Here is a 72089-nt window from a genome sequence, read left to right as displayed (position 1 = left end):
AGAAAGACCTCAATTGTTCTTGTATTATCCTGCCCTTTTGAACTGAGCTGTTTGTGTAAATAAACTTGGAAATATTAACTGATGTCTATTACTCTTACTTTGCTCTACAGAAAAGAGGTATGCACTTTTGATTACAATACAACAGAAAGAGAGAGAGAGAATGGAGGAGGACGAGGAGGAGGGAGAGAGAAAAATTGAGAGAAAGAAAGAGATTGACCCGTGTGTATGTGTTTTTGTGTGAATTATATACCAAAAACAGAAACAAAATGCTAAATAGTTGAAGAGTTTGAATGCAAAAAACAATAAATGCCATTTTTGAAGTTTATTAAGTAAGGTCATTAACCCATTAAGGACGGTTTGATTTTTCTACAACACGCATTTCCCATAGACACCTGAGATATCATCAAAAGCGATCCTCATAAAATTGACAGGCCACAACTTTTATTAGGATCTCTTTGTTTTACTTTTTTTAAATATCTTGGTCATTTCAAAACCAATTTTCATCAAATAAACTTTTGATTCCCCTTAGAATTGTACGCTCTTTAACATTTCATAGAGTGGCTTCTGAATATCTCGCACTGACAGGAAAGATAGAGGGAACGAGGAAGGAAACAGGTGGTCTGGATGACCAGACTACATACATGGATAACAGAGAGAGGGGTGTAAGACATCAAGATGTCGAGCTAACTGAGAAAGCTATTGAAAGATAGATTTGTTGCATATATACCATTTAGATATGGCACAGAGAGAGAGAGAGAAAGGCTGGCCATAAAATCTTGTGCTCACTTGCCTGAGGCAATTAAAACTTCCTGTTTATGGGCAAGTATATGTTTCAGTTTCAGTTTATTTTATTTCTCTGCTTGTACAACTGAAGTCATTATGACAGCTCAACAGCATTTTCATCAAAATACATGCAGGCCTTAAAAAACAGACATACTTAAACAGTTCTTAAAGGAAACCAAAGCCCAAGCATCATATTACTGTAAAAGTGGAAAATTTTGCAGAAAAATAAAAGCATGCAAATATGTTTGCGTGCCATATGGTCCAGTAGTTGATGTCTTGATTACGTGGAATTAAAAACACGCGAAACTCTTTTTACCCGGCCAAGCGCGAAAAATTAGTTGCGCAATAACATCCACTTTTACAGCTAGTACTAGATCACATCAGTGAAAGTTCGAGGAAAATTGGACGATCCGTTCAAAAGTTAGAAATTCCAGTACCATTATTGCTGGATAAGAAGACTACCCCTGCTGGTACTTCATTATATGATATAAGATGTCATTATGGACAACAATATAGAAAAAATTATATAGAAACATATTTTCACTTTTCTAGCATAATGAAAGAACACTTGACTTGTCTTTTTCAGAAATCAGGAGAGATAATATTGTTGATTGATATAAATTGATGTCATGAATTCATGACATCAATTTGGACAAAGTGCATTTATTCCACAAAATTCAATTTTTCATGAAAAGCATACATATGCACATGTTACTGGCATATGTTGAGGGTAATATTTTCTCTCCTGATTTCTGAAAGAAACAAGTCAAGTGCTCTTTTATTATGCTAGAAAAGTGAAATTAATATGTTTCTATATAATTTTCTCTATAACTGTTGTCCATAATGACATCGGATCATATAAATGCAGTAGTCTTCTTATCCAGCAGTAAGAGCACTGAAACTGTAAAAATTTATAACTTTTGAATCAATTCTTGGATTTCCTCAAACTTTCACTAATCAGTGTTACTTGTAGTGCTACTTTCACTCAATCCACATTAATTAAGGCTTTAGTTTCATTTAAAGGGGCATTTCAGACGATTTTCATAATTTCACATCATGTATGTAGTATAGATAAATCAACAGCTTAGCTTTTTTTAACGCCCTTCTCATTCTCAGCTGACGAAGTAATAGTTTTGGTTTACACTGATTGTAGCATTGTACAAGCAAAAAACATAAAAAACAAAAACAATAAATAAAACAGGAAAGATCCCTGATTTAGTGTGGAAGTTATTGAAGAAATACTTGTTGTTAATTTGTTGCTGTACTCACTGTTAGTGTATGCTGTTCTGCACACTTTTGATTTCATGAATCATCATTAGTATAAGTGAAATATACTAATATTGTCGATTATACTGTCATGTTGTAGGCAGTAGAGCATTTCATTTCCCTTTATGAATCAATCACATTTTCTCCATTAGGAGTCCATACACACATGACCAGCACAGGTCTGCAGTATAAAGTATCCCAATGGAGTAAATCGTAGATGTATTCAGGCATTATTATGTCAGGGAGGGAGTTTGAAAGTTTAGAATCTCTTTGGTGGGAAATGAATTGCGCCATCTTCCGATTGCTATAATACGAGACAGTCATAGTGACTCACGACCCCCGCCTTATCACGGACGACCATGGACGGATATATTTTTTGTAGCTAGCGACTTGCATAAGGCTATTATTTGTTTTTATGCTGGTACTTTTACGTACGTTGCTGAGCTGACATTGAAAATTACACGTCATATTATGTCATGTCTTTTGATGCTCGTCGACCCGTGTGCAGGAACAGAACTGAATAATATAGGCTACTGTCCTCGTATTTGTGAATTTAAGAATTAACATCGCAAACCCTGTTTGGCCCCGAGCTTTTTGCGGAAATATCGGTAAGACTTGGTGATGAAATTAATATGCAGAAAATAATTGTTCATATTTTTGTGTAGCAGATGTGCGTAGTCCCAAACGTCGTTTTACATGCTGGATCAAACTAACTAGGTCTACCCGTACCCGCTAGTAATGAAATTGTCCTTCCTCCCTCCTCTACCCAGCACCACCTTTTCAAAAATAGAACCTAGTGTAAGTACCCAGTTGTCATCAAAACACATGATCATAGCGTAGGATGTTTAGTTTGGCATGCAAATGTGCCAAGTACTTTCTTCACGGGTGCTATTCATTGAGTATGAAGAGAATAGAAAACCTAGGTGGTTAAACTATCAAAAGAAGAAGAAGCAAAATAAGACAAATAATAAGTTTGGTCAGAAAGACTGAGCAAGAAGAGAAGGTGTGGTGCTGAACACATGGCAAGGAGCAGCTAATGCTTGCTTACAATAATATACAATGTCAATGAACTGCCAAAACAACCTTGTGCTGGCGATGAATATTTACTTCTACTGCTATCTAGTGCCCACGTTGTTTTGTTCCACATGATTTACTCTTAGAAGGCAAAGTCCACGTTTGTCTCTGATTTAGTCATACTGTACCAGAGGAGCTACGCTTTGGCCATCTAGTGTGGTAGATTAAGACATTAACTAAATGTCTTCTTGCAATCAATCTTGTAAGTTGTAGTTGTACTAACCCATTTTTCTACTGGTCCAACCTGTACGTCTGTCAGACTACGTAGAGTAGGTACCCATTTTTTCATTTTTCACTGGTCCAAAAGTTACTAGGGTAGTCGAACAGTGATTTTTACTGGTCAGGGGCTGTCGGACCAGTGCCAGTTGGCAGTTTGCAGCGTTGCTTTAATAACCCTTTCTTGGAGGGGGAAAAAAGGGTTTTCTTCTTGCCTAGTTATTGGAGTAGGATAACCCTCATGTGTAGTAGCTTTCTAGACATTGTAGAACAACATGTTAATTCTTCTGTTTTTGCTTATTTTTGTGGTGTACAAAATCATTTATGAGTATGGAAGATCTTAAATATTGTACAGTATGTTGATGTAAACCAAAGTGGTATTTAGTGAGTTTGTGATTTGATATTCTCTGCATGTGTGTATGATGAGTGCAGTGTATGTTTTATATTTCTTGTGTATGTCCATACCACAAGATATGTGGGCAGTATCTAAAAAAATGTGGAAAATATACAGTGTGAACTGTGTGTGAATGTTCTTCATTTTTTTTTTTTTTTTTTTGGGGGGGGGGAGGTTCCTGTAAATGTAGATTTTTCTTAAGGTGTTAAAATAGTGAACAATTGTGTATCATTTCTATTAAAACCAAGCTTTGACATGGCACGATTGGTAGGGATAATGTCTGAACAGGTATGATCCTGAAATTGTGCAGTGGTGCATGACTTGGGTAATAATATTTGACTGTTATCTATTTATTCATTTATTCATTTAGTTTTTTTCTTTGGTGGAGAAAGAGGGAGAGTAATACCCCATACCATGCTTCATTGAGAAACAATGTAATTACAGCAAACATTCTTATTGTGGAGTCTGTTGAGGATGGACTGATTTTGCTACAACACTCATTTCCCATAGACACTTACCCGAATATACTCGCAGGACTTGTCCTGAATGGGTTAAAGAGGCAAGTAACAAATTATTGATGCAATGTAAGTTTACCTGATGAACTGATATGACCTTTACACTTGTGGTGATTGGAATAATTTGGATTCATTAACAGTCAGATAAAACAAAGTCGGAAACAAAATATGGAAGGGTCAAATAGAATTTACATACTAAGTGATTAATAAGGGGAGATTTGTACTATACATTTAATCACTGGAAATTTTTTTAAAACTAATACCATATTTGGAGTTATTGGGGGCTTGTTTTGCAAAGAGTGGTAAAATTGGAACATATATTAATGTACTGGGGAATTCATTTGAAAAAATACAGAAGTCAACTCATACTTAAGTTAATTATATGATCTTACAATGTGATATAAAAATTGGCAGTTACAGTAATAGTGGATTTTTTTATGCAGACTGTTTGATGTCATTTCTGACAGAGAAAGCTTCTGTTACAAGTTTTCTGTTATAAATCAGACTGGGTGGATTATCTCTTTGGCTCTTCCCAGGGTCTTTCACAGTGGCTAAACAAATTGTGTGTCTTCTGATTCATCTGGCATTCCATAGCACACCTCAGTGCTTCACAGCAATAGACAGTGCTAAGCTCCACTCTGTGCACACACTGCAAGCGGTTCTATTGGTGCGGCATGACCGTACAATCGCACAGCCTTCTGTGGAAACTCAGTTTGCATGGTTATTCAAGTTTCTCTCTTTCCTGTTCATTGGCTCAATTTTTTTTCTTCTCCTGATCATCTACACATAGTGCGGTATGTGTTTCACACACACACACACACACACACACACACACACACACACACATGTAATTACCTGCAAGCTCACACATACGCGCAAGCTCACACACACTCACTATTTGTACCAACATTTATGCTGGTTCTTTCCATTCTCTAGACCCTGAGTACAAATGCCAAAACTGTAACAGAAACATTGATGCATGTGAGAATGTAGTGTCACAAGACAGTGACTAGCGTTCAGCTAGCAGGTTGTTACATGGTTCATGGAATTGATTGATAATTGAAAGCCATGGTGATGTTCTCAACATTTACTCCAAGTGCAGGGGCGAATCCAGGAATTCTGTAAAGGGGGGGGGGGGGGGGGCGTGACTAATATTTCTGGTGCCACTTCCGGGTTTCATTTCATTGTTTTTCTTTTTATTTCTTTTGTTTTTTACGAAAAATAAGGGGGGGGGCGTGCGCCGGTTGCGCCCCCCTCTGGATCCGCCACTGAAGTGTAATAATTGTTCATACCAAAATGTATCAATGTAAATATAGAACAAGTTATTAATGAACTCCATGTGATGTTAAATGCAATATGTTTGAATGGTTAAGCTTTCTCTGCTCTGAAGCAAAGGTCTAGATCAGGAATGGTTCCTTGTAAATGACAAATAGTGGGGTGGCTTAGTGACAAATATACTGATAATCGTGACACGCCGGACAAAAGTGTCATTTTTTCCTCAGACATTTGTATATATATGAGGATCAAAATTAGGGGGTGCTCCAAGAAATCCGCTAACAGAAAAAATGAGAAAATGCCCTTAATTTGTACATAACAATAATGTCTGAATTCAAAGACTATACACAGGGCATTTGCCAGGTTTCTGTACAATGCAATGCAATACAAACATGGTTGCTAGTCTTAAAATTCAGACCCATAATACGACATATTATGTGCATGTTTACAGTAATACACCATTTTTACTGGTTTTCCTATGGTAACAGGTGGTTAGTCTGTGTTGCAGACCTGAGGGAGGTGTGTTGGAATAGTCCAGTTTTCTTAAGCACCTTTTCATTAAATAACTTGATATGATTTCTGGTAAAGGATTTTTTTAGTACTGTCTACCTCCTGTAGAGAAATGGCAAAGAGTGACGTGTGACTCTGGCTCAGATACTTTAAATCTTGGGCAATGACTGAGCCAGGTGTAGGACTATGTCACAGCTCATTTTTTCTCCCAGAACTACTAGTTTACCAGTAGAAGAGCTGCATATTCCATTGAGAACTTAAGGTTTTGGGTATTGCCCTACATATTTCCTAACAAATTTAACCCGTTTCCTCCAAGATTGTGTGAATTCCATAGGTTTAGCGCAGGGATTACCTGGTTCCCGTAAGCAATTTTTATAGTCCGCACTTCCCCTCTCTATATGTTTCTTATTTCTTATGGGGGTTATTCAAAAGTTAAAAAGGTTAAAAGTTTGTTTTCATAGATGAAGTTGAATTTAGACAATTTGAATATTTTTAAAAATATATTGATATTTGTAATTTCACTCATAAAGACTTGAAGTGGTTTGAATAATTTTGGTCTGATAGCTATGTATAGACATGTTATTAAAAAGTAAAAGCAATGTTTGATTGGTTCACATTATCCAAAGAGGGTGGGATGTAGTTGGCTGGTGAACAAAGTCTATGGGGAAGTTTAAAAAGTTGATAGAAATAAAACCAAAATTGGCATAGAGCAGAATCTAAATCACAATACAATATGACAAAATTCCCGACCCCAAAGGCGGTTGATTCTATGATGCTTTATGTCAAAATACATTCCACCCAAAATACATGTGATTGATAGGAGGAAAAAGTATAGTACATTAAAAACAATATAGTTCAACTAACCCCATTAGTCCAGCAGCATAATGAAATGATTGTTAAGTTTTATCGCCTTGTCAATTGAAGATGATGTTACATAATGACAATTATCAAAGTCAGCTAGATCTACTAGTATATCAAGAAACCAAAAAGAAGGGGTGGGGTGGGGTGGGGAGAGAAGAATGAAGTAAGTTATTAGTATCTGTAGTTTTGGTTTTCAGTATATTCATTTTAATTTCCTTAATTTCCATTAGGTCATCATGGATTGGAGCATTTGTGTACTAGTAATCTGCCAGGAACAAACACAAGAAAAACTTAAAGGTCCTATATATACACTTTTGGGAGAGAGACTTGAAAAAAATGTTCAGGATATCACATTTTATGCATAATATGTGTAGGTCTGGGGGGTGTTTCATCAACGAGTTCGTCGGAGATTTCACCGACAAATTTGCTATCAGCCAATCAGACCAAGGATTTCATTACCTTTTAACAGTTGTCAGTGTAAATCCTTGCGTCTGATTGGCTGATAGCAAATTTGTCGGTGAAAATCTCCGACGAACTCGTTGATGAAACGCCCCCCTGGGGGCATTTCATGAAGCATTTTGTCCGACAAGTTGTCGGACAAATTTGCTCTCTGCCAATCAGATGTAAGGATTTCTGTAGTTTGTAACAGTTTGTCAGAAAAATATCTGACCAAACTGCTTCATGAAATGCCCCCCTGTTGTATCACAAGATATCCTACCATATACAGTTTTTGCAATCAAAGCAAACATATAAAGAGATATCAGTATTTTTCTCATTAAAGCATAAATGCGGACGGTTTAGTCTGGAAACATGTTATCATAGAAATATTGTTCACATTTTGTGTTACTAACAATACTTAACATTGATTATACAGATTCATTTTTTTTACAGAGGTTCTTTCGATACGTAACTCACACTTAAGAATAATTTTCAAGCACTAATTTTGGGTTTTTGCCTTTAATTATCCACAAAAAGGAGGACTCAATGCATAAAAGGTGTATGCTTTATTTTTGGAAAATGTTGAGGAGATCAGGAAAATTATATATATTGATGTAGATTTTGGACCTGAAGGAGCAGTTGAAGCATTTTTAAGAAACAATGCCTTGTGGCATCGTTCTTATCATCAAAAATTAATAATGACAAACTCAAATGAAAATTGGAGGGGGGAAGAAAAGATGAACATAATGACATGAGACAGCTTGGTAAAGATTAAACGCTAAAATAGACAATGCAGCCTCTTTTCTCAGTTCATACTTATCCAGAGTGTGTGCTTTCTTTCCAGTACCGGTATTATTATTTAGATAGGTTAGGGGAATCCCTTTGAATTGTGTGATACATCATTTTAAAGCTTACAGTCTGCTCTTTCAGAATCTGTCCTTAAAGGACAAGTCCACCTTCATGCACACGTGGATTCAGTGAATACAACAATATTAGTAGGACACATCACAGAAAGCTTGGAAAAAATCGTACAATCCGTTCAAAAGTTATGATTTTTTAAGATATCTGCACAGTCGCGGCTGGATGAAAAGACTACCACAGTGTATGATGTCACATGCGCACATTCTAAGGAAAATAAAATGAGAATTTCACAAAACCATACTTTTTGAATAAAGTTCACATAGTTTCTATGACTTGCAACTGACGTATGTCAAAGGTAATATTATTCCCCCTGCCTTCTGAAAGAGAAGTCGAGTATCCTTTTGTAAGCGAAAATAATTTATGTTGAATTTTCTTTATGCATTCTTTATTTCGTTGTACACATGTGACATTACAAGGTATAGTAGTCTTCTCATCCAGCCTCGACTGCATGAGCAGAAACTTCAAAAATTCATAACTTTAGAACGGATTGTCCAATTTTCCTCAAACTCTCACTATTGTTGCTGCATTCACTCAACCCACATGCTATAAAGGTGACAAATCTTTGTCTGGCGACTTTTTTGTTGATCAATTATACCAACCCTGATGGAAATCTCTTCAAATTCATAAGTTCTGAAGTCTCCTTTAAGTTTAACCAAAATCTATATATGTAGTTGCCATGGCAACATACCACTTAACGCTAATGAAAAGTATTTCAAACCTCTATACATCCCGTCGATCAGTTGTACCTATTCAAATGGAATCTCTTCCAAACTGGAAAATAGCCTCCTGTTACTAACTTCAATTAAAAACCCTAGTTTTGGGTTGCCATGGCAACGCACAAATCAACAATTATATTTGACCCCTGGTTTATACTCTTGGTACCTTCTATACAACGTTCATATCAAATTTTGTGAAAATTGAATCTTCCTACCTGGAGAAATAAACAAAAACATGATTTTTAGAAAAAGTTCATTGACCTTTGACCTTTGACCTTTGAAAAATTCACTCCAAATTCAATCAAAATATTCTACTTGTTCTCGACATTCTTCCTGCCAAGTTTTATCCAGATTGGATATTCCTGACCTGAGAAATAGCCAAAAAACCTATTTCACAAATAAAGGTCATTGACCTTTGACCTCTGACCTCCTTCCCAGCATCAATTTTCTTGGAGCACCCTATTTTTTGAGAAGGTACATCATGAAGTACCTTTGGTGAAAAAATCATGCTTTTGTCCGCCGTGTCACAATAATTTCACTAAGCCACCCCACTAAAAGTACCAGTAGCTGTTTTGTACAGAATGCGATTCACACGTCACTGTGTGATGCATCCACACTCAACGTAGGTCATGTGTTGATAGTGTGCATCCAAGCTGTCCAGCTGTCCATACTGTTCATGATGCAAAAAGTAGTCACACCTAGACAGATACAATGTATGAGAAGATATTAACCACCTGTGTGTGTGTGTGTGTGTGCGTGTGTGTGTGTGTGTGTGTGTGTTAGCCTTGTCACCAGACTGTTGTAAAAAAAAAAATCCAGTTATGGTATTGATTCTATAATTTGCTTGGTTAGACTAATATGAAGTGATGCCAACTTTGAATTAAAGAATGCAACCAATACAATAAAACTTGTCTTTGTGTTGTAAAAGAAAAATAAAATATACTAAGGGAATTTAAACTGTAGGTAAAAATGAATGACCAGTCTAATTTGTTCCAGTGATGTACCCAATACATTGTAACATCATATTAATGAGTTCATAGGGTGCTAGCACGGATGAGTTGTGCTTGTAATGTAGAGCAGATGAAGGCACCGGAAAATTAATGGAGTGTGCAAGTTTGCATACAGAAAACACACCTATAGTCATTTTCTCCATTAATGATACACTAGTCTCTGGAGTACAGTGTGTGGTGTGTCTTGTGCAAGGGACAGAATATAATTGACAAATATGTTGTTGTTGTTGTCGCTGTTCTGTATTGGTACTTTAAATGGTAGTCTTATTGTCAGCTCTGTAGTCTCACCATTTTAATGAAATGTCATCTTGGGGCAAAACATTCTGTTAATTTGGCTCAAAACCGCTGTGTACATATTTGCTGCGACATGTGGTTATATGACTGCACACATGCAAGTTTTACTGTACAGTTTGTTGATTGATTCGGTCATTTAAGAGGAAATTTTCTTGAATGTAATGTGGTTTATTGAATGCAGATATTAGAAGATCAAGAATGCATCAATGAAGTGTAAGGAAATCGGACAACCTGTTTAGAAAATTCTGAAAGTTTTGGTTAAATTTACGTGCTGTCATCGCAAGATAAGAAGGCTGCAGCAGTCTGTGATATCACAGTAGGGGAATGATCCCACAACATTTTTTTTTAAAAGAAATCAAACGTTTTCTTGACTTTGTTACTGATTTAGTCTGTTAAAGATAATATCATTCCCACTGCCTTCTGAAAGGGATGGGTCATGAGCTCCTCCATGTTGCAAGAAAAACCAAGATATTATATGTAAAATTGTTTTTGTTTTCCTTGTATTGTTCTGCTTCTGTGGCATCACAGATATGTGTGAAGCTGCCTTGTCCAATGATGACAGAACATAATAGTTAAAACCAAAAGTGTAAAAATTCATGGTAACCTCTGAACTTCCCCTTTCCCTTTATTATGTACAAGTGCTTGTATCATAGTAATACTTGGGACTGTGGTGAAAATACAGTGTGCAGAAAATAATTGAAAGTTCACTAATTTCGTCTTTAACTTTTGTGTGCCACTCAGTATCTACTTATCGGAGTTGTGATACATAGTGTGTTTAAGTTATTGATTGAAGGTTGAATTGAAACTGATGAGAATAACATGGTATATAAGGTTACATTCTACAATATTTAGGCTTATAGGATGTTTGTTGGCATATGATTACGATGCAGCAATAACCCACCAAATTTTATAGCCATTTTATGGGTCCCGCCCCCATGAATTGCATTTTATTAAATTAACTTAACATGCATAGTTGCACCTTTTATTTTTTCCTTTTTCAAGCACATAAATAATAGATTTAGATGCTATTCATTATCATTATCATCATCTCTGTAGCATACAAAGATAGCTCGGGTACTGTAGCGAGGTGGCTCTTCCCACCTCCCTGGAGACTGGGAAGTGCACAGCATTCTTTGAACTTCATTTAGTGAGGCATTGATGGCCAATTACTTAATGAATGAAATAGCGAAGGAGGAGGCTAGGGGAGTTACACGTAGCTGGAAATGAGGTGTGCTGCCATTAGCTTGTGTCATGCCCTGATGATTCAAAGTTTTGTTTACTGTGACTATTACACTCAGAACCAGCTGCTTCACTTAAGTTATATCACTATGGCTTTGTGATGCTGACGTCATGGACCAAAGTCCTGTCAGGTTTGTATCTCGTCTCCATCTAAATCACCAAGTGGTGGAGGGTCTCACTGAAATAGACATGATAGATATGGGGGGGGGGCTGTTTGAATATTCCCCTGATAATGAATCTTTTATCAGTAATTAACCATTCTCTGTGGCTGCCTGTGTTTAGCAGGCTCCATGTGAATTACAGGAGATTGCACTCTGTAAATGTAGTTTCCTCTTATATATCACAGTAGGTTTCTTCATTTGCAAATAAATGTAATCGGGCATTAGGGTGGTTACTTCCAAGGCGGAGAAAATATTAGGACTTAGTCAAGGACTTTTCTAAAGACTGTAATTGAAGTGGAGTCGTTTATGAGACACAGGGCCCAGATGCAGACAATACAGCAAGTGGTTGCATGTGACTTACCAGCACAATGATGCTGCCAGTCTTCTGTCACACAGTTTACTTTGTGTAGCATTTTTTCTGTGCCTTGCTGTAGGATTATTATTATGTGATAAAGAAGAGAAGTCAACTGCACAATGTATTCACCGGGACATCAGTGGAGCGCCATGTAAGTATCTTAAAAACTTCTTTTGGTTCCTCTTAACCCGATGAGGACAGTTTGATTATGCTACAACACGCATTTCCCATAGAAGCTCATCTGAGTATACTCGGGTTTTGTCCTCAATGGGTTTAAGTCTGAACATGTGGCATGTACAGTTCCCAGTAGAATGAGATAGTATACTGTACATCGGCAAAGATTGAGGTTGGCCACCAATTGAGGATTGCAACGTTCACTTAGTAAGCAGGGAGGACGTGATACGTCAAGTCATGTCATTGTAGTGAAGTTTTCATAGTGGGCCACGTGGACTCGGGTTAGAGCAATCTTTGATGCCCCATTGTTTCATCATAGACCTACTACACATGGACATTCATCGCTCGTTAATTATTCTTATAAAATGGGTTCAAGAATGTAGCCAATTGGAAGCGCTGAAATGAGTCACGTGTGCGTGCATTAATTTCTCGCTAACATGCACGGCCTGACGTCACAATGTTTACCTGTACACTAGCAGTGCACACTCAATCAGTTACTAGTTGCAAGTGCGTCGTGCGCTACTATACGCGCTGTCAATCCTGTAAACAACTTCTAGTTCGATCGGGCTGCCGGCTGGCCTTTCTTGTGCATAACATGTGTGGCTTACGTATACTCTTATACGTACAGTACTTATATGTGCGGGATTTCCGAGTGCGACGTGTGTAAATGTTTGGGACGAACATCTTCGGACATCTTGATTCTTGAGTGAGTGCTACATGTAGCTGACTGGTATTGACCCACAAAGGTACCGGTACGTGAAAAATGCTGTTAGTTTTCGACCCATTTTATAAAACAAATGATGCACAGGATTATTTCGTGGCGTTAGTGGAGATGCACTCTATCCTGTGCATCATTTGTATACAACACCTGTTTCTGTCAAAAGCGTCACAATAACATTCTAAAGATGCTCTCCTGCTTCGATAATCATCGTGCATCACCGACCGTCAGCCTAGAGTAAAAACAAGACGGCACTTTGAGATATAAAAACTATATTCGCAGAAGATAGCGATTCTCTTAAATCAAGAAAAATGCATATGTGCAGTTGTAGTATACATTGGGAAATCATCGCTCAGTTCATTTCATTTGCGAAATGCATGTACTTTATGAGAGAAAGCCAGTATTTTGGCAGGTTGGTTGTAATTTGTGATCTAATTTTTCCCATTTTCTGCACATTGTTTCAGAGCAAACATGGACAGTAATGGTAGACAACATGTACAACTGTATGTCTTACCATTAAGCAACGTTACATGCGCGTCCACAAGCGTCCACTCCAGTAATTACTAATTTTGTGACACGAAATTTGTCATGATTTCGGGTTTGCTGCTCCCCATTGTTGATTTTACAAAGGCAATTCAGTCTGAAAAGGCACCTCAGCGATATAAAACCGAAATGAGGGAAATTGTTTTGTCAGTGACGACAAACGATTACACAATCGTCATTGTCCAACCATCTGAATGTACTCATCAGGATTCACATAACCAGGTAGCGATGATGCAGGTTGGAGCAAAGAAAGACCTCCGTTCATAGTCCATGGTTTCATGCTTGAGGGCCACATAACCTTCTACCGAGAGTTTTGGGGAAAATATGCAGCCTGGAGAGTGAGTGGCCCGACTTGCATTAATAATTATAACTTTTCAGTCATGTGCAGCAAGTTCTTTAGGGCCTTCAGCTTCCAGAATTTTTGGAAATGAATGTAGAGGTTTTCTGTAGCCTAGCCTACTTGGGGCTTTCTTCTTAAACCAGATACCATGATGGAGATATTAAATAGGTTCTATCATGAACACTAGATGGCACGCTTGCTTTTGTGACCCTTGGAGTCATTATACTGTTAGCTAGAGAGTGCAGTGGAGGCAGTTGTGGCTGGCTGGCATGAGGCTATGTTTAGATAGTTAATTAATCTAATTATGCAAATTATATGAACGTAGGACTCTGATATACAGTGGAAGTCATAATATGATTTGGCACACTGTACACCGGGGTATGGCGTTGTGTAGCGCCATCTCGTGTCCATTATCACACAGTTGTACAATATTGTCATAGCGACTATTTTCTCATCATCAGCGCCGGCATAAATTGGCGCGGCGATAACGACCCCAATGCCGATATTCCTTCCATGTCAACTTTTAGACAGTGAAGATTACAATAGAGCATGTAAATGAAAGAAAAATTGCATGAGCACAAACAAAAAATTTTTTTTTTTTGCATAATGATACTAAAAATCATTTTTACACATCATTTGGTAATCCAGAGCATAGTGCTGAAAAAAAATAATTCAACAAAATAGGCAAATTATCATTTGATACCCCAGGGTACCAAATACTGCAATCATAATAGCCGGGTTCACACATGCACCAATTAGCGGGATACAAATCTCGAGATTTGCATCGCGATCGTCATCCCGAGATTTTTGCACGTGTGGACAGAAAAAACCCGAAAATTAGTGGGATAAGCATCGCGATACTAATCCCAAGAAATCTTGCGCTGGTTCGTCAATTAGCGGGATAATTGGCCCCGCGCTGGTACGTGTGAACGGTCGGGATTAGAATCTCGAGTTTTTATATCCCATCATGCAACACGCACATCACAACAGCGAGGCCTCTGCGAAGAGGTCCTTCACCTCTTTGGAGCACAACAACAACAGCGCGCAAACCACACCACTGACGCGTAAAAGACAATGGACAAAGGTAAGTGCATGCAGGCAGTGATAGAGAAGGGCGCTGTGTGACCCAGTTTGCAGGCTTTGCTGTTATCTCTATCGGCAATTAGCGGGATAATTTGGTACGTGTGGACGCTCGCCAAATTAGCGGGATACCGATCGCGATCGCTATCCCGCTAATTTGGTACGTGTGGACGCTGGCAAAAAAACTCGGGATGTGCATCGCGATCGTCATCCCGCTATTTTGTACGTGTGAACCCGGCTAATATGGCTGTTGGACTGTAGGGTGGAAGTCACAATATGGATGGAATTGCTGTTTGGTGGAGAATTGTGCTCTACTAGTGCTTTTCTAGTTCCAAACTGGTCTCTCTCAAATACTCTTTGACCAGTTCAGATGTATGAATACCCCCCCCTTTTTTTTTTCTTGCTGGCTCAAGGATATCCGATGTCAAGGAAAAGGAAAATCAGTTTGTTACAAAATGAGCATGCTTACTGCTGACAGTCACAATTATACATTGTACAGTGTACCAGTACAGACTGAGAAAAATTATAGGTTCACCTTTGCACCTTTAAAGATACTGACCAGTGTCGTGCTGGGAGCATCTTTACGGGTATAACTTTTGCACCTTTCAGACCAGAAAGGTGCAGTTTTGTGCCTTATGGTGCTCCCATTGTGACACTGGTCTGAAAGGTACCAAGTTGAACCTATTTTTCTTGGAGTTTAGCTAAAATAAGAAACAAAGAATATTTGGAGAGTCTTTTAAAAGCGACAAGGCTTTCACTGCAACCCCACAGGGAGCAAATATGATTTGGGGTATTATGGAATACTCCTTGCTGTCAATGGCCCAAGAAATTCCTGCAACTTTGTGTGTTAAACACTTGTAGTCTAGATTGATTGAAAATATTCTGAATCTGAAAGAGTCTTTTTGTGATGTACAACTGAGCCTCTTAAAGGAGTCAAACAGGCATCCATTCCACTGTATATGGTAGGTAGCAATTTTGAGATTAGTACTCTGAAACTAGTTCAGAACAATGAGAAGTAGAAAGGACAGTGATCGAGCCAAAAGTGTGGCCAAGTTGAATGGGCCTGAACGCATCCCCATGAAAGCCAAAAGCTTTTAGATATTCTGAATACCTTGTATTGGCAGCATGCGAGGTCATGCAAAAAGTCTTTGTTTGCAAGCCTGTCCATTCATCAGAAAATCACAGCTTGTACATGTAGTTAGGATGGATTTTACAGGAAATCTCTTGTTGACTGCTCTGATGGGCTTACTCGTATTTCTGTTCTGTTCTGTTCTGTTCTGGGCTTACTCGTACAGTTGTATTTTTGTTGTTGCCAGTTTGATTGTTGTTTTATTTGTCTGTTGCTATCATTAGAATTGAGGTATGCCTATAGCAAACTACTAGAATTGAAATGAAGTGGAGTAGAATGCAATGGGTGTGTACATTACATATTCTCCCAATGCTGTAAGGTACATTGTAGTTGAGCGTAATTGAGTATTTCAGTATTAAAGCAGGAAAATAAATTGAAATGCCTGCCATGAGAGATTGATGTCAGCCTTTTGCTGATATACATACAAAGTGTAGGCCTATATACATATGAGAGCGTAATATATAGATAGATAGATAGATATTTTACTCTCTCTCTCTCTGTATGTTTGTTATGTATTGTACATATTGATTTTGAGGTTTATACTCACCCATTTCAGGGATGCCAAGTTCAAAAAATTTTTATGAGTGAGATTTTCATGACTCGGCATCTCGGCGCGAGCGAGGTTGTGGGAGGGGTTTTTTCCCCCTGTGGCCTCCCACGGTAGGGAGTTTTTTCAATTTTTAGCTCTTAATGATGCGATCAGGTACATACTTAAGTGACTATTTGTTACGTATTTTGAAAGACAAAAGGAAAATATACCTTCAATTGCAACTATCATCTTAATCTTTTGAGCTATGCTCATTATTATAGGCCCAAGTTGCAGACTTCGCCCGATTCGTGAGAAAAATTGGTGCCATGCTGAGATCATGAGATGGCCCCTAAATGCTTGAGTCTCATGCAGAATGCGTGAGACTCGGTAGCTCTGCCATTTTCAGAGGTCTGAAACCGTTCTGATTAAAAGGCCCATACAATGTATGTGTGTTTCAATAAAGCATGCTCACTGCTTACATTAGGTTCAATAATCACACTGCCACCCTGCTGTAATGCACATTTAAATTAACATCTTGAAATTGTGCCAAGCTGGATGCGTGTTTTGTTTTGTTGTTGTTGTCTTTTTGAACAAGGAGATTGCATGCGTAATCACGTGGCATTATACAAATCTTTGTCCGTTATCACACACTGAGATATACTGTAACAGTAGTGGTTAAGTGCAGTCTGAACTCCTCCCAGCAGTGTAATGTTTTCAGTATTCTGAAGGCAGTTTTTATGCAAATTTCTATATTTTGTGGACAGCAGCAAATTTCTGTGGTATGTTGAATAACAATGAGCCTAATTGGCACAGAATTTGATTGATTGCTGCCTTTGCTCTATAGTGTGTCGTCGTGCATTCACAGTGATGACATTTCAGTTCTATCAAGAACTGTTGCCTCCCTCAGACATTCATCCTTCATGTTTCTGACACATTTTTAAGTCTTCAGAGTTAGGCATAATAATACCATGGAGCTGCATACGTGTAGCTGAATGCATGTAAGTAAGCCATTTTATTACTAGGCATTGGTGCCTTGTCACATGTACTGGTATCAAATGCATACATGTACATCTATGAATCCGTTTTGCGAAATTGTTGTACAGCTGCTTGTGTAAACACAAGGAAATTTCAAAATGCTGGTATTCTATGAACCTTCTGTGGGGTTTCACCCATCCAATCCCATGGTGTAGGCCCAATCACTTCGTAATTAGCATCTACAGGCTCCTAGATACATACATTGTATTTGTTTTCTTGTCACAATTTCTTATACCAAATCTTTCTAGAGTGATAGCTAAGGAAAAGGTCACTTATTGCCAATTTTGAGAGCATCCCCTTCATTTCTTGTATTGTGTGTGTACAAATAGTCCTGTCTTCTTTCCGTCAACATGCAGGATTGTATCTGTTTGATCACCAAGCTATTGATAGATACATTAATACGTAAATGGTGAAGGATGAGGCTTTAAAGCTGTTATGTTCCTAAATCTGTCAAGCAGTGAATCATGGAATGTTTATGTGATGAGAGAATGTTGGATAGGTTGAGAGGCTATGCCATACAGCCATGAGAGAAACCAAAAATAGTTCCATGGTCATCCTGAGAATCCTTGATAGTACTATTTACTTTTGATATAATCATATCATTTCTAGCACTACCTTTTTTTTTCATTACAGAAGAAAGGTTGGTTCTTGTGTAGCCGTATTTTTAATCTCTGTTTATTTTGTAACTGCTTTCTCAGTGTTTTGATATTCCTTCTTTGACCTTACCTTGAATATTTTTGAATGTTTATCAAGCCTTGTCACATTATTCTGATACCACTGTAAAGCATTTCCAATCAAAGGTATGATTTCTTTCTTACTGTGTGAAGAAATAAACAAAGGAAGATTCAGGAAGTCTGATATTTCAGTAGACTGAAAGTGACAAGTAATGACTAAAATAATAGAACAACACATCTTGTGATTAGCTATAATCTGATATAGTCCAACATGATGCAGCATTTGAAAAATTCTCCCAGCACCAACGCAGATCTTCCATTGGGTTATTGTGGCACAGATGCAAAGTATTATATGAGTTGTGTTGTCTATTTATAGACCTTCTTGCTTGTTTTAGTAGTTTTGATCATTATGATAATCAGAACTGTTTCTTTTATTGTTGTACATGTATTTTTTTTTACCCTTATAGGTATCTACAACATAGTTTACAATAGAATATAGACACTTGTTCGCATTAATTCATGCAAAGTAGTCAGTATTAATGTTAAGAAACAGTATTTCACATTTTGAAGCAATTTCAAAAGAACTGTTTCATCTGTGGAATCAAATCAAACATACATAGTCCTGCAGACCAGCAAACCATTCACCCCTTTGCTTGGTTGATATTAGGGAATTTTAGGGAGGTGAGTCCTGGGGGGCATTTCATGAAGGAACTTGTCGGATAAAATGTCTGACAAGTCAATTATATCCGACAAGTTCAGAGAAATCAGCCAATCAGACTAAAGAATTTCTCAAAACTTGTCGGATAAAAGAGACTTGTCAGATATTTTATCCGACAAGTTCCTTCATGAAATGGTCCCCTGGTTGATATAGATCTCGATAGGGTCATCATCCATCAGAAAAATCATTGTTTGTTTGCCTTTTGAATTTCATAACTGAAACTTTATCGTAGACAGTGTAATAAAAGATTGCTACTGGTACAGACCAGCACAGTAATTCAATGAGACAATCAAACACACAATATATAGCTGTATAGTGAACCTGAGGTCAGGTTTCAAAGACATTGTTAGAAATAATGTGGGTTTGTCTTGAGTTGTGTTTTTGAGAAGACTTGCAAGTCATTGAGAGAAATGGAGGAGCTGAAGTTTGAGTGGAATATAGAACTAATCCTGATATATACACTATATAGATTACCTTTTCTAATTCTAATAGATACAGATTATGAACTGATTTATTGTCAAGTCTGTTTTTTCATAATCTTTATTTGAGTAAAAGTTTGTGGAGTCCATCAACATGATTTTGTTCAAACACAGTTGCTGCCATATCTAGTTAATGTTAAAGATGGCACAGTGTGATATCAGATGTTATGATCCCCCTTTTGTGGGAGAAGAATAGAAGTTTGAATTTCTGGTGGATTTTCCTGTTTGTACGACCTTTTTTCAGCTTTTTAAAAAAAATATGATAAAGGAAATTGGGACTGTTAATCTCATGAGTATAATATTCTTGGAAGTAACTAGTAGTTAGTGGCTTCCGTTTGTTCCTCCCAATTGCAACTGATTCAAGATTTTTATTAAGTATGTCCTTTGTTGATGACTTTGTGAAAGCTACTGTATGAAGAGATTGGTATAAAGTAGCTATGAACTTCCAAATCATTCCACCTTTATCCAGAGACTCCAACTCTCCCGTTTTCGACGGGAGATCTCCCGCCGAAACCCATTTTTGCAAAATCTCCCGTTCTCCCGTTTGAGATTTGATTTCTCCCGCCCTGGCTCTGTGTCTCCCGGTGGAAAGGATTTCTTACTTATTTCTATCGTATGTTGAAAAAATAAGCCTTAGATAGCACCAGAGAACACCTAGAACCCTAAGAACTTCGCGCCTCGCACACATCAACTTGGAGTCTCCCGTTTGCTAGGGGTTTCGGGCGGGAGAATCTCCAGATCAGAAGGTGCTTGGGGTTGGAGTCTCTGCCTTTATCACACTTTAACAATTTATTGTAATCTTTGATAAACATATCAGCGATGGTTTCAGCTTTGGTTTGACAAGAAAACATCAATTACAATGCCTTTGACTGTATGGTTAGAGAGATCCTGTCTCCCTAGTGTCATAGTCCTTTAACCCATTGAGGATGGACTGATTTTGCTACAACACACATTTTCCATAGACACTTGCCCGAGTATACTCAAGGAGGTACTGTACCTCCTTGGTATACTCAGAACTCGTCCTCAACGGGTTAAGACCATTGAAAAAAGAGTGGAATATGGAGGCTTGAAGATATCAATATATTTAGAGTGAATATCACAAGTGAAATTGCAATTTTATTGCACTCCATTCATCCTTTGCTCTGGTGATGATGATGCTGCTATTTATTGATAAAGTCAGTGGTAATTATGATTGTGAGTATAGAAATGAATTACTCTACATGAAATCACATCCAACGCGGTATTTTTAAAGGGAATTGATATTTCCTGGAACAATTAAGTACTGTAAAAGTGGTTTCTTTTGCTGTGGTTTTATTTTCGCACTTTTCGCGCTTTGAGGTTGAACTGCGAATTTAACATCACGCGAAAAATGTTTTGAACTCATCGCTTGTACAACGCCATCATTACCGATCGCGAATTTAAACACTCGCGAAAAAGTCCGCACAGATGGAAACCGCGAAACTTTCTGTGCGCGAAAGAAACCACTTTTACAGTACAGAAAATCTGAAGGAGAGTTTTCTTAATGCTTGAATTGCTATTAAATTTCACTTTTTACTTGATGATAGCAACAGACCCTGAAAGTAAGATTCATAAATCAAATGTTTACACATTGTCATACGTATTGTTTTGGTAATGTCACGCAATTTGAAATGCAAGATAAATCACAGGAAATGGTCACCAGGTAATTAACCCGTTGAGGACAAGTCCCGAATATATTCAGACAGGTGTCTATGGGAAATGTGTGTTGTAGCAAAATTAGTCTGTCCTCAAGGGGTTACAAGCCAACTCACCAAGCTTTTTGAAGGTAGTGTGTATAAACAATTGCTAAAGGATTTCTTTCGCAAATAATTAAAAAAAAGAGAAGAAATCTTTTTACATGAATGAGACAATTGAAAGGGACTTGTACAATTATACAACACTTTGTAGGCACTGTGCTGCCTACCCAGTGTGTGAGAAAAAGAAAAGAAAAAAGTATTGCACCCTATTAAAGTGTGAGCAACATAATGTCCAATCTGTTGCCAGCGAAGACAGTTGTTTGACTGCATTTCTTAAGACTCTTTTGAGCCAAGATGTCATACTGGATGACACATGTTGCAGACCCACAAGGTATTTCGTCTGGACAGTGGCCAACTTTCCCCAGTAGAATGGGATCCGGGTCTTTCAGGATAGTATTGATTGCTTGCTCACGTCAGAGAATTTAGTACCTGCCTGCTAATGCTGAAACTGGTGGCACGTGATACTGTATGGTCACTCGAGCCTTTCTTCCTTGTCAACGAAGTTATACTGTCTTGTGATGTCATAATGGGGGCTATTGATCACTACTGATACCGGAGCTTTATGTATCTGTGTGTATGTTTGTGTGCGTGTGTGTCGGAGTGCACTGGTATTGTCCATAATAGTTAATACTCAGTACTTCTGTGCACTTTGAAACTCTTCAAACCGCCCACAGCTGCTCGGGATTAAATCGCTTTGTATTTTCAGATGATGAAGCGATCACTTGCGGAGAGTAAACAAAGGCCTGTAAGCGTAGGGGGGAATTTTCGTTAAGCACTTTTTTTTGTGGCGGTGGTTAAAACCTTTGGAACGATATACCTGTTAGAAGCATACTTAGTGTCTGGATGTGTTGTGGAGAGTTTCTTCACTACTCAACTGTGCCTCATTATGTGGAAACTTGATTATGGATCTTCTGCTGACACAAGAGTTGGCTATAATATAGTTTGTGGATCTTCATCAGAGCATGTGCTTCTTTTTTGATACAGAGACAAGAGCAGAAATATTTATATGCTGTTTACTCTTTTTAATTTGAATATCAGCACTGTTTATTTGACACCATAACTGCAGTGATGTGTGTCTGTGTGCATGCTGCTTCAAAGACCAGGGCAAACACCAGGAATCAGTGGAGCAGAACATATTTCCCCTCCATGTGTGAGAAAGGAATTCCAATTAACGCTTGGAACTTTTGTTGTATAATGCGGAAATGTATTTAGACAACAACATTGTCAAGACCTGCAAGCCCAAGCTGTACCTGACTACTGTGTTTGTTGTCTGAGCTGAGCTTGTGCTGGATATTACAGGAAATCGCTGTGTGACTTTTTGATGACACCTTGTCACTTGCTGTGAAGTCGTTGCCAGATCCTGGGTTACACAGTTAAGTAATTGACGGCTGTTTTCCGACAATATTCAAGGAATGCTGGCATATAGACTGTGCTGAACTGAACCAGTTGAACCATTTATTTGACAATCCTCCAAAGATCATTTCTCCAATGGATTTTTCACCTGTTTGTTCAGCATTCCAGTGGAAGTATTTACAAATAATATGGAAATGAATAGGATAACAGCAGTATGGGTTCAGTGAGTTTCTGTGAATTGCCAGTGAACAGCGATGCAATGAATGAAGTAAAGTGGAGGTCTTCATTGTGAGTTCAGCTTTGTGGTTGGACTTCAAAAGTAGGTGAAGTCACCCACTCCTGGCAAATTCTTTGGAAGTATTGATAGCTTCCAGTGAGTTCATCAAAGTAACAAGTTGTTTTTCAGCAGCCATTCCCCCAATCGAGAAGTCCTGTGATTTGAGACACGGATTTGCTTTAGTTCTTGAGCTGACATCACTGTAAAGCATGTGGGACTGCAGTGACCAGACTTCATTCTCTCTGGATTTATACCTGGAATAACTCTTCATCTTCCGTATCTTACTAATGGCCAATAAGATGGAAGGCAAATTCCATCTAGTCAGGTAATTGTCAATCAACTATTTAAAAGTATGTCTACCATTCTGCCACTATCAAAGCAATGATGACTTCCTATCTTTTGATTGCTGTATAAGCTGTTATTTTGGCGATGATTTAATTTCGTGAATTTCACAATTCACAGTTGGACCGTGAATTCAACAACACAGAAAAATATCTCTGTGTGCTAGAGTAATAATGCTTTTTCAGTAGCCTCGTTGTCAATTCATTAAAGTAACATGTCGCGAAAATGTCTGTGGCCTCTTCATTCACGAAAATATCTGTACGTAAAAATGACAGCTTAAGTGGGACTACGTGTACTTGGCTTTTTCTGGCTGTCTTAGGTGGCACGATAGTATGATAAAGCATAATGTGTGTGAATATTTTATGAATTTTATTTGACATTAATACAATAAAACTAATATTCATAGACGTTGGTTGTCAGAACACACAGCCAGGAGTTGACTCTTGACAAACTTGAATACTGTAAAGGTATCGTGGCCATTTCCCATAATAGTGTATGCCATGTGTGTGGTGAGCAGAAGACAATGTATTTCACAAATGTGGACAATTACAACTTAATTTGCAAGTGGTTGAATTTTTGATTGAGATCAGCAGGGATAGGACAAGGAACAGGGGTTGTCCCGTTTTCAGGGGAAATATCTGTTTGTGATGTATATCCCCCTTTGGAGCGGAGGCAATGTAGATCTATATGGACAGCAGTATGGTATGGTAATGGTATGATCTTTGAAGGCTTGCATGATGGTGAGATTAATATCTCAGGGGGTGGTTTGCGGTACACCGTGTGGGAAGTCCTGAATAGGACTTCCTTTATACTGGACTTCCCTTTGGTGTACCGGTACTGCAAATATCTCCCTAAGATAATGATTTGTTAGATTTGTTAATTTTGTAACTATCAGTAGATTAGAAAAGCTATGATATTCCGTAAAGACTGCTACTTAATATAGCTTGCCTTGGTAAAGCAATTGATAAAATAGCGCCATAAACTTGTACATGCACATGTATTATACCAGAGTGTTCGATCAAAGAGTGTGGGGTTTAAACAGTATTCCAAAGCAATACTGGGCGAGCACCTCCTTGGTATTTCATGCACTGCTTGCAGATGGCAAACAGTAGCAGGTATGTGGATTTCCAGTTGGTCTTAGACAGTAAACTATTGTAACTTAGTTTACAGATTTTCTTTCTTTCTATATGGGTTTTTTTCAATCATTTTTTTGTGTGTGTGTGTATGTTTGTTTGTTTTTTTAAACCTGTGAAGACTCAGTCATGAGTATACTCTGGCAGGTGTTTAGAAGAAATGTGTTTCATGGCAAAATTAGCTCGTCCTCAGTAGTTTAAACACAGATGCTGCCTACTTTAGCTCTTTTCTCTCAATAGATCATGTGCATTACTTAGACTGTGATAAAAAAGTTCTACTTGTGTATACCTATTTGGTTCTCGCAGCTTGTCAAGCCTGCTAAAACGTCTTCAAAGAACTTATTCAGGTTTAATGTTGCAAAGCACATTACCACAGCTTTTAAAGCCCGCAGGTACCAGAAATTCCTTGCTGTCAGTGTGAAACTATGAGGACAAAAGTCGTGGGGACCTGGGAGACAAGATCTTGTCCTTTGTGTTTTAATAACTAAGCAGTCTAAAGACTACATGAACATAAGAGACTGCCTGACATCCATAAGACCCTTGCTTTTAGAAATTCTATTAAGAGCATTCAGTCTGTGATTAGTGATACCCTAAGAGTGCTCTACACAAGATCTGTTAAAGAAATGACTGTTCGAAGCACAGTAGGTGTTCTTAAAGGGATGGTATAGTTTTGGTTGAGATGTGGCTTCAGGTTTTCAAACTTTTTTTGTGAGATAATGAGAAACCTCTTTTGAAATATTAAGGAGCATACAGTTCTAAGAGGAATTCAAAGTTTATTCAATAAAAAATGGTTTTGAAATGGCTGAGATATCCAAATGTAGAGAGGTCCTCCACATGTAATAAAAGGTGGAATGCACCTTTTATTTGGACCTCTTTGTTTCACTTTTTTTATATCTAAGCCATTTCAAAATCAATTTTTATCAAATAAACTTTGTTATATGTTCTTTAATGTTTCAGAAGTAATCTCTAATTATCTTGCAAAAAGTTGAAATCTTAATTCCCCACCTCAACTAAATCTATATCATCCCTTTAAGGTGTAGGTTATCTCAGGACTGCCTTTCTTTGGAGTGAAAGTAATGTGTGATCCTGTATAATCATTCTTTATTTGTCATAATATCAAGGACATCCTGAGCAGAATTATGAGAGTAGTAGAGCTCTTGCACAAAAGTTGCTATTGAGGAGTGCTGCAATGTGGTATTCACTCTTGTGCATACTACATGTTACTGTCCATGGAGTATGATAAAGCATGCTGCAACCAAGGGTTGTGAAATACATTTTAGGGTTTTAGGCTACGTTTATCTAAAAATTTTCTGAGACAGAATCACGATCCCAAACGCTTTTGAGGCATTTTCAGGGGTTAGATAAACGAAACCGTGTTTTCAAACGCGTTTAGAAACGCCGTTTTGAAATGCCTTTCAAAGGGTGTTTTGAAACGCGTTTGAGACCACGATCGCCGTTCTGAGAGTAGATAAACGCAATGCCGTTTTGAAACGCGTTTATATCTCAAGGTCAAATCCCAGCTGTACTGGTGTGTGCTCTCTACCCATTATTTGTGTGTGACGGATGAGGCATGTTTGGTGGTATGCAGTTGACTTTTACTTCCCGGGTCAAACGGAGCAGCTGCACAGTGACACCACTCGAACAGCGATTGTATGATGGTTAAGCCCTTTTTACACTTGTGTTTCTTAACCCCGGACTTTCTTTGACCCAGGACTATCGTTAGTCCCGTACCAATTTGTTCAGCTTTTTACACTGGCCAATTAGTCCCGTACCGTACTATCTCTTGTCCGGGGCTAAGGAGAAAACTGACCTTTTTACACTCGTATTTCTTAGCCCCGGACTTTCCAAACCACATGAATATTCATGATTATGCTGTGTACTGTACACGTACACGCACGCACCGGCAGCACTTGATTACCTCGTTTCTGATTGGTCAGTGAGGGTCGGACTTCATCTCCGTCACTTAGCCCAGGATTATTTTCGTTCTGTTTACACTCACTTGCTTGGCACCGCAATTGCGGTGCTAACCCTGCTATTTTGCAGGGCCAGATAGTACCGGACTATCGGTGGGGCTAGCCCACTTTGGCAAAAATGAGTGTAAACAGAACAGATTTGGCAAGAGGTCATACAGAGTGTCACAAACTTTAGACAATCAAACATATTTCGTATCAGTGGCAGATCTTTCGTTTTGAAAGGATGCCTGATACTGCAAGATTTTAAAGAGCACATTTGATTAGGCTGCAGTGCCTCTATGCTTAATTGCATTGGTTTAATAGAGAACATACAGTCAAATACCACTAAACTGGAAATGTTTGCATGCATTTTAATTTTGCAAGTTTCGGGAGAGCCAGGATTCACAAAATTATTAAAAATGCATGCAAATATTTTTGTCTACACTACATGTGCACTGAATGCCAGTGGCAATTTGAGAAAATTTCATGCTGGATGCAAAGCTTTTGGCTCCAATTCACAAAAATATCCTGCCTAGAATATAGTACTGTATGTGTGATGTGATATTCAATAGGAAGGCTTGTGGTATTGTATGTGATACATAAATTCTGTATCCCCCCCCATCTCCCCCTCCCCCCCCCCCCTGAAGGTCACATGCCAGAATTATATGAAAATATTGCCCCTGAGGAGAACATGCCATGATAATAACATGTCAAGTTTTTTATACAGCACATTGCTCATGCTAATATTTGCATAAAGACCTGTTTTTTTTCTCTCGCATTTTTTCGTGTGTGTGTGTGTGTGTGTAAATTTCATGGTCATTCCTTTGTTGTGAGGAATGTGAGGTGTTCTTTTGTTAGGTAAAAAAATCCCCAAACAAGCATGCAATTCTGACCTTTATTTTTCAATGCACCCTTCTGTACGGGAGAATGACTTAAAGCACAGAGTATTAATACCAGAGATTTTCTTAAGCTAATATGCTGCTCCCACTCCTTAATTTGATAATTTACAACCATTTACTTAATCCCCAGGGAGGAGTTAAGGGGCTTAATCTTTTTTCTTTTCTTTTATGTTCACTTCACTTCAAATAATTCTGTCAGCACTGTTTCACCTTCCGAGTAATGCTTGATTTATACATTCTGTGGGATTTGTAGAAGTCTGGTCAAATTTTACTTATGCCGTTTGGACTTGTGGAATCTTCACACACTTTGCTCTGCACTGAACAAAAACTTGATCAGATGTAACTCATTGACATTGATAGAAATAGCATTCAAGATATTACAATTCGATGTATAGGCCTATATCTTCGGTGTGTGGACGCATTGATGGATGGATATTGTGCTGTAAAAGTTGTTACTTTTTCAAGGATTTAATTTTCGAGAATTTCGCTTACATGACTGTTGGCGGCAAATAAAACGACACTTGGAAATATTCCTACCTGATGCACTAGAGGAGTGAACAGACGGGCATTAGTGTACTTACAACGTAGCCTTAGTGTCAAATTGCGAAATGTCCATGACCTTGAAAATATTTTGTACATGGAAGTAACAGCCTTTACAGTCGACAAATTAATGAATGACTTGATGGATGGAAGGATGGGCAGAAAAGAGAACATGAGCAAACAGGCAGATAAACCACTCAGAACAATACAAAAAGCTAGATGCTGAAGGCAATGTAAAATACAATTCACAAGAATTTTTTGTATAACATGGCATCCTTGAGACACTTGCTGCATTTCTACAATGAAAACTGAAATAGATATCTTAATAGGTTTAAAGATAAGCCCCCTATTCAGACGCATGCCACTTTATACCAAAATTCAATAACGAAACAACTTTAAAATAAAGAATCATGCATTTTACATTAGCTTTTAACTAAACTTAAAAACCAAGAAAAGGTTGAGGGAAACTTACTGAGTTCAGGGAAAGTTTTTAGGTCAGTGAAGGACATTTGGAAGAAGGCAAACAAAACAAAAAAATCAGAGATGGCCTCTCTACAATAAAATAGTAAACTAGACTTGTGATATTATGTGAGGGGACATATATTTCAACAATATGCTGGCATACCACTTATAGTATTTGAGTCAAGTGTGAATCTGGTTACTGTCTTATGATATTGTGAAGGGATAGAATCCAGTTTCGCTGTATTTTTTTTCTCCTTTAGATATTTCCAGAGTAATTTTTCATTGCTTTTGAATGGACTATTCATGGAATGTAGTTTCCACAACATTAGTCCTTTTGTTGACTAAATGGGCATTTCGTTCATCACAAAATTAGTCATATCATTAGCAAAGGTCATATAGCTAGCAAAAAGACCAAGAATGTACCAAGAATGGGTAAAATAAACGGAGATGCCAAGTGTTACGTTTTGTGGTATTTTGTCCTTCTTTTAGCCCAAAATACTGCAGCTTTCATGTAGAATGCTGTTTTTCCCAAATTGTAATACGTCTACTGCAGGAAAGGTAAAAATACCATTTTTCCCCCACCAGAAATATGTCTTTTTCAGATCATTCTCAGAATACTGCACCATGCTTTTTATGAGGTTGGAATTTGTGCGTGTCAGTTATCCTTATAAAGATTGTAGCAAATTTCTCTTGTATTTAATGATTGATACCAAAGCTACTTTTGGACAGTAAGAGGTGTGCTGACTGCTGAGGTACATTGTACATTCCACGAGTTATAACAAGCAGTGACAAAGTTTTGTATTCCTTTCTCCCGCAGTGCAGTGAAGATGAAATATCATTGGGAGGAATACGACATAGCCTACCTGCATATATTTCCAGCCAACATGTGGTATATCATCATACATGTCTCAGGCTTTCCCATGTACATATGTATGAAATATGTTTCAATACCCACTATCAAAAAGCGTTTGTCAAGGCCTTTCGGATCACGTGTCTAGAGTTGTTGCATTTATCATCTCTAGAGGGAGGCCTTGTCACTGCGCAGCTTCATTGCACAGTTTGACCCAGGGAGCGGAGATGAGTCGTTTGCACTGGAAAGTTGGCACTTGGCAGTGGTTGTTGTAGGCAGATCTGAGCTATAAACGCATTTCAAAACGATGTTGCATTTATTATCTCCGCAGAAATGCGCTCAAATACCTTTGCGATGGGACTTTTTTCAATGTTTCGGAAAGACATCTCTAACCCCATAATCAAAACAGCTTTGTGGGTGTCATCTACCCAGATCTCCCCGAAAGTGTTTGGAAACCTTATTTCTGCGCCAGAAGTGAGTTATAATGATAAAGGCACCCGCACAAGCTCTCTCTATCGTACTGATACAAAGTACATTATAACCTGGTTCTTTGTCTATGGTTGTTATAGCCATGACTTGCTGAGTGGCAAACTGACATTGTACATTAATACAGTGCACTCCCTTTATAACGAACACGGTTATAACAAAATTCTGGTTACAACAAAGTAAAAATCCAGGCCGTAACATTATCAGCTCTATGTATTTTTATTGTTTACTTGTTCGGTTATAACAAAATTTAGATACAACGAAAGAAAACTGCCGGCCCTGAGGACTTTGATATAATGGGAGTCCACTGTGTAGCCTCATTGGACAAATTACACAGTAGCAAGTTTACATTGGGTAGAACTACTATGTGTGCATGATAAGAAAATTCAAATCTTAGATATATCTAGAGGTTGTTTGCATCAAAGAAATGATAAGGAAGTTATACAACGTCATGCTCACATGGCCAGGTTTGTTATCCGCTACCTGTTGGTCACATATTACAATGCATGTAGTGCCGACCAGATTTGTGGTTCTTACAACACTTGAACCTTGCAATTTGCAGACCGCTCTCAGAGCGAGGTTTGTCGGGCTGTAAATGAACGACTTCATCGCATTGACAGAATGATTTATTGTCACTTGAATTGGTTTGCCAATCGGTGAACTGGAGGCCGCCAAAACTTCAACCTTTGGCATTTTACTTGCTTTTTGTAAGCTGGGGGTGAGCTGGAAACATTGACGCATTTTACTGCTCATATCATGTAGGTATAGAGCTGCGCTATTGATGTCACAGGCAAATGAAGCTTGGATGAATATATCAGAGACATCTTTCTCTAAATTCTCAGCCTTATTTATTCCAAAAATGTGGTTTGAGAGGATTTAAAAGAGATTAAACACTCAGATATCTTACTAGATGGCCTGGAATTAATGAGAAAGGCATCAAAATTCAGAGTTTACAGTAGGAAAAAAAATGCCGTCAGTAATCCTTAGAAATCAGCTCAGATTACCTGCTGGCATTTGTACAAAGCCAGCTGGATTAGATTGTAGTCAGGGCTGCTGCTGAATATGATGTAGGAAGCGTATTCACAATGAACTACACAAATGCACATATGTCGGAGTGGTCTATTTATGGTGGCTTCTAATCACAAATCGTCTTTGCTCATCGTAATCACCACCCTGTCATCCTTGTGACATTCAGATTTTTTGCCTCAAATGTTTTGAATACTATGTAGAGAACTGCAATATTCCACTAAATTGATATCATATCATTGTTGAAATGGACCTGTTTGAGCTTATAATAGAAGAATGGTCTTTATATAAAGTTGTACTGAAAGATCATGCACTGATAAACTTTCAGTGCGAGAAAGATGGCTTTCACTGGAAGGATGTCAGAAGAAGCTGATTGTAGGGAAATTAGCAAAACATTGCATGACCTGAGTTTAAGATCCAGGTTTCTAATTCCTAGAAATTTGGAGGTTAATTGGATGAGTAACATCCCTGGCGCTATATAAATGCTGTTTCATCATCATCATATAAACGTAAGTAAATGATTGTCAAACCAACTGAAAACTCTAGCATTCCATTTACTTCGAGTCAGTAAAGCTCATCACAACACTTTCATATTCAACTATAGGATGGCGCTTCAGTCGAAACCCAGAAAGGCGTAAGAGGTTTCGTTATATGTAAGAGGTATATATTTTGAGGTTAATTGCTACCATTAGGACGCTTAATAGGCAATCTCAAGAGTTAGAGAGGTTTTAGTCATTGATAGTTTGCGTATGTCCACCAGTCAGTAATGTCATTGATATAATTAGCCTTTGGTAATTTGCCAAAATGTTTATGATATTAGTTTCAATTTTGCCATTCTTGGTGCTGACTGCCTGGTCTGTGTTTATGTCACAGGAAAAGAAAATGAAACTACCTAGTTTTGATTACTTTTGTGTGGCTGCGTACAAGTGGTACTCAGTTTTGTTCAATAGGCATTAAAGGTCAGTACAGTATGCAATAGAAAGTCAAACAGCTTGTGCCTTGATTGTAGACTTGCAGTTAGTTGCAATCAACACAGGTAAATATCCCAGGGAGTGATTTTTAACTCTTTATTCTGTGAGTTGCTCATCATTTGATGATTTGTGGATAAAATTTCTGAGTCTGTACTTATTTTGATTAGTTTCTGATGAATGTCAATGTAAGGAGTCCAGAGATCCATAAGGGGCTTATTCCTGTACCTATTTCTGTAATTCATCCATCTATCTATCTATCTATCTATCTATCTATCTATCTATCTATCTATCTATCTATCTATCTATCTATCTTATCTATATATCTATCTGTCTATCAGTCTATCTATCTCTATCTATCTATTTATCTATCTATCTACCTATCTATCTATCTGTCTATCTATCTCTCTATCTATCAGTCTATCTACATGTATGTATCTATCTATCAGTCTATCTATCTATCTATCAGTCTATCTATCTATCTATCTATCTATCTCCCTATCTGTATGTCTATCTATCTACTGTGTGTTGTACCTCACAATCTACCTTTGATCCATTGACATATTTATCTCTCTTAATTTCTAATGATCTACAACTGCTGTATTTGTTTAGATGTATCTGAATCTTTTCACTTAGGTTTTCATCTTCTGTTAATGTCAATGAAAGGAAGAGAGCTAGAGAGACACACATAAAATGAATGTCTTTGACAATTAACAGGATGCACTATGTATGCATAGACTTTGACTTCATGCTACTTTCTTGCGTTCTATTTATGTAATGACCAGACATAACAGAGAGAATAAATTTTTATTTTTGTCATGAAGATTAGTCACATGTCTGTACATTGTAGGCCCTTGTATGAGTAGGGTGTCTGGTAATATGCCAAAGTGATGAGTCTGGTAGATAAGGATGAATATTTCTGTCTGGCCCGCTGAGTACCCTAAGCATGGCTATGCACCCCTAGGATACTATTAATATACTTCCTCTCCAATGTGGCCACTGTCTGTGGGTTGAATGTTGAGTCTGGCTAGATCCTGGACGATAGAGTCTCCGGTTACAAGTAAGTGTTCTTAACCTTTCACAGGAACTCCTCCCTTCTTGTTATATTCTGCGGAAGAATTAAATACCAGTATAATTGAGGAACATATAAAAGAAGCAATAATTGAGCCTTATTGGATAGTGTTCTATGGTGTCCTGGAATAAGGGTAAAATCACGCCCACAAATTTATAGACAACTTTCTGGAGACAGCTTGTGAACAATGAGTGCTGATAACAAGGATGTACTGGAACTAATCAAGTCTTTTCTTGTGAAGAAGTTGAGCTGACATTGAGTGTACAAATTTTAGGTGATACATGATCAAAAATTTGGCCTGAGTTACTTGTAAAGACACTCACCAGTGTGACCACATCAAAAGGAACACAGAATGTGCTAACACACCTGGTCCAGTTACGCAATATAGGCCAATTCGGTTTGGGTACTGCTTTTTATGGGAGTTTTTAACTGGGGGTACCAAGTATACCTAACAAAAGCAACGCACCTGGCTCATTGCATAACCCATCGAAAGTGCTTTTGTTCTTCTTTGGAAGCCCCCAGTTTGGGCTTTTTTAAGTTACAGTGCTCTGAAGTTGGATTTATCTATAGCAGGAGAGCTTTGGAAATAACGCACTGTGATCCTTTTGGTACAGCAGTACATGGTTGATGGAAACCCTGAGAAGGTTGAGAGGCCTTCAGGGAAAAATGAATAGAAACCACAAGGGTTTTGCTTATTTCATCATAAGATTAGTTACATTTAGACTCTGATCCTTAACTTCGAGTGTGTCTGCATGGTACTTAGCTACAAGCTTAATCTCAAAATTAGCTTAACTTCAAATTAATGGTCACTGTCTGAATGCAACTATTAAAGGAGGAACTGAAAGTGAAGCATGGAGAAAAGTTTAGATTATCAAGAAAAGTATACTTTTACAGTTTCCGTAATGATGGTAAAGAGGATTTCTGTGAATCCCTTCTCACTTTTCCTTGTCACTGTTGATAGCTCTTTGTGTTTGTGAGCTAGATCCCAAGTTTTGTCCTTGTAATCCAAGGTGTTTCACATTGTTGATTCATGCATGAGAATCATTAGAGCTCCTGAATTACCTACTCAAAAGACATTATGACAATGTCCGAGCAATATTTTGTGGGGACTGTTTTAAAGGCATAATTTACCATTTGCAGATGAAACAAAAACCCGGCATTAGTGCTTTAAAATAGTGCTTAAATGTGAGTTAGGGATAGAAACAACCACTGTAAAAATTTGAATCAGTAAAATCGATGTTAAGTATTGTTAAATATACAAAATGTGAACAATAGTTATAATAAAAATGTTTCCAGACTAAACCGTCTACAGTTACGGTTTATTGAGAAAAATACTTATATCTCCTTATATTTTAGGCTTTATTGCGAAAATTTTATGTGGTAGGATGTTTTGTGGTACAACGGACCTACTCATATGCATCAATTGTGATATCTTGAACATTTTTTAAATCACTGCTCCCAAAGGTAATAAACTGGACCTTTAACAGGCAGGGTAAAGAAAAGAAATTGCCCGGACACTACCTGAACCTTGTCGCAGTATAAAACTCTATGTTGAAATGCTCTGTTAAAGCATGGAGCTACAAATGAAGCAGGGCTTTAAATAGTGAAGTGAATGCTCTATAACTGTACAGGTGACAGTGTGGTTACAGTGCATGAAGAGACACTCATTCACTCGTCACTGTGTGTAATCAGTAAAACAGAAGAAATGAATGCATTTGACTTGGGTTTTAATGTGAAGAGCAGCTATGCACAGTCAATGCAGTGATAGCTTGTCCACTGAAAACTGTGTAGCCAAGGTATACATGATACATCCGTGGTGTGGCTGAAATGATGTACCAGCATCTGTGTACTGTTACATCATCGTAGGATGAATGATGTATGTTTGAAGAATTTAATTGCAAAATGAGTTCACTCCATCCTTGTTAATTTGAGTTATTTGCAGTTAAACTTATGTTGAAAAACAAAGAAATGATAAGAAAATATATGAGATACTTTTCAATCCTAACTTCAAAAATATTCCTTGTTATTTGTAACAAGTGAGCTATTGTATCATTGGAAGGGTTTTGTATTCTTTATAAAATGGTGATTGACTTCAATACTTTAAATGGCGCTTTCACGTTTTGCAAGCAAACTCTTTATTTGTTAATGGATATTTAATTTGCATGGAGAAGAGGATGATTTGCTACAGTTGTTTCATGTTGGGTTTGCAGTCTGCTGCCCTGCGTGAATATGGTATGTATGCCTCTACAATGTGTTTGCTTGAGTGCATTTGTCTGAATGTATTCGGTAGTTGTACAAAATGGAGTGCTTAATTGTCGAAGTATAATTATGCATGTGGACAATATGTGTAACGTGTGTGGGTTGTATGCTCTTAAAGTATTCAGAGATGTCAAGGCTTGGAATGAGAAACTGCTATTTAGTGACATACATGCTGTAACTAAATGGGTAGGTGTGAAGCAGATCCCCCCCCCCCCCCTCCCCCACATGGTAGGTCTGCATTATAGTCGACAATAGATGCCATGAGTGGAGGTCAGAATGTGTAGATTGTGTTACATACCCTGTACCAAGCAGGACCATGTTTACTCAGTGCCAATTAAATGACTATCTGAAATGAGTTCTACCTGTATGTGTTTGTGTTGGAATCCATGCAATAGATCACATGCCAAAAATGAAACACAATATGTTTACCTATGGAGTGTCTCACCCAGGATTGCTCATCACTAACACTGACATTGAATTGAAGCATTTGATCTCTTGGGTGGATGCACAGGATGTTGAATGAATAATGAAACAAAATACTCTTTTTTTAATCTCTCATACAAGTATTGAGAAAAGCATATGAAGTAAGTGGGAAATGACTCTTGGGGTACAACTGCATGTATGTTACAAAAATATGTATGTTACATGTCTATGTACATGTACATGTAATGTGTTACTGGGCACAGCTGTATCAACGTGCTCCACCTTTTGGGCATTGAGTCAACTGATATGATACCAATGTACATCGAGGAGTGTTTCTTTACTACCATGATATTATGGATGCTCATGAAGTAGCAGTAAAGTAGCTAGCAATGGACTACACTTTAAACAACATTCAAATTTGAAGCATGTCAACCTATCTGTCTATCTACCTGTCTCTCTCTCTGTCTCTTCAAACCACTTCAAAGAATTCAAAACACAGCTGCTAGGCTTGTGACCCTTACAAAAAGATCTGACCACATTACTCCAGTTTTCCAATCCCTCCACTGGCTCCCCATTCATCAACGTATCACTTTTAAAATCCTCCTTATTGTTTACAAGATATGTAATAATCTTGCCCCATCTTATCTTAAAGATTTAATTTCCTTCCGCTCCTCCACTTCAACCCGTTCTCTTCGTTCTTCCTCCGCTCTCCAATTATCACGTGGTCCCCGCACCTGTACACGTTATGGTGATAGGGCCTTTTCAGTTATTTCCCCACTTCTTTGGAATGAACTCCCTTTTTATATTCGTAACGCTGAAAATGTTGATAGGTTTAAGTCATTGTTGAAAACTCATCTGTTTACACAACCTTAATTTTGCTGTTGTTGTTGTTGCTGTCGTTATCATAATATGTACATAATGCTGTATTTTGTTTTTACGTTATATATATTATTTTTCCCCGATTTGATGCGCTTAGAAACATCAGTATTAAGCGCTATATAAATGTTATTCATTATCATTATCATTATCATTATCATTATCATTGTCTCTCTATCAATAGTCTCTTTAAATCTAGATGTCTTTGTATCTACCTATCTCTCTCTCTTTCTGTCAATAGTCTCTTTAAATCTATCTGTCTATATATACTATCTACCTATCTCTCTCTCTCTCTCTCTCCATCTATCTATCTATCTATCTATCTATCTATCTATCTATCTATCTATCTATCTATCTATCTATCTATATCTACATGTATCTTTCTACAACATTTGTGTGTACCTAGGTTAAGGTATCTTTCTATCTATCTATATCAACCTATGAAGACTTAGATTTATCTGTAATTGAAAACCAATACTAACCTTGCAAAGTATCACCTGACTTTAATACCAACAGCCAATGTATGCCAAATTATCATTAGACTCACTGCTACAGCTGTGCCATCTGAGCACACAGCTACCAGTTTGAGTTCTTGGGATTAAAAAGACATTTAATTTGATTGATTACTTGGTATGATCATTTCTGGTTTTATTAGTTTGTTGATAGGGAAACTGGTGTGGTTTGTCACTGTTGATATAAAGCAAATCAATCACCTTGTTGTGGGATACCTTATTTTTGTCTAAGAAATGAATTATATACTGTAAAAGTGATTTCTTTCGCGTACAGATACTTTCGCGGTTTCCATTGGTGCCGACTTTTTCACGTGTGTTTAAATTCGCGGTCAGCAAAATTTGTGTTTGTGTTGACCATCAATACCGTCAATACCTGCAATGCGTGGAATTTTTATGTGTGTGCAACAGCGTTGTAACAGGCGGCGAGTTCAAAACATTTCCTTGCGTGGTTAATTTCGCGCGACTTTTCAAACATTTTCGCGTGATGTTAAATTCGCAGTTCAACCTCAAAACGCGAAAAGTGCGAAAATAAAACCACCGCGAAAGAAACCACTTTTACAGTATGTACTGACAATAACTAATCATGTATAGCAGTATGTCAGTGTGTCTGAAAAATGTTAGGAGAGTTCGTTCAAGAAACATCAAAATGATGAGTGATTATGTAACAGTCTTAACCTCTGTCTCTCTGACTCATTCTCTGACTCATTTCCTTTTCCTCTTTCTATCATTCACTCAGCCTGTGTTTCAATGTTTACTTTGATACGTGGGACTGTGAAGTTGGTGTTTTTTTTTTCTTTCTTCAATTTGTTCACTCCTTGTTATAATATATGTGAAGAATGTTTGCCTGAGGTATGGTCAGAGACCTTATTCTTTTTTTTTACTTTACTTTTAGCTGAATATTCTTTTCATTGCCCTGTCCATGTGTGCTCCCCATGCAGAATCTATCCCTCTGTGACTTGATTTGTGCAATGTTGATTTGATTATGCGTGTTCAATGTAAATAAGATTGACGTCTTTCTTGCCTTGTTGATTTAAGTTTGCTCAGACTGATTTCTGGTCTCTTATTCAATCATGATAGGTTCAGTAACAGTATGAATTTCAGAGTAATGTAAATAGATATTTTGTATGCTTTTCCTTTCCAGCTGATTGACAATTGCCGTATAACCACCAATTATTACATAAGTGTATGAGTACATTGTATATAATATAACCATGATAAACATCATGAACATACAGTCGAGGATTGGACTTGAACCAACAACCTCCTGATCACTAGACAGGCATCATAACCACTAGACTACCAACCTTTTGTCACCCAGCCAATACTGGTTCTTAACCCTTGTAGCAGTGGGTACTGCGTATAGTAAAATCAAATTAATGAATTCAGTTGATTTAATGACTTGCCAATCAGTTCAATTAAAGGCATAATTTACCATTTGTAGATGAAACAAAAACTGAGCTTTAGTGTTTCAAAATAGTTCAAAAATGTGAGTTACGGATAGAAAGAACCAATGTGAAAATTTGAACCAGTATAATTGATGTTAAGTATTGTTAAATATACAAAATGTGAACAATGGTTAAATAATCGAAATGTTTCCAGACTAAACCGACTACAGGTATGGTTTAATGAGAAAAATAGTGATATCTCCTTATATTTTAGGCTTTATTGCAAAAAAAAATATATGGTAGGATGTTTTGTGATACAACTGACCTGCACATGTTCATCAGGAGTGATATCTTGAAAATTTTTTAGATAAACAGGACCTTTAATATGTTATTCCTTTTGTCTTTTCTGACCACAGGAAAGGAGTGACCGCTCTCAACAAGAGCGTGAAGAGCATCACTGAGATCGGAGGTAGTGCGGCCAATGGGAATCCACCCCTCCTTCCCGCCTCCATGACCATGGACGAGAGCGAGTTGCTAGGGGATACCAAGTACCGTAACTATGTGACGGCGGTGGAGAGGGCCCTGAGGGCCTTTGAGTACTCCAGCGAGTGGGCCGACCTCATCTCGGCCCTGGGCAAGCTGAACAAGGTATCCTTATTACTCCAGGCATCCTTATTACTCCAGGCAGATTCAGCCCTGGGCCTTGTTTTGTGTCAAAGCTGAAAGCAGTACTGTAAAAGTGAAAATTTTTACTGATTGTGCGTGGCATGAAACTGTCGTGAGAATAAAAGTGTGCAAAAATTTTTGCTTGTATTATGTTACGATATTCTATCTACTTGATTTTGCAGATTAAAAAACACAAGAAATTCTCTTCTATCGGAATCAGTAGCTAACATGTGACAGTTTTGATGTGTAAACGTCCAGTCCTAACTTGTTAAATCCTTTCTCCATCATTCAGGTTCTGCAGACGAACTCACGGTACCGCATCATCCCCAAACGTCTCCTGATTGGTAAACGTCTGGCACAGTGCACCCATCCAGCCCTCCCCAGTGGGGTCCATCTCAAGGCTCTAGAAACATACGATCTCATCTTTAGGTTCATTGGGCCAAAGCTGCTATGTCAGGTTAGTGAAAGGGTTTACTGCCAGTTGGTCTAATATCAGATGGTCTACTTCCTAGTTCATCTAACACCACTACAACTGAACTCATTTGGTCTAATCGATTTCGTCTAATGCCTGTTTGGTCTAATCTTCACTTAGTCTAATGCCCAGTTTGGCTAATTATCGTTTCATGTAATGACCAGATGGTCTAATTCCAATTTTGTGTCCTTTGATTTGTTCCCTCTTTGTCTAATGAACTGTGTGTATTAGATGAAATGGGCATAGCCCATCTGGAAGTAGACAAACTAGTAATGATTCTAAGTGGCCATTGGACTACATGGTCATTAGACAAACTGGTTGTAGACAAAACAGGATTAGACCATGTGGGTTGAGACTAAATGGCTGTTAGACGAAGTGTGAGTAAGCCAAGTGATAGATTACCAGTGAAAGAGCTAGCTCAGTATGTGTGTCTATAGAAACTGTGTGTTACAAACAAAATCACCTTGTCCTCAATGGGTTGATTTTATGGCTGATATTTGACATCACTGGCTACATTCAAGTGCTCAAAACTAAGCTGAACCTGAGCAAACCATGATATACAGTACCTGCCATGCCAGATTGGGAGTGTTCATGCACTCGCTGGAGATGGCATACCTAATGAGCTATTTTTGGACTTGAGTCAGAGGGGTCACACATTTTGTAGCAACCAACACTTTCGCCTCTCACATCTATGCTGCCTACAGGTGTCCCTAACAAGGAGAATCAAGTCTTTGTATTATGACGTACATGTACTGCGTGCTATGCACATTTTCCATAAGCCAGACAGTGTAATCATACATTTAAGATTCTGTTTTTGATATCAGTATATATCTCTTGTATTTGTATATTTGCAGGATATGTTTATATACAGTGCTGGCCTGTTCCCGTTGCTAGGCAACGCATCTATGTCGGTCAAGCCGGTTCTGCTAAATCTCTATGAGGAACACTACCTGCCTCTTGGCGAGCACTTGAAGCCCGCCCTCACTGGTCTGCTTCAAGGGATTCTTCCTGGCTTAGAAGAAGGGTCTGATTTCTATGACAGGTAGGTGATCAAACAAAGAAGCGGTACTGTAAAAGCAGGAAGTTTTACATGAGTAATTTTCACGCTTAGTTGGGTGAAGTGAATTTTGTGTGTATTTGATACAAGGGAAAATATTCTTATTTTCACAGTATTGCTATGGATGTTATGTGATGTTGACTGGTCACCCCTTGGTGTATGTGTAATACCTACATTGTAGTTACAGCCAAATCATTTATTTTTTTTTAAAATATTATGCTGGTGGAATACAATGTAGAACACAAGTGAAAAAATAACTGACGATAATATTGATGCTGTAACAAAATGTTTTATTTTTCCATGGACATTTGCTGTAGTCAGTTGGTTGTTATCATTATATTCATGGTGTATGTTGTTTTAAATTTATTTCTCAGGACCAACACTCTCCTTGAGCAGCTGTGTGCCGGCATGGTCAAGTCAAACTTCTATGGCGCCCTCTGGGAGTGCGTCCTGTCCAGTCCTGTGGTCAGACTGCCCGCCATCACCTTTATCCTCTCTCAGTTTGACCGCAAGCTGCCCATTGCTGACCAGAAGTACTTCCTTGGCAACAATAAATCTGTCATGGTGAGTGGTGATTTTTGGGATTTTTTTGCTGCGCTTGGTTGCATGACTGATGAAGCATTATCTCTGTTACACTTCTCCAAAAAAAAAAAGCAAAAATGATTTTAAAAAAACACCAGAAACACAGGACAAGAACGTTAAAATCCTTGGCCAGACATCAGTAATCTTTGCTGTTTTCAGATTAATACTGTGGAATGGATTTGTAGCAATGCAGAATCTGAAAGTTCAGGAAGAATTTGTAAATTGTTATATTGATTGGAAATATAACTAATTGATGATGAAATATGAAGAATGCGATGGAAAGTTTCTTACTTGAAATGCTGGATAATTTATCTGTTTTTTTAAAGAGTTCTTTTTGATGCATCCTGGGGTTATACTGCAGTTGTTTGTGCGACATTCCAACTCTGGAATAAATGTTCATTTCGTAGACGAAGCAAAATCTGTGATGTTGGGGATATTTCACAAATTGTTTGGTTATTTGCACCTACTGTCAGTTTGTACATGACTGGAACTTGAATTAGAATTGAGATTACCAAATTGATCTTTGGTACAGTGTGCAACATTGAAATAAGACCTTGGAGGGTACAAGGTGATACATTGTATCAACAGTCAGAGCAATTGCACTGCATCACTGAAGGATAATTCTTCTACATATATTTGAAGTCAGATTTAACTAAACAGTAGAGATCAGTCATTGAGAATGCATCATTGGTACAGATGACATTCACAGTGTGGTATGTGACTGTGAATCAAAATATTTCGGTTCAAATTCCTTACCTGATACGACTACCATGTGATGTATTTTTGTTCATGTGATATGCAAACAAGGAGGCTAGACTGCAGTAGTGACTACAACATCTTCCAAGCTTTGTTTGTCATTGAGGAGGGCAGTTTTGTGCTGTATCAAGAGACCGTGTGGTGTTGGTTGTGTATAATCAGTCACCCACGGCAGACAGATGTTTAATGTATTGTGAAGAGAGAGCTTGATAGTGCTATGCTCGTGTGCTTTCTCAAGGCTTTTCAAGTTTAACAGCATCAAAAGGCAGACCATACAATTGGCTTGAACTGGATTTTGTTTTGGTTCAGTATTTCTGTGTGATTTAGAATCTGTGATGCTAAGCCAGCCGAATAGTATCTATAGAAAAGCAAATTTGCATAAACCTGTCTTTGTAGACATATGCCCAAAACTTGGCAAAGTCAATATTTAAAGATATGGTCGGTCTTTACGGCTAGATGATTTTTTGTTTGTTTCTTTGATTTTTGTTTGGAAGATGTTGCTACTTATTACATACTGGTATGTGATAATTTCATTACGATGTTTGTATGATGTAGGGATTCAGTCACTGCATTAAGAAACACTACAAAGGCACCCTTGTGGAGTGCAGACCTCCACCCATTATTATATACTCATGCTGAAAATTGACCAATTTCCCAATGATAGAAGCCTTTTGTTTACGTCATATCAGCTGCCAGCAACGCGGCGCCTCACCTGAGCAGAGCGCGCATTTAGAGCACTTATGCAAACCTAAAATGCACGGAACTTGAACTCCAAAGTTCATTGACCCTAATGCAAAAAAGATTTAAAAATCCTTAAAAGATCTTTAACTATTCCCCGGATCACTACCGAAATTGAATCATCTCTTCCTTGCGTCATTATAAAGTTTTCCTGCAAGTTTCATTCAAATCTTTTCACAACTTTTTGAGTTATTTTGCAAACAGACAAACCAATGCCGATGATCACTTAACCTCCTCCTTCCGTGGCAGAGTTAAAAAAAAAATAGGATGTGCATACTGATTGAAAGTTAATTAAAGTAATCCCTATTAGAAATCATTGCTGAGTTACAATAGATTTGATTTGATTCAACTCATTATTGCAATTATGAATATTTTGTCATAACATTACATTGTGTTCAAATTCATAAAACTTTTGTTGAGATGTTTTCATTGCAACTGATTGACAAATTGCCCTACATCGACATAAATAAGCACTTTCAATTCAGTGGTTATTTACATCGATGTAGGGCAATTTGTCAATCAGTTGCAATTACTGTAAACATGGAAATTTTCACGGTACATTAATTTTTGCGGATTTCGCGCTACGTTCGGCTAGCGCGAATTCAAAAACGCGCGAATATATCTTCGCAATTTTCTATGCACATTTTGAACGGCCTGAATTGTGTGCGCTTCGTCGATGATACTGCTACGTAGTACAGACATGTTTAGGCATATAGCAGTATCATCGCACGCACCACACGAACCGAGCCCATGGCCGATTGGTGTGCTACATCCCCCGCAACTACAGTACTAGTACTACAGTACATGTATCGAGTAAAATACACATTACTACATAGTTGAGCGCTTGTACTCGCACTCGCTACGTCGCTTATCGTACGCTGGCATCGCTGGATGAAAACAGAGACTGTGTATTAACCCGCTGCGGAGCTTGAATTTAAGAACCCGCGAATATGTTTTCGAGCCGCTCAGCCCGAAAAATTAATCGCGCGAAAATATTGACGTTTACAGTACATTGTGTGATGTAAAGACTGTATCTGAAATCACTGCCCAAGCAGCAAGACAGGACTTAAATGCATGTGACCACCATAGGGTCATAGGATTTTGTGCTGTTAACAATCAATTTCAGTTTATATAATCGATTCCTTTTTTGGTTGTTTCTATTTTCAGAGTTCATGACAAATGTATATATGTTTGCTTTGTGCGTATATTTCAGGTCCAAGCAGTGTGTGCCGCCCTCAATGACGTGGTTGTTTTAGTGCAGCGCTGCGTCCTTGATCTCATCATGATTTGCTTTCCTATCCACAACGCTGGGGTATCACCCGAGGAACTCCAACAGCTACTCACCGCCTCTCTCAGTGTTCTCCTACGACGAGATATGTCTCTCAATCGAAGACTCTATTCCTGGTTGCTAGGCAACGAGCATGCCAAAAAGATGCAGTCAGCACCAGCTCCTCCTCCCATTCCCTCATCAACGATGGACAAACCTGAAATGAGTCATAGACGCACTGATAGTGTCCTAACTAATGATAGCCTCGTCAGTAATGAGGATGAAGGATCAGAGTACTTTGAGATGTACTCCCGGGCCCTTCTCATTCAGGCCCTGAAGAAGTGGCTCCACGACCCTCCCATTGACCCCTACAACGTGGAGAGCAAGCAGCGTTTCCTCAAGCCGTACCGTCTTCTGATCAGCCTCCTGGACAAACACGAGGTCAGTTCACCAATCATCGACGAGGTCCTTGTTGAAGTCTACATTGCCCTCTTCAATCACTGCACCAAACCCAAAGCACAACTCCAGCCAGACAACTCGGTGGCCACGCCCCCGGACGCTGATGCGGGTTTCTCGCAGAGGGAGATCCTCCAAGGGGCAGAGCGACCGGTCGAACTGATCAAGACGGCGAACCTGCTGTTCAACTCGTTTGAGCCGTACTTCATGTGGGATTACGTGGCCAGGAAGTTTGAGCTGTGCTGCCAGCAGAGTGTGCTCCGGAGTACGGGACAGGTGATCGTCTCAAACAATGCCTCCATCAAGGAACTGACGTGTTCAAAGCTTTGCATGCTGGTCAACTTTTTACTGGACATCGTAGCTCTGGTAGGTTGGATCTCCTATTCTGGTTGATGTTTGGAAGGGTCAAGTGGTTTTAGAATTAAAGAGCGTGATCAAATTACAGGCTAATCTTCTTTCTTTGTTCTCTCTTATATTGAGGGACTATATATAATTTATATTGTTTGTAATAGGAAGAAATTCTGCTCATTGTGATGATTTTTGTCTTACTCAAAGCTGAAGTGTACTAGACTATGAAGTAATCCCATAAAAATGATAGAAGTAATGAGAGTGTGCATTCATAAGTTGCTTCATACTGCTTTCTAATCACTGGACAGTGGTTTGGTCCTAGGGAAATATTTACAGTTCATATTTTATCTTGGTTCAGTTAAAATTTAGTTTTTACCTGTTGTAGGAAACTGGATTACCATATTTGCCGGCGATAAGGTCACACTATTTTTAACCCGTTGAGGACTAGTCACAAGTATACTTGAGCAGGTGTCTTTGGGAAATGTGTGTTGTAGCAAAATCAGTCCAACCTCAAGGGTTAATAGAAATAGAGTGGTAAACTTGGGATGAAGCCTATACGCCAGCACAACCAAACTACATGTATTGTCTTTTCAACTCAGGTGTGGCCTTATCACCGGTGAATACAGTTATTGTGCTAAATTGTGATAGGAACACGTCTAAATGTACAATATTGCTGTGTATCCTCTCGAGACCATTCACTTCCTGTCATTGTGTTTTGTAGGAAACCTATCCAGAGACCCCCACTGAGTATCTTCCTCAGCTCATGTGTAAGATCATCATGACCCTGACCAACTACTGTAGTTACCTGGACCTCAACGATGTCCACCACGCCCTGGGGCTATGCCAGAAGCTTCTGACCAAAGTCCAGCCATCCATGGTCACGAGTCCAGAGCCCCATGTTCCAATCCTTCCAACTTCTGGTATGGCCCAGGATGAGGAACTCCCCTTGACCCTGCTGAAGCAGCTGGAAGGGATTGAGAATGGGTACGACGTCATCGAGAACTTCCAGAGCCATGGCGGGCAGGCCTCCGCTGCGACGTCTTCTTCGATGCCACGGCAGGATTCTGGAGCCTCTACAGAAGAGGAGAAGAGTTCAGAGAAGGCTGCAGCAGAGAAAAAGAGGAGCAGCATCGTGGAGGAAAGTGAACCACCTCAAGAGGAAGGAGAAGAGACAGACGAGAGTAGCCGATTGATTGAAGGAGGCGAGGACAGTGATGAGGATTCGGGAGCTGTGCAATCTCTGGACCGACTGGCTTCACAGCCGCAGAAATTCAGCGAGGCAAACGTACCCCCAACTCGACCCCGTCGGCCCAACAGCCTGGGTAGCTTCCGCCAGGACTCCAGCTCCATGCTGGATGAAATCCTGGAGGGACCCGACTCTCCTGAAAAAGCCACGGAGCGGAAGCCACCGGCCCCCAGCATAACCTCCATAGCTGACAGTGACAAAGATGGACCTCCTGTGTTCCTCATGCAGGCCTGTGTACAATGCTTCCAGACTTTCTTTGCTAAACTTATCACCAAGAAAATCCTGCCCAACGCTGACATTGTCAAGACCTGTCTGGCTAAGGTACAGGTGGGAGAAGTGGTCTCGTCTCCGGTCAAGGCGTCGTCCAAAGAGGCGGAGACTGATGGAGACCACAAAGAAGATGATGAGGAGGAGGAAAAGAAGAGGAAGAAAGTGGCCAAAGGGAAGGAGGAGTTGTCATGGAAACACTGTCATCGGGATCTACTGGAAGATGGTAAAACCAGGACAGACTCAGCACTGACCAGTGATAGAGCTGCCAGAACTTACCTAGGTAAGCTGTAATTGATTTGGTATCAAAATCTCAGTTACTGCATACAAATATGTATTCTCTTATTTTTCCATTACAGTGTTCTGCAACTTAAAAAAAGTGAAATATAAACCTATTCGGTTTTAAATAACTGTTACCATCTTTTGTTGGCCATAACTGGGAGGCTTGGAAAATGAGAAGAAAAGATGATTAGATGAGTTATGCAATAAGTCAGGTGTATTGCCATATCAGTGCATAAATCAACTATTGTGAAGAACACTGAACACTGAAGCCCCCCGTTATGGCTTTAGTAGACTTAGACATAAAAAGCAGCACCCAAAATGTGTGGGTCTATATCAAACTTATATGAATACCATGGCACATACATGTATCCTTTGAGCCATTATAGTCATCTCTGTCTAAAAACAAAAAAAAAACAAAACAAAACAAAATAGAGGACAACTCAGATGTATGAAGTCTGGTTTTACAACATGTAACTTCTGTGTGATTACGATGAGATAGACTGTTACTTTCATAACTTTACATTGATTTTGAATTGAATCTGTCCCTACAGGGGATGTGACTATTGAGTGCCCGTCCTCCAAGGTTCTATGTCAGGCCTACAGCACTGCCTGTAACCTACTGGTGGAGTTTGCCTGCTTCCCAATGTACTGCAATGAGACCATCTCAGCCTCACTGCTCAAGGCACCAAAGGTCAAAGGTCAGTACTATCGAGGAGGAGTGCCATGTGCGTGAGTGTGCGTGAGTGTGCCGGGAAGAGAAAGTTTTTTCTTGCACTTGATGACACATATGTACTGGAAGCAGATCAGCATTATCTCAGCTCTCTTTAAAGACCTAATAAAATGGTTTAGGCATTTTTTTCTCAATGATGTAATAATATTAAATGTTAAATTCTAAGTAATTCTATGGTTGTGCGGGGTTTTTTACTGTTCTGAATTTTGTTCTATATTTGTTAACATAATGGATGCAATTTCCTCGGTTTTGGAAAACTTGCTATACTTTCACCGCATGCGGCGCACTATCACTTCTAAATTGTGATGACGTCTAAGAACGGAGTCGTTCATGGCCAGTCTAGCCGTAGCCAGCGAGCTGGCAAGGCTATGCTAGCGCAGCGCAGCGACAGCCGGCCGGCGGCTGCACTGGCTAGCGCTGGCGGGGGAGCGAGCTAGCGAGCGCATAGCAGGTGCTGCGCTGCACTATTGTCATTGGCTAAGCCTTCAGACAAAAGAATATGTAATTAACTGTATCGGATTTAATACTGCCAATAATACAGATTACTTACTGTGGTACGCTTGGATATCCATTATTTTCGGCAAACTCGTGAAATAGGCCCCACCACTGCGTGTCTGTTCTAATAGTAATACTACGGCGACTCGCCTGTTTCAGCCCCACCGTGTGGCGTTCATCTCGGTAGGTAAGCACGGCGGTGGGGCTGCCTTCCACAGTGAATACTCGTGAATGCGGCGAAAATGACTTCATAATATGGCCCTCGACTAATTTAACGGTCAATTTAACCATAAATACAACCCTACCTAACCCTAAACCCAAGGAGGACCTACCCTTGCTTGCTATAAACGCACGGGTACGGTGCACGCGCACTGCGGTGGGGCCTATTTCACGATAGCCCCACCACCACTGCGTGTCTGTACTAATACTACGGCGACTCTACTCGTGAATCCAGCCCCACCGTGGCATTCATCGGTAGATAAGCACGGCGTTTGGGCTTCCTTCCACAGTATGATTTTTAGCATAAAACAAAAACTACTCGACCAAAACTGACGATAATTCTTGGTATCGTTTTTCTTAGAAAATGGCGCATCTAAATTACTGATAACAAATATTGCAGAAACTGACTATGGGAAACTGGTTAGGCCTTTTTTTTCCTTTTTTTTTTTGGAGCCACGACCCACCCTGTAACAACATATCCCCCTAACCGTTAGGCGTTAGAGTGTAGCCTCTGTACTACTACCAAAGATTCTGCTATTACTACTTACTAGTCTACTAGACCTAGTGCCGTAGTGGTAATAGTACTACTACTAGTAGACTACTACTACAGTAGACTACTATAACTACTAGTAGACTGCTACTAGATCTACTACTAGACTACTACTGGTAGTTTAACTTGTAAGCGCCGGCCGACGGGCCAGGCCACGGCCGGGACGCTCCCGCTTGCTTGCTGCGGCCGAAGTAGCCGCTCACTTTGTGAGCGAGCTGGGCCTGTTCTTCTTATTTGTCTAGTAAGTAGATTAGATTCTAATCTACTTACTAGACAAACAGTTACAACTTACAATGTCAATCATGTAGAATACAGTATATCCTTTCTAAGGTTAAACTATATGGGGGCATACCAGACATACCACTCTGTATTTCCCAGGCGATCGTTTCCGTGAGGTCTATTCTCGGGCTTGGTGCCATGTTCATACGCTCTTGCACTGGCAGCGGGGGAGATGCAGCTGGTTCATATCGGTAAGGTGCAGCCCCACGATAACGTTCTGGTTCATCGGCTGCCTCTCCCTCCCCATCTTCCCCTTCAACTTCATGTGCCTCCTCTTCTTCTCCGCTATCGTCAGAGCTGCAGTCTTCATCATCATCATCAATGTCGAAGTTTACCCATATAGGGGAAGACATTATGCTCGAGGTACCAGGTATCTGTGCAAGCTAACTTAGTGATAATGTACGTGGTAATGCGTACATGTCGACAGTCAGTGGGTCGACCGGGAGCGCACATCCCGCGGGGCCCGGGCCTGGCCGGGCTAGCTATCGTGTACGCGCGTGTACCAAGCTAGTAATCTGAGTGCTTGTGCTGAGCGGCGTCTGCTAACTGAGCACAACTCCGTGCTTATACGTCATCAATCGGTTCAGGGGTGTTGGTCACGTGACTATCTTTTTCGCAAAAGCTTGCAACGGGGTCCTCCAAAAATGTGATATTTGGGGGAGTTTCTAGAAGCGATAAAAACCGGAACGACACTGACAACATATTTACATTGATAATCATGACATATATTTTACATTTCTTTTGCATATTAAAACATTTTGCAAGCATTTTATTAGGTCTTTAAATACCTCAACTCCCTTAGAGCCTTTTGTCATTGTGTATGGCTGTGAGGTGCCTAGTTAGCTTAATGTGAAATTCATCAAGCTCAGTGAACTGTGAAATTGGCAGGGAGGAGATTATTTCAGCGGTGCCTGGTTTTAATAGAATATATAGAGAGTAGTTTTTGTCACAGGCGTGATTTGTGTTTAAAGGCTGGCCTCTCCTTCGAGAACAGGCTGAATAAGTTTGAAATGCCTGGCAATGGAGTCTAAACTTGTTTGACCCTTTATTAAAGAGTTCCACTTTGATTCTTAAAAGACCTAATAGGTGGAATGAATGAGGCTTAATCTAATGGTGAATTTTCAGGGGATAAAAAGGTGGATTTTTTCCTTGTACTCCTTTTGTCTTCCCTTTACTTTTGTCTTTTAGTGGGACAATAAATATCAATTATTGCGTCAAGCTAGAAATCTAAATAGGTACCAGGGAAGATATGGATTGTCTAGGGACTAAATCTTGCCGAATGGAATGACTCAAATGCTAGTCAAAGAATAGCGTGTAGAAATGGATATCATGCACTCAGTCAGTTGAAGACTAGTTCTTAGTATGCTCGGGCAAATGGGTATCGGAAATATGTGTCATTGCAAGATTATCTTGCCCTCAAGGGCATACATGTATATGAGAGACAAGACATCCAATGACTTTCTTGATAATGCATCTAGAGTACCCAGAAAGCTTCTTCATTGTGTGTAGAGATGTGAGGTATGAAGGATATAAAATTGTTATTTATTTTCACTTTTGTACGTTTCATGGCTTATAATAGGTTTTGAATGAAGTTTTCTGTAGAGCACATGTACCTGTATGGCATGTAGAGACATTGTTAAGCCACTCAAGACTTGTCATATGTAATACGGTCATTACTGTTTGTAGGAACACATTCATAAAAAGGAGAGTATACTGTAAAACGAATGTTCGTGAATTTCGTGAGAGGCAGGATTCGCGAAATTAAAATGCACGCAAAAGTTCTTGTCTACACTATATGCGTTGCATATTAGAGGCAACTCACTAAATTTTCATGCTGCATAAAAGGCTGTCGGCTCCAATTTGTGAAAATTTCATGCCATGAAAATATCGTGTTTTACAGTACTTCTGTAGCTACACTGTCCTTGCAACACGAAAGAAAAAAATGCCTTCATTCTTATAACTTGTCTTATTGGAGGCTAATGAGTTATAAATAAGAGGAAAAGAGAATGAAAGGGACGTGAGGCATTGGCATTTGTTCAAACAGCAATCTGTCACTGCCGTGAACTGGCCTTAGCACAGTGGTGGTACTGCTGCCCATTAAGCAATAGGTGACGTGGGTTCAGGTCGCAGGCTAATTCCTTTTTTTTTTTCACCTGATGGTCATAATGATTCAAATTGAGCATACAATCTTATTAATGGAGAGTAACAGCAAAAAGAAGTTTCTGGGTAATTTTTATGAACCATGTAGGGAGTGTTCTGGGACTACCGGACTGGCTTCAGAACCTCATCACTTGCTGCTGCTTCGTCCAGGACTTCGATGTCCAAGCAACATCTGTCTCCACCGTGCTGGAGCTCATCGCCTTGACCAAATCGGTCAGTGCTAGCTCGGACACCAAGCTGGTGTTGCCCAACCCGCCCAACTCGCCCCGTTCCGAGTCTGGGACCATCTCAGTAGTCCTCATCCCGGCTATCTCGTCCAAGCACCTGGAGTGCCTCAACTACAGCTCCAACTTCTTCCAGGTACAGACAGACAAACAAACTGACTAATGGACAGACAGACCAGTAAACAAGAAAACAGTTAGATGTAGAGACAACTAGACTAACAAACAGAAAGACAGATGACCTACAGTGAGACAGACAAATGAATCAACAAAAGATAGACAGAGATCTGAAAAGACTCATATTTTGTGGTTTTATTCAGAAGCATATTGCAGCATAACTTTTTGTCATATGCTCCTTGAGAAATTGTATTACAAACTGAAGGATAGTTTGTACAATGTATTGTCCATGCTTACAGTAATGTACAGTGCTTCTCAAGGTAGTGTGAAGGCTGGGGCACACAAATTCCTTCACCTGTTTACACAAACATGTCAGCTAGGTCGACTGGAATAGCAGAACCTTGATTTCTTTTCTGGCCTGTTAAAATTCTGCTAACCTTTAGTGGAATTTGTGTTTGCGATATATAGGAGGTGATTACTCTTCCATCCAGGGTTATAAAGTTAAGCGCCTTGAAATCATTCAAGCATTTGTGAGCAATAACCCTTGCTCATTGATAACAGTCTCCTCCACCTCTACCTCAAGGTATGATAAAATGTATGCTCATGTATACACATAATTAATACCTACAGTGCACTCCTGTTATAACGATCTTGGTTATAATGAAATTCCAGTTACAACTAAGTAAAATTTCACGCCCCAACATTATTCATTTTGTTTTATATCGTCAATTTCTTCGGTTATAATGAAACTTCGTTATAATGAAAGAAAACTACTTGTCCCAAGGACTTTGTTATAATGGGAGTCAGCCGTATTTCTTTTAATCATGCTTTTAAGTATTCATTTATGTTATGATACACACATTGATGATATGCGATAATAATCTTATTTGTGGAAGTGGAGAAATGAAACAAACTGAAACTTAAAAACTTTCTACCTCATAGCTACACTCATGTCTGTAATCATACAAGCCAGCAGTTGATTTTTTTTTTTCTGATCTGTTGAAAATTATATTCACGTTTAGTATAAAGGACTTTGTTTGAAGACCAAAGATGAGTAGTTTTATGATTGTGGTAAACCTTGTCTCCCCTGTATTTCCACCCAGAGAATGGCAGTGTGCCTGTGGTCACACCTCAGCCCCCACACCCCAGAGAGACACGCCCGAAGTGCAGACCTCCTCCACAAACTCCACAATGCCACGCCCGATGCCTTCATCTGTGAGGACATTATCGGCAACTCACTGGTCCAGAGCAGAACAGTAAGGGCGCACTTTCGTACCTCCTTAAGTGTTGTTGTACCTCCCCAAGAGTTGCTACAATCTACCAAGAATAATGAAATGATGCAATCTTTGGATGTTGTAGTATTGTTTCTATGTGCAGGATAAATAAATTTGCCTTGTTTTTTTTTTTTCAGTTGATAAAGTCAGATCTATGGGTCTACAAAAAGCAGTATGAGATCTCTAATGGTGATATATCCTAAATGTGTTGATTTGTAAATCTTTAACGTGATTGTTGCTTTGGGCACTTGGTTACGATTTGATGCTTACTGAAGTCGCTCTGATGCAGCTAATGATTTCCAGCTCTTTTAAACCTTGGTGTAAGACTTCACTGCCCACTGACTCCTAGTTAATTATGGGATAAGTGGCAATTTTACCATATTAATGTTTCTTCAGGAGGTCTCTTTATTTTATGATCATAAAACCAGTCACAAAGAAACAGTCAGTGAAGTAAGACAGCTGGTCATAAATGCTTAGCTTGTAGTATATCTGGAAATAATGAACATTTGTGATGACTTATATTTCAGAGTGTCTCTCTGGAGGCTCACACCAAGTTTGCCCTGCTTTGGCACCTGATCCGGTCTCAGATCCGATCCAGCAGCCCGGCCAGCAAGATCAGAACTTTTGACAGGTGAGCGAGTGCACAGATTTTCAGTCTTTATTAGGTTACGCTTTGCATTCATATAGAGTGAAAGGATTAGTTGTGTCTTTGATCGTCTGAATTATTTAAGTAAAAGTATATTTCAGTGAATTATAACAAAGAAAAACACATTAATTAAGTGTAATTTGCATTATTTGTGTTGTATGCAAACGTATATGTAATGAAGAACCTCAGAATGTTCGTAATGCTTATCATATTTCTTTCATGTAGCTCACAAGTATGTATGGTGTCCAACACATTTTTACTCAGTCAATTTGCTTCTAATCTTAATCATAGGTTCCTCACAGAGACATGCATAATGAGCATAAATTAGACTCTGATCATTACATTATGAATATGAGATGACTATACAACTTTGGTGAAGGAACACAGTAATCTTTTGTTTTTCTGTAATGAGTGATGTCTTCTATTTCTTGCCAGGTCTTTGCTGGTGGTTCTAGATAGCTTGGAGCACCCCAGCAGCATGATCCGCTCCACTACTCAAAGTTGGCTCCTCGAAGCCATTAACCGTGGTGACATCGCCCGTCTCCTAGAACCCATCCTCCTGGTGCTACTCCACCCGGCAACGTCCAGAGTGTCGGTCCAGTTCCTCGGAGCCGACGCCCTCCGGCGAAAGCAGATGGAGGAAGAGCTGCGGGAGCGTGAGCAGCATCTGGACAGCATCGAGAACCGCATCTACAGCATCAGCAACGTGGACGGAGAGATCAAGTATTATGTCCTGAAGGACGGTCAGCAAAAGTTTGTGATGAATGCGACGAAGCAGGACCCGGTCTTCGCTTGCACCAGTGTGGATGAGAAGATGAATGTTGTGACAAGGAGCAACCTTGGGCTGCGATTCAGCCAGCCGTCTGACTATCACCACAAACCTCTCAGCGTCACCATTAATCCTATGAGCATGAGTGTTCATGCCTCGTTCAGCGACTCGGACAGTGAGGCCAGTGTGCCTTCAGTGAAGGAATCTGGAGGCAGTGCTGAGAGGAGACGTTCCAATGAGCTTGGAGTGAGCGAGAGATTGAAGCCAAGTAGCAGTACTAAAGGGAAAGTAGTTGGGAACAAGAAGCAGGACTCGGGGTCGGAAAGTGCCACGCCTATTCGTGGAAGTGGTGATGGAAGTACGGATGACCTCTCGGTGAGTGATGGATACGAAGAGCCGTCTTATGTGTACAATGAAGAGGTAGATGAGTCAGTGGAAGATGCAGTGAGGAGCATCTTGTATGCCATTGTTGATAAAGTTGTTCAGGATATTGATGAGAAAGAGGTAGACGAGTCCATGCCTCAGATTCCTGAGAGAGAACCTCCTGCATCCACGGTGCCATCTAGTGCAGGACCTGTTCATCAGACCAAACCAATGGTTAGACCCAAATCAGTACCAACTCTGCCCACATCCCCAGTGAAAGGAGCAGAAGAATTTTTGCTGGATGATCTCGAGGGTGCAATGTCTGGCATGGAGACAGAGCCAACCAGTGACTCAGAAATCACATGGAAGTATCCACAGGAGTACTCCTATGCCTTTGATGAGAAGAGGATACGACTGCTACCGGAGTCCAAACTGACTTCTCTACATCCCCTGCAGCAGCACATTCTCCTGTATGTGCAGGTGTATGATGAGGAGCAAATCCTGCATGTCCTCACCAGGTTGAAGTCTATTCTCCACACTTGTGCACGTCAGTTTGTCTGTGCCATGTCCTCCACCAACATCAGCAGCACCAACACCCCACAGCTCATCAAGCTTCAGCAGCTCCTTGCCCGCCACAAGCGCTGCATCACAGGCTGGGACTTCTACACGGAGCTGGAGCAAGAGGCGCTGCTCAGCTTCCGCAGCACCACCTACCTAGAGGTGCTCATCCTCACCTGTGTCTACTTCATGCGCAGCTATTACCCCCAGGAGGGCCGCGCCTCGGAGGAAGATGCCCTTGGCAACCGGGATGTCCAGACTGCCAGCATGGAAGTCCTACAACACGTTCTCCATGAATTGGTGGATGTTGTCAAGAACAGTGGGCGTGGCCTAGCAACCTTCATCAGCGACCTCCTGGTGCGCTGCAAGGTTCAGAAAGCCGTAGTGTATTGCCTCTTGGCATCAGTCTATGGTGCCAGGAAGTCCAAGTCCTCGTTGGTGGAGAAGGACAAGGCTATCATCCAGGATGCGTCTCCGGTGCTGTCCAACGACGGTGCTCAGACCTTCCAGATCCAGCTCCTCAAGCTGGTCTCCACCATCATCATCCTGGAGGATCACCTCTTTGCTCTCTGTGACTCCTCCATGGAGTCGACGGCCACCTTGGACTCAGAGTGGGAGTACCGCCACCTCAAGTTCCAGTCACAGAACTCTGCCATGGGTTTCCTGAAGGCTGAGAGGCTGTCCTGTCAGGGTCTCCTACTGACCGCTGTACTCAGTGCCCTCAAGCAGCAGCACAATGCCGTCATGCACAGACATTGGATTGCCCTCATGACGGACTCACTGCCCTACCTGGAGAGGGGGCTGCCCAAATTGGTTATCCCCCTTACCACTCAACTCTGCCGCAACCTGGAGACTCTCACTGGACTCTACAAAATGGAGGAGAAAAACAGGAGGTAGGAGATGCAGATAGGAACTTATTGATTCTGATGCCGAGTATTTTGTTATGTCCCCTATATTTCATATAAAGCTCTCCCTCCCTATCTCAATGATATGTGTTAAAGATTATATAGATTGTGATGCTTTTTGCTAGATTTGTTATGTATTATTATACAAATGATGCACAGGATAGAGGAAATAATCCTGTGCATCATTTGTTTTATAAAATGGGTCGAAAATTCGAAAACTAACATCATTTTTCAGCGTTTTTCACGTACCTTTGTGGGTCAAGACGTCCGAAGATGTTCGTCCCAAACTTTTACGCACGTCGCACTCGCGGAAGTCCCGCACATACAGTATTAAGTATAATGGGGGGTTGGGTTTCCGGACACCCGCATGAAAACTTACTTATTTTACATAGAATATGCACCCTTTACCTTAAAGACTTGATATAGACTCCTCATATAGGCCTACTAGACAACATACTCTGAAAACGGCGTGAGAATTAACCTGCTAAATCGTTGGATTTGCTCTTCAAAGTGACTCCATGTACGCGTCCGGTCCCATAACGCTTGGTCTACTGTACTGTACAAAGTGTACGTATAGTACAGTACAGTATACGTACGTACGCCACATAATGCACAAGGGAAGACAGGCCGGCCGGCCGGCAGCCCGAACTAGAAGTTGTTTACAGGATTGACAGCGCGTACGCGTATGCATGCAATTCATCAAAGGAGCCGCCGCGCGCACAGACGATCGGCAATCTACCATAGGATTACAGGCAGTGCAGTTGTACTGAAGTAAAGGAAGGAGGTGTGTCTCATTTCAGCGCTTCCTATTGGCTACATTCTTGAACCCATTTTATAAACCCATTTATGTTCCACAGAAAATTTATATTGTACATGGTACCAACAAAAAATAATGCATGTTTTAATACCCTTATTCAGAAAGCTGCCAGATGTATTGTTAATGGTACATAGGTTAACATCTTGTCTGAGTAATATTTCAGCTTTTAGCAACACTAGTTAAACTCAGCAAACCATTGGACAAAACTTTCAGTTGCAGATCATTAGTTGGTTTGAGCACTCCATTTGTATAATTTGAATGGTGGTGTGTCTTTGACCAAAGTTATGACAGGAGATGTATTTCTCTGCATGCTGATTTCAAAACTATTTCTGTTTCGCTCAGTAGCCTGAAGGATGACGTCCCTCCTGATCATGTGATCACCATGTTAGAAGGACTGACCAATATCTGCCACTTCTGTCTGTTGGAGTCAACATCCAACCTGTCGTCGATGACCACCAGACACACTCCGTCCAGTCCGGTCAATGAGAGTGAGAGTACACCCACTACTCAGATATTCAGCACTCTGATTGGAGCTTTCAGCAGGGACAAGTCTAAGGTGAGTCAAGTCTTGTTAAAACCAATCTTTCCAAGCTACAATACTTTGTACTTTCCAAGTTAGTACTCTATAAGTGTTGAACTATGGACTGCAGACCTGGGGGGTGTTTCATCAACGAGTTCGTCGGAGGTTTTCACCGACAAATTTGCTATCAGCCAATCAGATGCAAGGATTTCTGTAGCTTTTAACAGTTGTCAGTGTAAATCACTGACAAAAAGTTTCATGAAACGGTCCCCAGATTTTATTGGAAATATAGTATGCATCTTTGCTTTTATGTTGTGTTGAAGATGGTTGTTTCATTATATGATGGTCAATTACAGTGTATTGCAGATTTTTTTGTTTCAAGATTTTATGAGGGAGCGTCCCACGATGCATGCAAGTAAGGCTCAGGTGTATGTATTACTGCAAGACTCAGTTATAGACACAAAAGTGACACATCTTTTCAGTACGTAGAGATTAATGCATCTAATCCCATATCATTGTATTATGCCTTGGTGCGTGCTGTGCTATGATGTGTGAAAAAAAAAGATCATTATGATTAATTTTCAATATTGTTAATGCAATGTGGAATTTGGTGAAATATGCATTACAATTGTTTTTTTTTTCTAAGCAAGTTGTAGTATGTTTCTCTTTGAAAAAAAGTTAGTTATTCAGACCATACTGAGTCTATTCATGACAAGGAATCATGCCATTTTACATCTCAAAAATCTGTGTATTGTATTTATTAGTTATAAAAATGAATGATCAGCTGAAATTGAAAATACTACCACGACTGTGATTCATGTCCACTGATTTATGGAAACACCCTCAAAGTCCTGTAACTATAAAACAGATAATGGCCTCTTTATGGTCATTGATGTAGATGTCATGAATTATATCACAAATCTTTCTTTAACCCGATGAGGACGAGTCCCGAGTATACTCGGGCAAGCATCTATGGGAAATGCGTGTTGTAGCAAAATCAAACCGTTCCCAACGGGTTAATCATACCATTCCCCAGGTAGAATATTGACATACCTCATCTTTAATCAATATGTTAATGTAAATTTGAGATTTGCAGTGGGATGTAGAACTGTTGCTTCTTTGCTGAGTACGTATTGACTGTTTGAGACCATTAAATCTGTGTGGGGATGTAGAATGGTTGCTTTTATATTACACATACTGAGTGTTTTAGACTGTGTCTTCCACGCTGCCCCAGGGTTCAGCCACGCCTACCAGTGGTCCCTCCAGCAGCCCCAAGGCAGAGGCTAGGAAGGGACTCCTTGGCATGCTGCCTAGGATCATCTCCAGCATCGCCAGGCTCTGGAGTGTGGTCCATAAGTGTGAACAGGTGCGAGAGGAGCAGGAGAAGACTACAGACACACCCACCTTCAGTATGGGCACACCCAAGGTTAGCCGACACCCCTTGACTATTCTATCTCTCCCTCCTGCTTTCTTTCTCCTCATCGCTTGTTCTTTATTCTCCTGCATTCTCCTTTTATTCTTTTCCTTCTCTTTCACCATTTTTTTATTCCTTTATCCTATGTATACATTCATACATTCCTACCCTGTACTGTCAAGTCCTTTGATTAGAACACTGAAATTTTCTCACACACTTTCAAATGTCAGCTTATTATTAAGAGGCTTTTCTCAAATGTCTTTCTTCTGAAATTGAGATGATTGAAGTGATTTAAGCTTACTATTGCTCACAATCATGAAGAGCAGTGAGTGATGAAAATATTGGTAGTAATCGTAATTCAATAGGTAACTCTGTATTGAACAGATGTACAGTGAAACTCAATTGTCCTAAAACATAACTATGTACAGTGCACATTCGCAGTTGAGTATTTCATTGTTTAACAGTGAAAGTTTCTTCTTGGTATATTCTGATACATTCTGTGTTTGCGAGAAATTGTTCATTGAGAAATAGTCAAACCTACCCATGAATATCAATGAACTTGCTTGTGGTTCTTGCAACTGATTGACAAGTTGCCCTTCCTTGGTATAGATAAACACTAGTTATTCAGTGTTTGAGTAGTAGCCATGATAAGAATCACAGACATACATACATTGTACTTCAGTTGGATTCAAATCCACAACCTCCTGATTTGCTGGACAGGTGTTATATCCACTAGACCATACAGCTTCCACCCATTAGTCAGTGATGGCTCTTATCCCTTTAATATTTCAGTGGCTACTACATATCTAGTAATGATTCTTCATCAAGTTGTTTTAATTGCAACTGATTTACAAACGGCCCTTTATGATGTAAATAATCACCAATTATTCAGTGTTTGAGTAATAGCCATGATAAGAATGTGTTTCTTGTTCTGGACAGGCTGTGAGGCAACAGATCCTGGAGTTGTTGAGTCCGATTGCTCTCCTCCACTCTACCAACCTCCTAGCTGCAGTGGGTGTGGTTTGGAGTGACAGCCGCAAGAGACACAAACCTACCAAGGGCAAGGTCAGTCAGTGGTAGTAGCTTGCTGAAATATACCTTATCCCTTGTGTATTGTCCCGAGGCTCTACCACTTCAGCTTGTGTGTATGAAATGCATATCCAGTAAAATATATGTTATGTATTTCGAATTTTTTATATTATATTTTTATTCTGTAAAGTATGTCTAAAGGTTGTTTTTCTTTTTGCTAAGTTTTATTAGATAAGAAATAAGATACATTTGTAAATTTATATTCATATGTTTTGATGTAATGATATGATGAATTATTTGTATCATCTGTTCCTGATGATTAAAGTAGTATTGTCAGTTGTAGTTTCACTTGCCTGCACAGAGTTGAAAAGTAACTTATAAAGTGATGATTCTGCTTTCCTTTGAATCCTGATGAATCCCTACCATATTTCCAGAAAAGTTTATTGATAAACCCGTAATTCATCACTGCTTGATTACTCTACCATGAAGAAAACAAGTTTCTGCATTTCAGTCTGTTTATACATCAACTTGAACTTCTTGCACAGATTAACAGGAGTTTAAACAGTCATTATTTGGTCGTTTTTTTAGGGAGACAAAAATGAGATAAACAGTTGCAACTCTGTTTCATTTCCAACTCAGAGCAATTATCACAAGATGATTGGTTCATAGTCACTGATAGATCATCATTGTTTCCTGTCAAAAGTGAGCAGTTCATATTTTGAAAGGGATATTTATTGAATATACTGAATGTATCTTTATCCAGGTCCTGGCCCAGCCATCAGATGAACAGCTGGTCCTGGTCCAGCTAGTGAGTGCCATCAAGGCTCTGCCGACAGACACTCTGGTCCAGACCATCAAACTGGTCCTAAAGACTCCACCATTCACCATCAGGGATAAGGTTGGTACTGATCTGGACTAACATAGTTTGTAGACTGAAGTGATTTACCACAGTTTAAAAAAGAAAGAAAGAAAGAACAAGAAAAAAAAAGGCGCGGATGTTGTGTAAGCTGTTATTCATGAATCCCTATTTGATAGTAATGGCAAGAAAGTCATCAAGTGAAGTTGAAATTGTATGTCAAGACACATCGTCTGGTGAGAATGAGAATGGCATTGTTGCCACTAAACCTATACCGTTCAAGACAACTTAACAAACTTCTCATTCTCAGCCAACGACATGATATGTGTGCGTGGAAATTTAGTCATTCGGGTCCCCATTTACATGTGTGGAGACACACCAAATGCAGTGTTTGTGCCATATTCATTGTGATTGCTTTTGCTGATGTTAAATGTTAACTGTATTTGTGTAACATCAGGAAGATCTATGTCACCACGTGGAACCTAAACTAAAGAAATATGTAAAAAGACATTTTGTTTATGAGAAAAGGCAAGATGAAGTCAGCAGAAACAGAGAATAAATACTTCAATTCTCCCCTTGTAAGCCAGATTCTACCCAGAAAATCAGAAGTTTGAGATGACCAGGGAGTGATACATTCAACATTATTTGGCATCTTGTATGAAATCACTGCTTGCTGCAGTATTGTGGTAAAGTTGAACAAAAGTTTTTTGTTTTTTTTCCGTTTCTGTCTTATATGACTGCATTTATTGTCAAACTTATGTCTTGTCATCTTTTCTGTAGAACCAGCCGGGGTTAGAGGTCAGCATGTTGCAGTTCCTGTATGCCCACGTCCAGAAGATGGCCGTTGGTCCTCTGCGGGACTCCTGGCCATCCATCCTAGGACTCCTCAAGGATGGACTTCAGCTAAATCTATCCGCACCAGGACAGTTCCTCCTCCTAGGGTGAGCTTGGCCAGTCATTTCTTATACTATGTAGCCCAGGGTTACTTACGTCTACACATCTCTGACATTACTCACATCACTTACTTATTGTGCAGGATCAATTGTAAGATGTAAAATACTAATTTCCATTTTATTATTATATGTGACCGGCGACAACGGTTTCAGGCATAAGTCGGGAATTTTGAAAATTCGTTTTTTCACTGAATCACACTGCTCATTTCCTAAGCTTTCCATTGATATCAAACACTTGTATTCTTTGGCACCATAAGTGGGCATAGAAAGCGAAATAAAACGGACTTTTTATGTTGTTAGCCTGACAAAATTGGGAGAAAACGGGCTTTGAAGATTCACCTCTTTCTCAAAGACAATGTCCGAGCGGCGATGCGAGGTGAGAATCACCCATCCGCACAATGGTGCCAATCGATGTTAAGCTCCGCCTCTAGCAACCACATCGCCTTCTGATTGGCTCACTGAGAGAGTCAAATTTCCCGGGCACCTTCCTCAGAGCTCAGCGTATGGGAGCCGAAAAACAATGCGTTTCGCTCGGCTTTGTTTACCAATACGTCTTTCAAGATGGCGGATACGATAATTGCAAACGTGATGGTGTACGTGTGTATGGTGCACGCATTACGCAATGGCATCCACACGCCATGACCGTGTGCATGTAACACTAACAGGAGCGGGTGGCGAATCCACACGTTTACAAATAGCGTTTTCATTGTAGTTGATTTGTCTTTATCATTGGCGACCCTTTTGAAGGCAGAAAATTACTAGAGCTGGCAAGGGTCACGCTTCCTGTTTGTTTTGTTTTTACAGGCCGTGCTACTTTATTGCTTTGTTCGGTGATGTTTATTATGTTAAAACATACAAACAAACACGACTCATTGGTTTGGTGCAATCTTGACGTGCCGTGTTTGAACATAATTGGTCATATGTGACCTCTCCTTTCCTCTTGTCTACCTTCCCTTTAGTCAGTCTGCTGTCACAATTTTTACTACGAGCAGACAAATTTGAGAATATTAGTTTTTTTTTCACACGATTATGTCATGACAAGTGACAGGTGAGTTTCCGATAGCATGATGCACGATTTGTGTAGTGATTTCCGACTCTGATGTGATCAAACCATGTTCCCCATGTATCAGTTTTCACATTGGAAGTTGGTAGCGCTGCTGTTCACTTTTTGTTTCATTTCCGTTGTCGAACATTGCGGTAGAATAGCTCGGATAGAAAGCCAAACGTAGAGCACGTACTACAGAGCGAGCGTATCTATTTTAGCAGAACAATGGAGCACGTAATCATGCACGCGTGGACAAAGCATTCACGAAACGCTGCAAGTTGTGTCTCCGAAAGCCGAACTATGTAAATGTGTGCGACGCACCAGCCAATCGTGCGCCGTAGCAACGCTGGGGATATTGGGGCGGCGTTCGAAAGAAGCTCGAAACTGACGAGTGCGATCCAACATAGGGTGCTTAAAATTGCATTTTCGATAGGAAAAACTTAGTCTTATGCTATGAAATTTAGTGTAGATGTAGAAAACATATCAAAGATTCGATTTCTGCAAAAAACCTAAATCGACAAAAACAATGGTCAAAATCTTTGTACCCCACCTAGGAGGGAATTTGCTCTTGCGACTTTTGCCTGAAACCGTTGTCGCGGGTCACATATGCCCTTATTGTTTGAGAGTGAAAACATGTACACTCTTTGCCTGAAAGCTATTAAAAACTCTGTTGGAACACCCTCATGCATACCTTAATTTGTTTGTTAACCCCCAGAATCCTGAATGAGATTGTCCACAAGTTGCTCCCGTTTGAGGAGCGTAAGGACCAACGTGACCTCCAAGAGATCAGCCAACGTCTCCTGGAAGCTTGTAACACCATCGCTGGATCCTCCCTAGAGCAGACCACCTGGCTACGTCGTAACGTCTCCGTCAAGATCAACGCTGCCCACGAACAGATGGTGTCAGAGTCAGAAGCTGATGGTGAGTCTTGTTAACCCTTTCTGTGCCAGAGGCTTTGAACAGTGTGTACAATGATATGGGGTTTTTGGCCTTCAAAGCACACAAGGGATTAATGCTTGGATCTGGGGTAAGAGGTTAAAACCTGGCTTCGTCAGTATTGCTCATTGCAAGGCAACATACATATAGGTATACGTTTTATATTCTCAAAGGTCTGTAATGTGAAAAGGGAGGTTGAATTTAAATATTTAAATATGTAGCCATGGTCACACTGGCAAAAGATTGCAAAGTTTAAGATCGCGATCTTTAAGATCTCAAAGTTTGACTTGTATGACTGCAAACTTCTTGTGAAACTTTTTGCCAAACTTCCCATTCAAACTTGAGATATTTGCCAGTCCCCCAGCCCATCTTCTCAATCTGTGGGCAATGTGAGCGCAAGCAACTGAGACTTCGTGAAGTTTGTCCCATTACCAGGCTGCCATCTGATTTGGGCAGTGCCTTTGAAGCATACAGTCATGGTGATGTACTGTTAGGTCACAATCTTGTTCTTTCTTGCGTGTGTGTACCAGTGACCAACACTTTGAGGACTTAAAGATTGAGAAGTTTGGCTGCCAGTGATAACGGATGACCAAAGATCTCGTGGAGACTTCACAATCCTCAACTTCGCGATCTTTGGCCAGTGAGGCCGTGGCTGTTGTGAATTTCCTGAAGTGAATTGAGTATCTTGTGTGTTAATTAGGCCTACTGCAATCAACGGGAAAATGTTCAATTCATTTTGACACAAGTATAATTGTATGCCTTTTGATTTAGCCTCAGACTCGGCAGCTGGCCTAGAGTCAGCAACAGAGGGCGCTGAGAAGGAGAGCAGCAGTGCAGTGACCTCTACCAAGTCAGCAGCCACCAGCACCCCGCCCCCACAGCAGTCCTACTCACAGTACAGTGTGCAGGCTCTTTCTCTACTTGCTGAGGTAAACCAACATAGTTTTCGGTCAGAAACTGTCATTGCTCGAAAAATTTAGAACAACTGGATTTTATTCAGCTGATTTCATCTCTTTGTCAAATTAAATCATGTACAGTGTATAAGTGCAGATTTTAGAACAGGACTTCTTGTGCAGACTGGCCACTTCACAGGGAACTTCAGAAATTCTATTTGGAATCAGGCATTACGAAATATGTGATGGAAGGATTTTTTTTTTTGAGCACTATACAGCATTATTTATTCTCTACCTCAAGCAGAGTAAAATGGATTTGTTGTTAAGACCATATGGCTTTTGCAATGTTACTTTTAAATAAAATAATATTGTGTATCTTTGTCTGTCCCCTTAATGATAGCTAATTTGAAAGGAAATTTTGTCATGAAACTGTGCTCTATTAAGATATATTAGTCCTATACATTATGCCACGTGTGAGCTAGGCTTGTTAGATACTAATCATATGCATATGAATGTTGTCTCTTCAGTTGCTAGCCCCCTTACTGGACATGATGTATGGCAGCGATGAAAAGGATAAGGTGGTTCCCCTACTGACTTCCATTATGCACAACGTCACTCCCTACCTCAAGAACCATAGGTGAGTAGTTATATCATCTAGGGATGTAGTCCAATTAACTCTTTGAGTTCCGTGAAGAGAACCTCTTATTTACCATGTTCCTGCAGTGAATTGAGGGAAGAAGAGACAAATGCCATCGATGTTCTGCATGCAGAGTTTACCAAAAGCACTATTAGGAGATTTCCTACATTTTGTATATGTATAATCAATAATTCGAGGCACTGTTACACATTGTGGTGCCTCAATTTCAGAGATTGTCAAACTCTGCTTACAGAGTTGTGTGATGCTCTTTAAATGCATGAAAAAACATGCAGTACAAATCATTTTAGAAACCTACTGTCACTATCAAGAACATTTTTTAAAAAAAAATATGCAAAACATTTAAAGAAAGTACATAAAAAAAAAATTTACGGAAAGGTTTATTCTAACTTGCCATACATCTATGTGAAGTATTGCTTGTACCAAATCTGTAGTAATCATCTTTGCTTTATGCTGCCCTCTAGTGCCCTGAACATGCCAAGTTTCCGTGCCTGCACCTCCCTTGTGTCCAGTCTGAGTGACTACCAGTACACCCGTAAGGCCTGGAAGAGGGATGCCTTTGAACTCCTGGTAGACTCCACTTTCTTCCAGATGGATGCCACCTGTATCGGAGGGTGAGTCACTGGGGAGGAAACTCGACCTTCCCCTTTTAGGATTCCAGCTCCTAAGCACTTAAGAACTAAAGTGTATTTGTAGTATTTGTGATTTTTGAGACTTCTTCTGCAATCGAAGGTGCAGAGGAGAATACCTATCATTTTAAGACCAGAAAATTGCTTCAAATCTTCAACTGTTCCTTACTGTGCTGTCCTTGTAGTCCTAGAGTCAACCATCAATTTGCATCCAATTTGCATATTCATGTGTGTATTTAAATTAGTGTTCAATCTAACAACAACAACAACAACAACACATTTATGATGCGCAGATCTATCATCACCAATACTTAGGGTGCATGAGAGCCTGCAAGTGCCGCTGAGCTGCTTACTGCAATGTGTGTGTCTGTGTGTCTTCCAGCATACATGTTTCTCATGGTTGATGGTTTCTTCATTCTCTATCCCCACTCCAGATGGAGATGCATCATTGATAACTTGATGACTCACGACAGAACAACCTTCAAGGATTTAATGAGTAAGTCTCTCATCCGTAACAGATTTCTGTCATCACGGAATGCTTTATTAACCTTTTCTGTGCCAACCACCTGAGACGGCATTTACAACACAAGGGGGGTTTCTGTGCCAATCGGCATTCAAAGTAGACAAAGAGTTAAGCCTGAGGACATGTGGACACGGTTCTCCTTTATCTGTGTTACATATCTACATCATGTCATCAGTATAATGAGTGAGGAATGGTTGGATTGCTTTGGCCTGTCGTACTGAAGGCTTGTCAGAGTATAGTTTTAAGATCAAAAACTTTGACTGGTCATGTGATGACCAAATATAGAAATTATAGCTTGAAAGGGAATGATGATGCAGAATATGTAACGTTATCTCACCAAGATGGCATCATCTTGCTTTTAGATGATTAGAGTAATGATAGTTGTGATAAAAAGTGATGATGATGAAGGTAATGACAATGATGATAACTACAAAAAATAAGGAAAGTGATGGAGGTGAAGCCCTCGAAGATTATCACATTGGTGTTGGAGATCTGATTTGATGATGTTTTCTGAATAGTTGCTTGTCATTGATAAGGTATCAATAGCTTGATATTCTTGATGTAATGAGTTTTGGTCCCATTTCAACACAAGAATATATAGTCTAGTTTAAGAGACATTATACTGTAAAACGAGGAATATTCGGGTGCATTTCACGAATTTCGCGAGAACCAAGATTTGTGAAATTAAAATGCACATGAAAGTTCTTGTCTACATTATTTGCATTGAATGCCAGTGGCAATTTGCGGAAAAGGCCATCAGCTCCAATTCGCGAAAATTCCATGCCGCGAATATATCATGTTTTACAGTATATGCCATATGATTATTATATATCATTTCTCGACAATTTCGTGAGTGGTTAAATTCACAGTCATGGAGTACAGTTATGGATGGAAAAATGTATGGGATCAGGGTTATTGTTTTTGTGTGTTGTGAAATTCGGGAATAGCACCAACCCATGAAATTTGCAAATACAGAACCCTGCAAAATATATGGTGTGTACAGTAATTGATCTTATCAAAGGCACAAAGTTTTAAAAAAAAGTCTTGAAGATGTTGACATGTTTGTGTCCCTTCTTTTCTCCCAGCGAGAGTAGCCACCCTTCAGAACACCTCTCTCAGCATCTTTGCCAGTAAGGAGCAGGAGATGGAGCAGAGAGCTCAGCTCCTCAAGAGACTCAGCTTCGTGGTATTCTGCAGCGAGAGAGACCAGTACGTCCGCTCCCTGCCAGACATCCAGGAGAGACTGGCTGAGAGTCTCAGGCTCAGCCAGAGTCCAGTGGTTCATGAACAGGTCAGTCTCTTCCTGACACTGGTTTCCCTTCAGCCAACCTTCCTCCTCCTCTTGTATCCTCCCTGCCCTAGGACCTTCCCTTGTCCCTACCCTTCCTCTGAATCCACCAATGCACTTTATACAGCAATTCATTTTCCTTACATAATAACATATGATGGGGAAGCTTGTATTTGTTGTGCCTTTACCATGGATCTTTTTAAATCTTCATTTTTGGTTTGGTGCCATTTTCATTGATTAATGGATGCTCAGAAACTTCTGTTTTATAGGCCTAAGCTCAAAATCAAATTCAGAAATGGATGATCCGCATGAATCACCGTACCCAGAGTGATTAAGCAGATTAAAAAACTTAAATCAGATGTGAGTAGACTGTCTCCTCACATTGCACAATCTTTGAGACAGAATGCTTCTGTCATCTAATAGTTCTACCACCATGCCCTTGTATTTATTTAAAAGAATATGAGAGCTATTTTGACTGATTTTTTTTTTTTTTTAAGCAGGAACAATTTTATCTTATTCACAAGAGAATTGGTTAGTGTGGCTTTTTCCGTGTCAGAAACAAAGCTCTTTATCTTATTATTTGTTTTTAAAATATTTGATACAAGATTAAAGCTTATGTTTTCCTGCCTAGTCATTGCTTTTGTCCTCAGAATAATTTACCAGCCTTCTGGAAAAGCAATGGGAAAGCGAAATGAGCACTCTTCTTATTTGAATTTCTGGGATAGTGATTGCAATCTAATGAGGTTTGTTTATCTTTTAAATGTGAAAGGTGTTCACCTTCTTCCGTGTCCTGCTGCTGAGAGTGTCTCCTCATCACCTGACAGGACTCTGGCCTACCATGATCACTGAGATGGTGAGTTTTTATTTCCCTACCTATCTCGTGGAACCCAGATTTGGCAACATTTCACTGCAACTACCATGCAGTTTGTTTCTCATTTTTCAACTAAGGAATATTGATATCAATACATTCTGTAGAGCTGAATCATACTTTTCTTGTTATTGCTTTCTCTTTAACTGCAATGGTTAAGATGAATCAGATTGACCCTTTGTTGTTTTATGTATCTTTTTTTTTTTGCTACACTGAATTTGTGAGTATTTTTAATGTATTCACGGCCCTTTGTTAACAATGTCTGTAATTCAGCCTCCGGGCTGCGATGGATATTGATGAATAAAAAACCTTTTTAATTCAATTCAATTCAATTCAACTGCCTATAGAAACCCCAGTTTTATTTTGCCTGGTCTTCTGTGCCAATTTTGTTTGTGTCTATATGTGTTGAATTATTATAATTCAGTAAGAAAGAATAAGTTGTGACATTCATCACAGAAGAAAAGAATACTCATTTTCTGTTCACTGAGTTTTAGGTAAGAGCAAAGAGTAAAAACTGATACATTTAGATTGAACTAAAGCCCTCTATTATGACCCAAGAACTATACAAGTTTGGATTGTCGAAAAATGAATCAAGACAGTAAAGGCAAAGATGGTGTTTTGGTGTTTAATGTCTCAAGGTTCAAGTGTTCCTACACATGGAGGAGCAGCTCTCCAAGACAACGGACAGCTCCAAGAAATCTGCCATCGTCAGTTTCTTCAACATCGGTAGCAACGGAGGTAACCCCATCAAAGCCTTCCTCAGCCTCTACCTGTCGGCCTGTAAGCTGCTGGATCTGGCTCTGTGTCTCCCTTCAGAGTCTCTGCCTCAGTTCCAAGTGTGAGTAGAGTCTGGAGGAACTCATTTGCATAGGTGACATTAGTGATGGTGGCCTACAAATGAGATGATCATAATAATGTCAACGGAGAGCTGGTGATTAATTCACTGGTTGATGATACATTTCATTATATTGAATGGTCCACATGAATACTGATCAGTGATTGGTCATGATGCAGTCACATGACTAATGCAGCAAGGATAAAAATTATTATATTGTGAGCAGTCACATCATGTCAGATAATGTATTTCAAGAATTTGACTTGCTGCCAATGGAACTGGAATGAAATGATGTTTGATTATGTAGACCATATTATATGACATTATGTTGCCTTGATTGTTTTGATATCATATATGTCATGCGCTCCGTCGAAATGAGTCAAAAGTAGCAGAAAATGAAATTTTAGTTATGCTTATATGTGAATTCTACAGACTCTTAGCTTTACAATGATATATAATACAATCCATTTCCACATCCCTATTATTCTTAAAAACGAATATGAACTACGCTAATGATGTCAGTCCATTTCATGATATTACATGTTATGTTACACCACTAAAAAAATCAATATTTGTATAATATTATTGTCGAGGATGAATGTGATGACAGTATGAATGATTGCTTGCTGTGCTCCTCAGAGTTTGACACATTTTTGTGCTTGACTCTTTTCATCATCCAGGTACAAGTGGGCATTTGTTGGTGAGAGCGGTCAGACTGACACCCAGACGAGATTCGTGCCCCATATTGCCAGGGTCGGCAAGCTTCTGAAGGCTAGGAAAAAACAGGTAAACTTCCCCAGGAGGGTATCATCCAGTAGGTTAATGCTCTGTGTTTGTCTCTTTTCCTTACACTAACTATGTTCATCATGTTTTGGGACCACCTTACAAGCAGCCTTAGAATTGTAGATATCAAGTTTTGGAAACTCTGACTACTACTGATAGAAATGCTTATCAAAGTTTTTGTTTGATTTTACTGCTTCTTTTGTTTCCTTGTTCATCTTTTCTGAGTAAAAGATAATCTGTAACAGGAATGTAGACATTTGCAGGGCTTACAGTGAGTACTTTTCATTTGAAGGGGTCGGTGCAATATAGTGCTAACCCACACAATAGTCATTTTGAGATAATCGCTGTTGAATGTTTGGAAAGTCCATACATTGTACATTAATAAAACATGAATCCATGCATTTTTACCATCTTATTGGTTGAATTCAAATATGATATTTTCACAGAGGTTAGAGTAAAGGATAAGGATTATGAAAATGCATCTAACTCAACTTTTACAAAAGTGTGGGTTAGCACTATATTGCACTGACCCCTTCATTTTAGTATGCACCTTGCTTTCGTACTAAATATACACTGAATAGGTTTCAAATACAGTAGCATAATATGTGATTATGAATATGAATACAGCCAAATGTTACATAAGAACATAATTGATCCTGACAAAGTGAAAGGGGAGAGGTAAGTTTCTGTCAGGTAAACAGATAATAGTCTGTGTGATTACAGTTTAATTTTTGTCTTTTGTTATTCCATCATAGGATACAAGTCTAAATCAGACAGCACTGAAGAGAGTCAGCACAGGGCGCCCTCTATTGACCATGCACCACATACGAGCCGTGGAAGAGCTTTTACCATTCTTCAACACATTGAGTCTCATGCAGCAGTCGTCACCTGCAAGCAAGCCTCGCACAAACGGTGTCCTGACATCGTCGACCACAGCCGACAACAGGCAGAACAACGGAGTGCCGGAGGGGATGGCAAACGGGATCACCATCATGAGGGAGGGCCACGAATCCAGCGTCCAATCCAAGATGGCCGACGATGAGTTGATAGAGCATCTGGTGGAGAGAGACTTCCTCCTGATTGCTTGACCTCATCTAGGTCATGTGATCTCATCTTGGTCATGTGATCTCATCTAGGTCATGTGATCTCATCTAGGTCATGTGATCTCATCTAGGTCATGTGATCTCATCTAGGTCATGTGATCTCATCTAGTTCATGTGATCTCATCTAGGTCATGTGATCTCATCTTGGTCATGTGATCTCATCTTCATAGCAGGTCACTGGAGCAAGACAAACTGGACTGGGAGTGGGCGTGTCATCTTGGTGGTAGGATGCATTCTTTGCTGCAGTGATTCTTGTAGAGGAAGAGGATCACCAGTTTGTTGGTGTTTAGTGTCCTGTGGAAGTAGAAAGTCTTTTTAGGCTCACTTTGCTATTGTTAGACAATATTCCAAGTTGATTGAGAGTTTTGAATACACCTTGCTGTTGCCTTGGATGAGGGGTGAAGGACTTGGTCCTAAGTTTGATAGAAGTTGTCAAGAATTCATCTCAAGGTATCATTTCAAAACCAAAGTATGTGTCTCTGTTGTGTTCCTTTTCTTCTTTCTAGCAGTGTGTCACTGTGAAACTGATGATAAGTGATTAGCTTGGGCACTTTGTAGTTAGATGGGAATGAGATCTTGTCCAGAGTGGGATATTTAGTCGGAATGTTTGTGAGTGTGAGGCTCAAAAGTGAGGTCTTTTGATGCTGTCAGCCCCTGTGTGTTGTGTCTTCATCAATAGGCTTTAACAGCTTACCACATACCATATTTATTTTGTGTATGTTATTCATGCCTCTCTTTTTCTAACCCAAGAACTGGGATCTAGTGATCAGTAAATTTTGTAAGTGTGTTACAATTTTCCTCTGTTATTAGTGCAGTGCTGCTTTAAGTGTTTCAAGACTTGATTTGTGGGAAAATTGAGCAAAATGAACCTGAATCGTTCTTCAGGGGAAGAATCTTGGTAAACTTTGATGAATGAAAATTGGTTTTGAGTGTGACTTACATTGTACAGTGTATGTCCCTCTAAGTAGCAAAGTATGTGAGGCACTGGATGTGGGTGTAGCAGGATCCGTAAACATACAGTGTATCTTTAGCTAGACAGATTGATGGATAATGGAGCAGAAACTTCTCAAGAGATGACAAGAAGGACAGTCTGCTACAGTACCTCTTAGGGGCGATTTGTCCAACATCCATCCGTACAGACTAAGACAATGGGTGTATTATTATGATATGTACAAATGAAGGGTATATGATTATGTGCAATGTATCTGCCTTAATTTGAATGACATTCATGAAAGGTGAGAATAAGTTTGTTGAGGTCATTCCATTTCTCTTGCATTCAAACAATTCATCTGCTTGCAATTCTATTGATTTCTATTTTCATACACAAATAGTGGCAAAGTGTTTATTGTAGAGTAGTTAGAATATGATGACCTTGTGAATAATGATAATGAACCCCAGTCATTTGTGTGTTGTAATACTGGTATACTAAGTCTGTGATCTTTGACAGTACAATGTCAGTGATATCTCAAGCTGCCGTAGAAC

At 39.5% G+C, this 72089-nt stretch overlaps 1 protein-coding gene across 1 annotated transcript; it reads left to right on the top strand.

Annotated features, from left to right (window-relative positions):
* Window positions 1–22253: 22253 nt before the first annotated feature.
* On the top strand, window positions 22254–70592 carry LOC139710713 (protein DOP1A-like). Its single transcript, XM_071622632.1, has 27 exons — window positions 22254–23177; window positions 38454–38685; window positions 38996–39160; window positions 40030–40217; window positions 40607–40796; window positions 43522–44397; window positions 45101–46175; window positions 46726–46872; window positions 50696–50967; window positions 52049–52201; window positions 52747–52850; window positions 53301–55448; window positions 56620–56833; window positions 58032–58223; window positions 59151–59276; window positions 60004–60138; window positions 60877–61037; window positions 62810–63015; window positions 63802–63959; window positions 64451–64560; window positions 65043–65192; window positions 65642–65703; window positions 66816–67021; window positions 67788–67871; window positions 68525–68724; window positions 69402–69507; window positions 70260–70592. Exons 1-27 carry the CDS (start codon window positions 23140–23142, stop codon window positions 70590–70592), a joined length of 8031 nt encoding a protein of 2676 aa, XP_071478733.1. The 5' UTR covers window positions 22254–23139.
* Window positions 70593–72089: the final 1497 nt, after the last annotated feature.

This window comes from Diadema antillarum, unplaced genomic scaffold, assembly GCF_040938485.1.
Source record: "Diadema antillarum isolate AM-2024a unplaced genomic scaffold, OU_Dant_1.0 seq00001558_RagTag, whole genome shotgun sequence".
Classification (NCBI taxonomy): domain Eukaryota; kingdom Metazoa; phylum Echinodermata; class Echinoidea; order Diadematoida; family Diadematidae; genus Diadema; species Diadema antillarum.
This window is presented reverse-complemented; position numbering and strand designations above follow the sequence as displayed.

Excerpts from the sequence above, each read along its gene's own strand:
- LOC139710713 (XM_071622632.1), top strand. The coding sequence starts at position 23,140 with ATGGCCAATAAGATGGAAGGCAAATTCCATCTAGTCAG. Across the intron at positions 52,202-52,746 it reads CACTGGTCCAGAGCAGAACA|AGTGTCTCTCTGGAGGCTCA; the intron begins GTAAGGGCGCAC and ends CTTATATTTCAG. Across the intron at positions 60,139-60,876 it reads CATTCACCATCAGGGATAAG|AACCAGCCGGGGTTAGAGGT; the intron begins GTTGGTACTGAT and ends TCTTTTCTGTAG.